Genomic DNA, 72,089 nt, shown 5'->3' with positions numbered 1-72,089 from the left:
ACTAAAATGCATTGTTTAATTATCTGAGCTCAACGTACCATTTTATAATTCATTAGTCAGTTGCTCTTTGCAAAAGCTTATTTCGTACCAAACAAAAGCTGGATTCATGCAAAGAGACTATTTATCTCTCTTTAGGGGCTGGGGGTTAATATCTGATAGCTCATAACATCTTTATTATAATGCATTTATAATGATTTACTGGAATCATTCTATGGCTAAGTATCTAATGTCAAAGCTGGAATCTGGTGCGAAATAAAATGGTGTATCCTAGGTAGCTCTAGGGAAAATAAGGCCTCAGACAGTACTTCCTGTTTAATTCTACAAACTGTAATACGGGTAGAGGTAATTGCCTTAATGTCAATTAAGCTATTAATAATGCCCATCTTGTCATTCCTAAATATAGTGTACGTTACTGTCGCCTGTTAAGAGGAAAAGTAAATGAGATCACAGCTTATCTTGAAAGCTGGCTGCCGGCCAGCCTTATATTTTCTGCTGAAAAGATCTACTTGTATTGGGAAAAAGTTCTACCACCACATACTCCTACTTGGACCGCGAGCCCCGCAGGGGAAAGGGACTGTATCCAATCTAATTAACTTGCACCTACCCCAGCACTCAGAACAGTGTTTGACGCGTAGTAAGCTCTTAACAAAGACCAGAAAAAAAATAAACTGTGTGCATCTTGGGAAGGGTTCGACTGTCCCCGTGCGAACTGATCTGCTCAAAGTCTCAGCCAGAATGCTCGGAAATTTTCCTGATCCCTCTCGCTGCTCCGCGGGGCCCTCCGCCTGGTCCAGCTGAGTGGCTTGCAATGCAGCTTCCCCCCTCCTCCCCCTCCATATCTTACAATTTCTCTCCCCATCTTCAAAGCCTTATTGAAGGCACATCTCCTCCAAGAGGCTTTCCCTGACTAAACCCTCTCCTTTCCTCTTCTCCCCTTCCCTTCTGCATCGTTCTGAGTTGCTCCCTTCATTCATCTTCGCCTCAGCCCCACAGCACTTATGGACCCGGGACCTGGGTTCTAATAGCTCCACCACTTGTCTGCTGTGTGACTTTGGGCAAGTCATTTAACTCTTCTGTGCCTCAGTTACCTCATCTGTAAAATGGGGATTAATACTGCGAGCCCCATGTGAGGCAGGAACTGTGTCCAGTTTAAGATTGGATTTAGAACAGTTTGACACATAGTAAGCGCTTAACAAATGCCACCATTGTTATTATTATCTGTAATTTATATTAATATCTACAGACTGTAAGCTTGCTATGGTCAGGGGATGTGTCTGTTTGTTGTATTGTACTCTTCCAAGTCCTTAGTCCTTTGCACACAGGTAAGCATTCAATAAATTAATTCATTCAATCGTATATATTGAATTCTTACCATGTGCAGTGAGTGAACCTGACCCAGGAGCTATATCTCTCTAGAACTGGCCCCGCCGAGGAGTCTCATTCATTCATTCAATCATATTTATTGAGCGCTTACTGTGTGCAGAGCACTGTACTAAGCGCTTGGAATGTACAATTCAAAACTACCTCAGGCCTCTCGTCTCTCATTCACCTCAGGCTAAGAAGCAGCGTGGCCTAGTGGAGACGGCACGAGCCTGAGAGTCAAAAGAAGATCCGGGTTCTAATTCTGGCTCTGCCACCTGCCTGCTGTATGACCTTAAGCAAGTCACTTCACTTCTATGGGCCTCAGTTTCTTCATTTGTAAAGTGGGCATTCAGTACCTGTTCTCCCTCCTATTGAGTCTGTGAGCCCTTTGTGGGACAGGAACTGTATCCAACCTGATTACCTTGTATCTCCCCCCAGTGCTTAGTACATGCTTGGTGCCAAGTAAGCACTTCACAAATGCCATAATTATTATTGCTAACGCTGTTCGCCTAACACCGTCATGTTGGTCACCTTGGGAAGCCAACTTATACTTTATGATGTTTAGCACTTATTAATTTGACTACAGAAAGCATGGCACTTTAGAGACAAAAACCTCTTTTAATGCAAATAGACACCCATCCCTCTAGGCCATGTAGGGATGTAAATTTAAAACAACTGCTCTGATGAGTCACGTTCCAGTTTAATAAACCAGAGGGCCAAACTGTAGATTCAGTCAGGCTCTGGAGCGATTAGCAAGGTCTCTTTAGCAGGTGGTTACGAGGACAAGCAGCATGGCCTAGTGGATAGAGCGTGGGCCTGGGAGTCAGAAGAACCTGGGTTCTAATCCTGGCTTTGCCACTTGTCTGCTGGGTGACTTTGGGAAAGTCACTTAACTTCTCTGGGCCTTCAGCTATCTCATCTATAAAATAGGGATTAAGACTGTGAGCCCTATGTGGGACAAGGACTGTGTCCAACCTGATTGCTTCTACTGCAGCTTTTAGTACAGTGCCTGGCACATAGTAAGCTCTTAACAAATATCATTAAAAAAACTAAAACCAAACTATTTTGGATCTCAGGGAGCTTTGCAAGTGAGGTGGGGCTGGGTCCTCATGTGTGCATGAATGGGCAAGACAGGAAGGTGGGAGAGGGCAAAGGAGAGCTTAAGTCACTTTTCCCCTCTGGGTTGCCTCTTTGGGCAAAGATGGAGGGATCAAGAACCTGGCGGCAGCTATTGGGGTTGATGAGGGTGCTTGGGGCAGACAAGTCTGCACAGGCTCAAAGTGCTCTTTCCACCCTCTGCCACCCTGTCTCTGACAGCGGGTGAAGGAGGGATCGGGTGAAGGAGGGATCGGAATGCCTGTTGGTTGGGGAAGGACCCAGCAAGAAGGAGCCCTAAAATGTTCATGGAAAAGAAGTCATAACGCAGTCCAGTCCTCCCCACTTCTCCAGAGAGCCCTGCCTGAGGTGATTATAGGTGAAGTCATTTTTCTAATAAAGTTGGCTGTAGCTAGAGGTCATAAATCACGGGTCCCGGTTCTAAAAATGACTCAACAGGCCTCTGTCCTCCTTTAAGATTGTTGGATTTAGCTGCCAATCTTCCACTGAGCGGAGCAGGGGGGGAGATACAGAAGACGAGGACATGATTTCCTTTGCTGTTCACGGCAATAGAGCGGCACTGCGGTCCTTGGATGGTTTCCTGCAGTGGGGAGTTATTTATGGTGTGCTCTCTCCATCAAATAGGCAAACACCATCCCCGCTGACCCTTGACCTTTTGCATCATTGCTCCTCTCGCTAATTGATTCATCCTGCAGAAGGACCTACGGCACCAGCTGGGAGCCGGATCTTCTCTTGCCGCGGCCGCGCCCGTAGATTAAGGAACCGAGTCGTGGGGCAAAGAGGTGCATAAAATGGCTAAATGTCAAAACGGCAAGACTCACACCCACTCTGAGTTCATCAGCGTTATCCCCCCCCGCCCCCAGCCCCTGGGGTGGTTGGGTCATATCCCGTCTCCTCCTCCTCACGTCCTCTCTGGAGTCAAAACCCTGTAGTCTTTGTGAAGTGAGGCGATTAAGTACTGCGATCATCCATCCCGAATGCTTTAATTTCGTTCCCAACTTCTTTGTGCGTAAGAGGCCGTCGTCGCCAGATGAAAACGAACGCTATTGTACGAAGGGCATCTCCACCATAATAAAAAAGAAAGTCGCTGCTGGCTCTGGTGGCAGTCACGAGAGGGTACGGAGTGTGGATCTCGGTAGCTCAGTGGCTGCAAAGCAGAAAATGAAGATTGTAAAAATGTCACATAAAGAAAAAATGCACAGTGGATTCGTTTTGCGATGCCCATAATTCAGTAATGCCTTTAAGTAGCTAGAAGAAATATAATAAATGTTTTTCCACAACATTGATCATACTGTATCAGAGGAAATATTAGTGTGCAGGGAGCCATGATTATACTGGTAGTAATTCTCACTCCAGAAAACTACTAGAAGACGGACCCTTTATAGGCTGAACTTTTATTGGCTGCAGTTATTTACCTTTAAGAATACTCCTAATACATTGTCCTATAGCTAAATATTTTTGTGAAAATTCAAACTAACACTGCCAGTAAATCAGAAAGCCCGCCACCATTTTATAGAATTTATTTTTTTTCCTTCAGCTGCTCTGATATGTTCCAGATTACAACAGCCAGCCAATTGACCATGTAAACTTTCTAGATAGCTTGTAAAACAGATTTTTCTTCCTGAATTCCAAGACTGGATAGGGGCAGACAGGTTTATTGTACGTGATTCCATCTAAATGCCAACTGTAAATATAACATAGCTTTAAAGAAATTAAATGGATTATTAGATTATCCTGCAGTAAAAAAAACACTTTGGTCCATGGACGTAGGAAGAAGGGGCATGGTGCGTTAAGGCCTTTTTCCGACTCACCGAAGAAATTGCTCTAAGGTTCAAAAGCAAAATATTTATGAAGAAAAAAGGATGTGGATTCTGCATTCCAGTCTCTTGCTCCTCAGGCTGGCAGGACCCGGTAATGCTGGACATGCAACCCAACTAGGGAGGGAGGGTTTTTGTTTAAGATCTAGCCCTTGCCCGAATGGAGGGACTCCTAAAGTGATCCTATTTGCAGTTTCTGTTTACCAGGATATAATCGATCCAGCGAGGTCGGGTGATGAAAGAAGGGTTTAACCAGTGGTAGACAGTCTTGCGTCGGCTTAAGTGGCGCCGTCCTGTGAAGACAGTGGAGGGAGAAAATGGCGGATGCCGAATTGAAACTTTGGCAAAAGTGTAGGGCTGGTCTACGGGGCATTAGGGTTCTTGTCGAGATCAGGATCTTGAGGTCCAAGCAAAAGCTCCATGGGTCCATGGGTCCCAAGCTCCATGGTCCTGGTTAATGCTCATAGACCCTCTCGTCCTTTCCTTCAACATATCCCTCTACCCCGATGACTGGGAATAACTCCCCAGTGTGGGGAGTTGATACCTCTTAGATAATGCTGTTTCCCTAAAGCAAGTAACAAGCGTCATAGCATATGTAGCCATTTAATTCGCCAGTTTCCTGTGTTGTCTTTTTTTTTCTTTCAGTACTTAAGCACAATGGGGTGCGTGCAGTTGAAAGAGCCTTTGGAGCTATTCTTTGGAGCGTTTATGGGAAGATTGGAACATGATTTTCCTGTTGTGGGGAGGTTGTTTCTTAAGAGGGTAAAATACTTCACTTTCCTCCCCCCTTTTATGCTAAGTAGCTTTAAATAGAGGAATTCAAATGGAATTGGATTCCTTTCCTAAGTGTAAGACCAGGAAACAACCGGGCAGAAAATGGCTGTCTTTTTGATTCTGCTCCAACTCAGAAGTAGGTGAACTAGCAATGGGTGACCCAAATAAATAAAATAAAACATTAAAATAAATAAATAAAAAGTAACCTGATAGAGAAAGCTCCTTCTGCTACATTCTCCAAAGGAATGATGGCCTACTGCATCTTGAGCAGCTGTTTTCTGGAATACAGCCGGAATATTTTAACAGAACAGTTCATTCTTGATCCTTAGCCTAGTGGTGATAAAGATGGTGATAAAGATGACACTTAATAGGTGCCAAGCACCGTTCTAGCAACCACGCACCATCCGAAAGGACGCTCCTCAGCATAGTCCGATAGCACATCGGAGCTCAAAAAGTTCCCTAAAAGACCATTTTTCCTAGAGGCTGCCTTCGCTTGGCATGCTGGAAAAGCCTACCCTACTCCTGGTAAATTTGACCTTGGGTTAGTGGGGGAGGAGTCTTTAAAGAATTCCAGAATGTGGATGAGCATCCAGGATCACCCCCAACAAAACTGGAAAACCTACATCGGAATCAGTCTCTGCAGATGAGCATTATCATAGATCATTGCTCCTTTGCGTCAGAACCATAAGCTGAGCAACTGTTTGGTCCAGGTTGCTGTCACGGGAACCTTCTTATTGTATGCCAAGCTAAATGTGAAGATTTCCTAAATACACAGACTTCATTTTTCCCAAACAAATATCATTCGCACAAAAGTCTGCCTGATACCAGGCCCAGGAATCTCTGCCTGGCATAGCCAACAACATAGACTAAGGAGATTTTGATGGGAAGCAACGTGGCTCAGTGGAAAGAGCCCGGGCTTGGGAGTCAGAGGTCATGGGTTCGAATCCTGGCTCTACCACTTGTCAGCTGTGTGACTGTGGGCAAGTCCCTTAACTTCTCTGTGCCTCAGTTACCTCATCTGTAAAATGGGGATTAAGACTGTGAGCCTCATGTGGGGCAATCTGTTACCCGGTATCTACCCCAGCGCTTAGAATGGTGATCTGCACATAAGTAAGCGCTTAACAAAACGCTTAGACTGTAAACCCGTCAAAGGGCAGGGCCTGTCTCTCTCTGTTACCGATTTGTGCATTCCAAGCGCTTAGTACAGTGCTCTGCACATAGTAAGCGCTCAATAAATACTATTGAATGAATAACAAATACCGACGTTATCATCATTTGGGAGCGGACTATTCTCCCTGTAGAGAATGAGCGGATACTTGGCTCTGAGCGAGCGCCCGCTACCGTGCTTTGGTTAGCATCCTGTCTGAATGACTGACACACAATTACAAGAATATTATTCTTGTGACATAAGGGTTATGTGTTGAAAAATCGCATTTGTTGCCGTAGTCAAGAAAGACCCATCCTGGTAATTACCCGCAGCAGCCACTGGATGTCACTGTTGCATACGTCTGGCAGTAAAAAACCTCCCTCTTAAAGACGGCTCTCTGGCAATTCCATCTTAAGGGCAGCCAGGCCTATCTATTGGTTTCCAGTTCCTGCCGGAGCAAATGGTGCCGTGATAAAACAATTCTCCTTCCCCGAATGATGCAATGGACCAATTCTCAATTATGTCACTTTACTGGAAATTCTGCAAAATTGCGCAGGATGAACATCTGTCCCCAGGAGACACGGTTTTCTTAATTCCATTTCTTTATTCACTTAAATAAGCATGCACAATGGAGCTGGGTGAAATGAGCAATAATAATCTCCCAGACTGATGCGGCATCTCTTTTTTAAGAGCTCAAAGAGCTTTCGTATTTATTATTCCATTTCTCCTCACGACGTCTCTGGGAGGTTGCCGTTCGACTCGATAAAAAGAGAGAAGAAAATAACTTGAACGGGTTCTGAGATGTCTAATCCTTTCTTAGATATCTACTCCAACCTTCTTTCTTATGTTTTAAATCACAGAAGTAATGAACACAAGTAAAGTCACTACTGGGTCAGACCGGTGGTTTATCCCAGCTGTCATTCTGCTGGATCCGTCAGTAGCAACAAGATCCTTAGAGGCAAAAGGTGATAGCTTCCCAACTTGATGTCCATCATTGAATAGTTGCCACTTCATCCCTAATCTTTCCTCTCAAGCCTGCAGTGGGCCTTTATCTATGAATTATTCCAATTTGTCTTCCATCTACTGGTTTGTTCATTCTACACACTTTCCTATGATGATAAATTTCCTATGGCTACCACCTGCTAGATGAAAAAATGCTTCTTTTTTATTTTAATGAGTCAATGATATAAATTAAGTACTTGTGTGCAGAGCACTGTACTAAGCGCTTGGGAGAGTATAAAACAGAGTCGGGAGACATGCTCCCTGGCCCTCAAGGGACTTACAGTCTAGAGGATCTATTCCCTTTCACGGCAGTGATTGGTTCGCATTCCAGGGTTGTGGAATTTAATAGAAATCAGTTCCACATTTGTCCTGGACAGTCCTTTGACAATTCAGCAAATTACAATCATGTCCCTCTTCATCTTTCAGCTCTACAGACAGATGAGTCCAAATCTTTTCCATGTCTTTCCACAAGAATATTACTCCATCCTCCTGACCATCTCAGTTGTCCTTTTCTGGACCATCTTCAGTGGTAGTATGGCCTTTCTCAGATGCAGTGATTGGAAGTAAACACAGTATTCTAGGAGCAAGGTATTCCACAGAGAGACAAAATGATGCTTTTTGCTTCATTTTTTTAATCCCCTTCCTGATACTATCCACCTTTCTAATCCTGGCTCCACTGCTTGTCTGCTCTGTGACCTTGGGCAAGTCACATCACATCTCGGGCCTCAGTTACCTCATCTGTACAATGGGGATTGAGACCGTGAGCGTCATGTGGGACAGGGACTGTGTGCAAACCCAATTTGCTTGTTTCCACCCCAGCACTTTAGTACGGTGCCTGGCACATAGTAAGCGCTTAACAGATACCACAATTATTAGTAGTAGTAGTAGTCAGACCTTGAGTGCCATGGGCATTAGATTGAAGATTCAGCAGAATGATCAACAGTGATTCCATGATGTCTTTCCTGAGTTGTGACTACTAACCTAGAGCTTTGATCATGTACTATGAATGGATTATCTTCCCTCGCTGCATTTCTTGCCAGTTCTATTTGCTCCAGTTCACGATTCAGAGATTTAACTTGGAAAAGTTCCTGAAGCCAGAAAGACTTTCTGCCCCACTTTTTGCTTTAAAAGTTGAGGGGTGAGGATAAGGAACAGAGAATAGAAACTGGGGAGCCAGAGGAACAACAATATCTTTACTCTCTATTTAGAAATGGCCCGAAGTGTCAAACCAGTGGCTAATCTATTTGGACTCTTGCCTTTTCCCCTGAAACTTTGGGGATTTTTCTCTAATTTCCTTGCATGTTTCTGAGAGTGGGGATATTAGAATTGTTCTTGGTTGACTAGTGACCTAGATTTTTACTAAGGGATTACTTTCTGTTCTTGTAAACTCTCATGGAGTTATGTGGTCTACTATCTTTGGGTCCTTTAAGCCAAAGTTTCAGTCATTGTTTCCACATTTAGGGGCTGGAATGAACATCAAAGAAGTGGGTGTTCTGAATTTACTGAATACCAAAGAAGTACAATAACATACAAAGGATATAAGCAAATCCCAGTGGCAAAATTTGCTGCCCAAATCTTGCACATAATAGAAGCCCCAAAGTGACAGTCTATCTTTGACAAATGCATAATGATATCAATGCCAAGGGGAAGGAACTAGCCTGCTGAAAGGTGAATAAAAGAGTTGGGAACAATTCACTGCACTTACACATTTCCTCAGTGTGTTTTCACACAACAAGAAAAGCAGATGACACAAATGCATTAGGTAATCACTCGAGAGAACTGCAGAGACTTGCCAGGATTTTTACACCAACCTGACTTTTTCCCTAGATCCAACTCCACAGCTGAAAACATGATTAGAAATCATTCATCTTCTGAGGGGAAAAAAAAGGCAGGAACAAATAAAGTGGAAATGGTTCGCTTGCTCTTTCTTCAACAGTTTCACATTTTAATGCCCATATGCTGCTTGCAATAAGTTGTTCTCACAGGCTGAGGCTTTCCAAACACACCAGACAGAGCAGAGAGTAAAGTCGGGGGCTCATTTGCATCCACGTCTTTTATTCCAATTTGGATTCATTCTGGTTGATTTTAGAGGTAGCAAATAAAGTGAAATCCACAGACAATGCCTCCCCCTACCCCCCAAGCCTCTAAAATCAAACTTCTGTGCACAAATTTCTAAACTCTTTTAGCTCTTATTTTTGAAAAAAGACAAAAACAATGAAAGATCTTTCAGAGGTTTCCAGAATCCCTTGGCACTGTGAGTAACTACTGACCGTAGTTCCAGACTATGGAAAAGACCTAGGTGTAGTTTTGGAATTCTTGCACTCAATCAAGGGCAGGGATCGTATCTACCAATTCTATTGTTCTGTTTTTCCCAAGTGCATAGTACAATACTCTGCCTACTGGAAGCGCTCAATAAATACCATGATTATTTTGTACTTCCCAGGCGCCTAGTTTAGTACACTGCACAAATTGTGAGCTCAAATTAAAATTACTGCTGCTACTGTACAAAAGGATCGTTCAGTCTTCTCATTTTATGCTTTGGGAATCTGTTTTCATCCCATGTGCCCTATCTTAGACTCTTGAATTTCACCCTGTTTTTCAACATCCATTTTTCCAATTTGTATAGGCTACTTTTTTATAATGGTATAATTTATAATTCATGTGCCTATTATGTGCCAGATACTGTACTAAGCACTGGGGGAGATAGAAGCTAATCAGGTTGGGCACAGGTTCTGTCCCACATAGCGCTCACAGTCTTGATCCTCATTTTACAAGTGAGGTAACTGAGACCTGGAGAAGTGAAGTGACACTTGCCCAAGGTCACACAGCAGAAAAGTGACAATGCCGGGGTTAGAAGCAGCGTGGCTTAGTGGAAAGAGCACGGGCTTGGGAGTCAGAGGTCATGGGTTCTAATCCTGGCTCTGCCGCTTGTCAGCTGTATGACCTTGGGCAAGTCACATAATTTCTCTGTGCCTCAGTTACCTCATTTGTAAAATAGGGATGAACACTGTGAGCCCTACGTGGGACAACCTGATTATCTTGTATCTACCCCAGCCCTAGAACAGTGGTTGGCACATAGTATGCGCTTAACAAATACCAACATTACTATTACTATTATTATTTTTAGAACCCAGGCCATTCTGACTCCCAGACCCATGCTCTACCCAGTAGGGCTGACTGTTTCTCTTTGAACATTTTCCTATTTCTGTAATGTTATCCACCCCCATGTGGTACTAATAAACCATGATATCTGCCCTCAAGGAGGTTGCATACCCAAGGGGGAGACAGGCACATACTAAGACAAGCTCATACAATTAGAGAAGTATAAGACCATAACAGAAATATGCAGAAAGCAAGTAGGAACAGGGAGTGATGTGTTTTGTGGGTTTGGAAAGTGGAGAGAGTTGCGGGTAGGGGGAGAGGGGTCAACAATGCCTGAGAAGGGGAGAGTCATGAGTTAAAGTCGGTGAGGAGGTTGCCTTGGACAAAGTAGATAGTATGAGCTGGAATGTTGCAGGAAGGGAAAGCACCTAGGTGCTAGGCAGTGGGACACCTAAAATCCAAAGCAGTTTTCAAGGGAGGGAAGAAATCTTGATACATGAAGAAGATACACTGGTGTAAGGAAACTTGGAAATAGAGAAACTCAAGAAGCAGCGTGGCCTAGTGGATACAGCCTAGACCTGGGAATCAGAAGGACCTGGGTGTTAATCCTGGCTCTGCTGTGTGACCTTGGGCAAGTTGTTTTACTTTTTTATGTCTCAGTTACCTCACCCGTAAAATGGAGTTAAGATTGTGAGCGCCATGTGGGACATGGACCCGATTATCTTGTATCTACCCCAGCGCTCTGCTGGGTACATAGAAAGATCTTAGCAAATACCATTAAAAAATAAAAATAAAAACCAGCATCAAGGATGTGAAGGATTAGAACAGAGAAAATCATTGGCTTTGTAAGAAGGAAGCTACTGGAGACTTTAGAGAGAATAGTCAGTAGAGTGATGAGGATGAAATTCAGATTAGTCAGAGTAGAAGAATACATTGAAAAAAATGGAAGCAGCAAGGGAAAAGAGGATCAGGAATAGAATAAAAGGTTAGAGGAGTAAAGTGACATTTATGAAAGGAAACACAAGTGAGGGATTAGTTGAAGGGACTGTAAGCTTGCTGTGGGCAGGGAATGTGTCTACTAACTCTGATATATTAGAGTCTCCCAAGCCCTTTATACAGTGCTATGCACAGAATAAGTGCTCGATAAATACGATTGAATGCAGGGGGTGGTGCATTGAGAAACGTTTTTTCTTCATGTCCAACAGAAGTACCCATTCCTCACCTGAGTTAGACTGCGTATTTCTCCTTTTCACTGCCTTCCATTCTTCTTTTTATAATCTCCTAACCTTCTCAGTGATTTTCACATTCTTGCCCATGTGCTTCCAAATCGATCAGTTGCTCTTTTTGTCTCATCTTTCCACATCCATGCCTAACTTTCTGTTAGCTAAATTCCTGGCTTTCCTCTCCAGGTTTTTCTCTCCCTATTCTATGTCCTTCTCTTTGATCTTCATTAATAGCGTTTTTCTTTCCCCTTTTCATTGTCTTTTTTTCCTTCAATTTTCTTCTCTCTCTTTGCCAGTTCCTTTCCTTACCTGTTCTATTCTTTTCACCACTCCCCACTCTCTCATGCTTCTCTCACTAATCTTCTTTCCTGTCTTCCTGCCTTTCCCTTTCTCATTGCTTCTTGTCCCTTTCATTGGCTTCCCTCTTTCACCTGTTGTTTTTATGGCATTTTGTTCAGCACTTACTATGTGCCAGGCACTGTCCTAAGCAAATCAAGTTGGACATAGTCCCTGTCCCACATGGGGCTCACAGTCTAGATCCCCATTTTACAGATGAGGTAACTGAGACACAGAGAAATGAAGTGACTCGCCTTAGGTCACTCAGCAGGCAAGTAGTGGGACTGGGATTAGAATCCAGCTCCTTCTGACTTCCAGGTCCAGGCTCTAACTATTAGGCCATGCTTCTTCTCTTACTCTGTCTTCTCACTTGCTCCTCTCCGTTCTCCATCCACCTCCTGTCCTTTCCACCTCTCTATTTCCTATTGCTCTCAACCTACCCATGGGCGAAGCAGCGTGGCTCCGTGGAAAAAGCACGGGCTTAGGAGTCAGAGGTCGTGGGTTCTAATCCCAGCCTCGCCACCTATCAGCTGTGTGACTTTGGGCAAGTCACTTTACTTCTCGGTGCCTCAGTTACCTCAACTGTAAAATGGGGATTAAGACTGTGAGCCTCACATGGGACAACCTAATTACCCTGTATCTACCCCAGCGCTTAGAACAGTGCTCGGCACATAGTAAGCGCTTAACAAATACTAACATCATGGAGAAGCAGCGTGGCTCAGTGGAAAGAGCACGGACTTTGGAGTCAGGGCTCATGAGTTCGAATCCCAGCTCTGCCACTTGTCGGCTGTGTGACTGTGGGCAAGTCACTTAACTTCTCTGTGCCTCAGTTCCCTCATCTGTAAAATGGGGATTAAGACTGTGAGCCCCACGTGGGACAACCTGATTCCCCTATGTCTACCCCAGCGCTTAGAACAGTGCTCGTCACATAGTAAGCGTTTAACAAATACCAACATTATTATTAACAAACCAACTAGACGTAACTGATTTTCACAGAGATTGATAGATAATCTCACTGGAGTAGGTACATCTTGAAAAACAATCTCCCTTCCTACTCCTTTTGGAATGCTTAGATTATGAGAAAATAGGTGATTTGCCTCCTTTTTTTTTCAAAAGTTATTAATGAAATAGCTATTTGACACTATTAAAAACCATACCAATAGCCACTCGGCTAACTGAATGTACTAAGGTTTTCTGGAATTAAAAGGGCAATATTTATGAGTTAATTTAATCGGGGAAGAAAAATATCGAGTGGGTGATAAGTAAAAATGATGGTTAGGGATTATATTTTTCCCATGCAGCTGAATAAACATCCTCAATGACAGATTTTGGCAAATTGTGCAGATATGCTCTCAGCAAGGTATGAAAAAATATTAGGTGCTGCAGAAAATCCCCTACATTCTAGCTCTTGAGCAAAGCCAGGTGAATTTTGGGCCGGAACACAAAGGAGAAACAATCTCAGCACATTGGGATTAGATAAGCATCGAGTATCTTTCTCCTCTCTCCGGCCACTCTGCTCTAACAATTTCACTTACATCATCGACTCCTCTGTCCTTTTTTATCTGCTATTCTTTCATTGCACTTTTAGGAATCAATTAAAATCCAGCTGCCTGAGAATTCATTGTGGGTAGTTCAACAATAGGGCCTGAAAAAAAGGACTTAGTATGGGCCAAGTAGGATTTACCAATAGGATTCCATTTTCATGACTATATCCCATCTACCATTCATTATAAAAAACATTGGATGGTGAGAGAGAGTTTCTGATATTCCCTATGAAGGAATGAATGAAAAATAATAGGAGTTTGTAGGCTTGTTTATGAGAAGAAATGCAGCCCGACGGTCACTGGACACAATGTTTACAGCATTGCAAAAGGACTCAAATCAGCATGCTTCACTGGAAAAAAAAATCACATTTTCTCTAGAGTGTGAGACCATAAGCTCCTTGTGGGCAGGGAGCATGCTCATCAACTCTGCTGTATTATACTCTCCCACAGTGCTTAGGTACTATGCTTTGGACATAGTCTGTGCTCAATAAGTACCATTGTTAGATCCATTGATTGAAAATTACCTTACCTTCATGCATGATTCCAAGATAGAATAGCATTTTTGCCCCATGAACATTGCTTTTAATGTAGTAGAAAATTATAGTTTCTTATTCAAATGGGGATAGTCTCATTTATAAGGCCTTAAAAGACCATTTCTATATAATGTTTTTGGCAATATGGGTCTTTTTTTTGTTACATCTGGAGAAAGACACACTGTATCTCAACCAAGAAGCCCAAACGATGATGTCTTTCCCCACTGACCAAACAACTTTGTTTTCTGTTGGAAGGAATTTCCCAGAAGCATTTATTTACAAGACATTTTTAGGTTTCACATTTTCACCATCTAACCCAAAATATGTCTGTTCACTTTTTTGTTTAAGATGCAATGTAAGGACAGGTAAGAATTAAACTTGAGAGTCAGAAGGACATGGGTTCTAATTCTGGCTCTGCCACTTGTCTGCTGTGCAACCTTGGGGAAGTCACTTCACTTCTTTGGGCCTCAGTTCCCTCATCTGTAAAATGGGGATTGAGACCAAGAGTCCCATGTGGGACAGTGACTCTGTCCAACCCAGGTTGCTTGTATCTACCCTAATGCTTAGTACAGTGCCTGGCACATAGTCAGTGCTTAATGAATATCAAGATTACCATTATTATTATTATTATTAAGTAATTTTAGATACCTGGGGTGTGAAATTGAAATTTACATAATCCAATCTGAACTAGAATAAGAATAGTCCTACCCTATCTGAAGGATCATCTTCTCTAGCCACAGCCATCACCAGGCAGAATCTTTTATCACTGTTAACTGGGCCTGCTCGGAGTCAATGATCTGGAGACAAGTTCATATCCCGCATCAGCCAGAAACAGAAAAATAGATCGTCATCTGATTATATTGCATGGTACATCAAGCATGAGAAATTAATAGCTAGGGGTAGCAAGTGAAATAAAACATTTTGCATTTAAAAAAAATTAGTATTACTAATAGGAAAGAAAGTCCATATCCACAACACAGAGTTAGACTTGATGAACAGAGGAGATGCTTTAGTTAGATATGGGGGAATAGGGAAGCCAAACCTGTAATTTTGAGTAGTAATTTTAGAAGCAGCATGGCCTAGCAGATAGCGCTCGGGCCTGGGAGTCAGAAGGACCTGATTTCTAATCCTGGGTCTGCCACTTGTCTACTGTGAGACCTTGGGGAAGTCACTTCACTTCTCTGTGCCACAGTTCACTCAACTATAAAATGAGGATTAAGACTGTGAGCCCCATGTCCGATATGGACTGTGTCCTACTTGATTAGCTTGTATCCACCTCAGTGCTTAGAGCAGTGCCTGGTGAGTGCTTAACAAATATCATTTTAAAAATCTTCCAAAAGGGCAAGTCTTATCTGCCCTCCCAAACTATCCATAATCCCCTGTTTTCTAAGTAGAAGGATGGAGAAGTGCTTGTTCCCTAAGTACTTTAGGCCACATGGAGAGTCTCTCCCCCAGTGCCCTTTCTCCACGTATGGAAGCAATAAGCAAGTGGTGAGGGAAGCTTGTGGAGGAACTTTCAAAAAATGTCTACTTGGGTCAATCCTCCCACTGGAAACAGCAGTAGCAGTTGAAGAACAAACATAACAGTTTTATTCCTAACTTGATCACAGATTTGGGATTTTAGACAAGGTACGTTAGTATCTGTCTCCATACCTCAGTTTTCTCTCTCTGAAGAATGAGAAATACGATTGCTGAATTTCAAAGTGGCCATGTCGAGATAAATGAGTAATGGGATTCTCTGTCATCCATGGATGATTAGTGTAAGCTTGAATGTCCCATATGATTCTAGAACAATTTGGGCATTCAATAAATATTAATTGATTATGATTAAGTGTTAAAGTTTACTGCTAGGGCCTATTAATCCTGGTTTTATTGTTTGTAAAATGTGGTAAATTTGATACTATGAAAGTTATTTCTTTTACATTTTGAACAAACTTCATACCTGGACTCCTTCAAAATGAAACATTTTAAACTGAAAAAGGAACACCTAGCCAGCATCATGTTAATCTTATCTAGAGCAGAATGCATTTCTAGGCTAGTAATTTTTTCCAGACTGTATTCTGTCTGATAAGCATCTGGAGACAAATCCAAAATTTATTCAGTTCCCACAATCTACAGTTCTCTTGGCTCACTGTGGGCAGGGACTGTGTCTATGGTTTATTATACTCTCCCAAGTGCTTAGTACAGTGCTTTGCGCACAGTAAGCGCTCAATAAATACAACTGAATGAATGAATGAAAGAAACTGGCCATAAGATAGAAACTTAGTATCTGTATTATCCTTTCCAATATGAATCATTTCCCTCTAGACTGTGAGCTCCTTGTGGGAGGGGAACGTATCTGCCAACTCTGTTATGTTGTATCCTCCTACGTGCTTAGTACTGTGCTCTTCGCACAGTAAGTGCTCAATAAATATGATTGAACGGTGCTAACTGCCGCCACCCCGTCCCAATTATACCCTAAGAAACATTGACCCCAAACAAGCTGGATCCTTAGCAGAATATAAAGAGGATCTGAAGAAATCTTTAGGATCCATCCAGATACAGTACATAAAATAGCTCCGTGTTACTTTATGCCTTGAAAGCTAGAGCCAGATAATAAAGTAAGTTGCTGAGTGAAGGTAATCGTTGCATTAATTCACCTACTCCATTACACGAAGTGGAGCACCTGCAGTCAAGTAGATATTTGCTTACCTTGAACTCAGCAGGGGGCTACATTCCTGTGAGGTTCTATTTTAACAGTGTCTATGTGCATAACCCTCACTGATGAAATTGAAATATCAAGGTAATATCCTTGTTTTACACCATTCTTTAGGCTTATGTATTACCAATGCAGCATCACCTCCTGGGATAATAAGAAAACAATATGGGTTCAGAGATTTCTTTTGCACTTGTCTTAGCAAGCACTCACATTACAGGAATTACCCAGTTAATTCTCACCTCTCCTGGCTTTCTGGAGGACCATTAGGGAAGCCAGCTGCCTTAAAGTATAAGCTCATTACAAGGTGAGACTTGGGGCAGGCTTCGTGGGAAGCGGGCCTTGTTGGAGGTCTTAGTCCCGAGTAGCCGCCAGAGATGTGCAGAAGAGCAATGCGAAAGGATGTTTACTTTGGATGCACAGGTGTGGGAACTGTGTGCAAATGGCATGTTTATAGCAGCTAACCATATTGTATGATACAGTGTAATCAACTACATAAACAATTTTAAAATTGTCTTAGCTTCTCACCTACAACACTTGCTTTTGTTAACCATATGTCTTCCCTGACAGCAATTAAATAACCTGGGGAGAAAAGTAACACCTGCTGTTCCTTCCCTGGGGATGTTAACATCTTCTCTGTGAATGACATAAGTTCTCTATAAAAACAACAACTAGTGACTGCTGAATCAAATTTGAAGATATCTCCATTTCTCCTTCTTGTTTTATCTCTGGTAGAATTGGAATGCACAGTTTAATACAGGTAATATTAACCTGACCTCCACACACATCTTGTGGAGTAGCAGAATAGTCCAGTGGAAATGTCAGACACACTGCATTATGTATTTCTGGAGTCCTGTAATACATATGAAAAATGGTATGTTCTGCTATTCAAAACTACACGTGGATGACTAGGTCAATAATCCTGATAAAATATAGTTTATCCATCACTCTCTGAAAGTCAATAATAGGTATTTGAATCTCCCACAATGTTCTTCTCACTGCAGCAGGAAAATTTTGATTTTTTTTTCTAACAGGCCCAGTGACCCTTAAATCAATCAATCATTTTTTGAGTATAATTATACAATCATGATTGTACAATGATTATCCATACATACAATCAATAATTTATTGAGTATAATGCACACAGACCCGTACTAAGCGCTTGGGAGAGTACAGTAAATTGGTAGACACATTCCCTTCCCACAGTGATCTTACAGTTTAGAGGGGGAGACAGACATTTTTATAAATGACTGATTTGCAGATCCCCAAGAGAGGGCCCTGAGTCTGAACTCCAGGAGAGTTCAGTTGAATTCTAGAGGTTACCAGGGATTGGGGGTGACCCAAGGAATGGATTTGCAATCTCATAACCAACAGTATTCCTGCAGCTGACTCAAAATGAACATTCACCATATTCCTATATATGGCATTTAAAATATAATTAGATATCATTCATTTTGTTAGTTATGCTTATTAATGCAAAACACTGAGTAAAGCGCTTGGTTATGAGCAAGATAATCAGTTTGGGCTGGTTCCTGTCAAAGTGGACACAAAGAACAGTGAGAATGGATTCCAAACCAAAGACTGCAAATTCAACAGCCCAAAATCATGGTGTTTGAATAAGTAGCTAAAACAGTACTCGGAGGGATCAGTCTTTAGGCTTCTCATGGCTCCAGGTAAAAGACCTTGCAAGGTTCCAACCTACCTTCACGTTGTTCTAAACGTTGTTACAGACGGTTTCTGGGACCAGAAAGCCCAGTCAGGGAGCTACTCAGATCCCTGTGTCTAGCTGGTTTGGGAGCCTCGGGATACCCGATGCAAGCTTCATAAATATATGCATATTTTGTAAATATGCAAATCTATGTAAATGTACAGACATCGCTACAGCGTGGCTCAGTGGAAAGAGCCCGGGCTTGGGAGTCGGCGGACCTGGGTTTGAATCCCGGATCTGCCACTTGTCAGCTGTGTGACCGTGGGCAAGTCACTTCACTTCTCGGTGCCTCAGTGACCTCATCTGGAAAATGGGGATGAAGACTGTGAGCCTCACGTGGGACAACCTGATTACTTTGTATCTACTCCAGCGCTTAGAACAGTGCTCTGCACATAGTAAGCGCTTAACAAATACCAACATTATTTTCTCCCCCAAATTTCTAACCCCTTAAGTGCTCTTCTGATAGTGGTTGCTGTTAGGCCTGCACCATCCTGAGAAAAATTCATATGTATAAAAGATAGGTATATATATTTATATTTTTATGCATTAAAATATGTACGATATTTATTTTAATGTCCAGCTCCCATTCTAGACTATAAGCTCATTGTGGGCAGGGAGTCGCTCTACCAGCTCTGTTATATTGTTATGGTGTAGTGGATGGAGCTCGGGCCTGGGAGTCAGAAAGTCATGGATTCTAATGGCTCCACCACTTGTCTGCTTTGTGACCTTGGGTAAGTGACTTCACTTCTCTGGGCCCCAGTTACCTCATCTGTAAAATGGGGATAGAAACTGTAAGCTCCATCCCCCGGCCCCCGCCATGGGACAGGAACTGTGTCCAACTCAATTTGCTTGTATCCACCCCAGGGCTTAGTACAGTGCCTGGCACATAGTAAGCACTTAAGAAATATCATTATTCAAGCTCTGAGTATAGTGTTCTGCGCACAGTAAGCGCTCAATATATATGATTGAATGAATGAATGCTCCGCATACAGTAAGCCACCAATAAATACCATTGATGATTTTGATTCTCCTTGCTTCATTTCCCTAATTTCACTTCTATTATTTATTTCATTTTGCTCTATACTTGTCCAGTTGACATCAATCAATTGTATTTAGTGAGTGCTTACTGTCTACTTGGGAGACTACAATATAATAGAATCGGTAGACATGTTCCCGCCCACAATGAGCTTACAGTCTAGGGGGCAGACAGACATTAATATAAATAAATCAATTATGGATAAGTAAATAAGTAGCATGGGGTTGAGTGTGGGGTGAATAAGGGGTGCTTCAAGGGTGATGCAGGAGGTAATGGGAGAAGCACCGTGGCTCAGTGGCTCAGTGGAAAGAGCACGGGCTTTGGAGTCAGAGGTCATGAGTTTGAATCCCAGCTCTGCCACTTGTCAGCTGTGTGACTGTGGGCAAGTCACTTCACTTCTCTGTGCCTCAGTTCCCTCATCTGTAAAATGGGGGTCAAGACTGTGAGCCCCACATGGGACAACTTGATTCCCCTGTGTCTACCCCAGCGCTTAGAACAGTGCTCTGCACATAGTAAGCGCTTAACAAATACCAACATTATTATTAAGAGGAAATGAGGGCTTAGTCAGGGAAGGCCTCCTGTTGGAGATGTGCTTTTAATAAGGGATCGTCTCTCAGATATGAAGAGGGAGGACATTCCAGGCCAGAGGCAGGATGTGGGCGAGAGGTCAGCAGCAAGATAGATGAGCTCGAGGTACACTGAGTCTGTAGGCATTAGAGGAGCAAAGTGTGCGGGCTGGGCTGTAGTAAGACATGAGGGAGGTAAGGTAAGAGGGAGCAAGGTGATCGAGTGCTTCACAACTGTTGGTAAAGAGTTTCTATTTTTTGCAGAGGATGGGCAACCACTGGGGGTTCTTGAGGAGTGGGGAAACATGGACTGAACTAATTTTTAGGAAAATGATCCAGGTAGCAGAGTGAAGTATGGACTGGAGTGGAAAGAGAAAGGAGGCAGGGAGGTCAGTAGGGAGACTGATGAGGTAATCAAGGTGGACTAACAGGTAGCGGTTTGGAGAGGAGGGGAATGGATTATAGCGATGTTGTAAAGGTTGAATTGCCCTGTGCTCTCCTTTAGTCTGCTACCACGACCCAACCAAGTGCACGGTATGTTAGATCTCAATCCGTCCTTCCCCTATCGGTTTCTTTTGTCACTTGAGCCACGAATTTGGCATCACAGGACTGCAAAGTATCAGAGCGATTGCTTGACGGCAACTTTTGAATCCTCTTACTGTAAGCAGTGGGAAAATATATGCAGATATATGCAGATGTATGCAGAAAGATACAGCCCCCGCTGGCTTCCAGGAAACAAATAAACTCCTCTAGCAGGAGAAGTCCAGTGGGGCTAATTCTACGCATGACTGTAAGGACCGCTGGTTGACATCCATGCAGTCTGCTTAGTAGAACCGAAAGGCAGACATCAGGACCTCAGCGTATGTCCCCATGCCCTTTAAGCGCCCGATTTAAAATGAATTTTTGTAGGAGAACCATTGCACGGCATTAAATTTTGAATCAATAGACCAATTATACTCTATAATTAATCACGGCACATGTTATTTACAAAACTCCTGTAAAAACAAATTTCTTTTGTACACACTACAAAGAAATGTTACATAAAATTAAGCACCAAGTAATGACTTTAATTTGTGGCTAGTTAATAATACACAGATGATCACACTGCTGGAAAGTAAACCGCTTGGGACATTAATAGATATGCTGGCAGAGAAGAATTGGAAGCAGAAGGGCTCGTGAAGTATTTTTGCTCTGTGCAGTAAGTACAGGGGGGAAGAGGAAGAGATGCACAATCAATATTTCAGGTTCCTGTTGTTGCACAAACCCCCCCTTGGAAGGAATTCACAAAGAGGAGCTGGTCGGAATGACCTTTAGGGCTCCTTAAACTATTCAAACGTTATTTTTGAATTCTTGCCCGGCAAAAGTCTCTTAGAGGGTTTTTCATTTATCATGAGCTTTTCTCCGTGGCATTGACCCCCTCTGCTGTTGTCTAAAGCTTTACAGTTGGCTAAACCTGCTTTCAAGTTTTCTGCTTACTAATTTCTTGGCATCTGATCATCTCCCGGATCTTATAATAATAATTATGGGGTTTGTTAAGTGTTTACTATGTGCCAAATGCTGGGCATAGATACAAGGTAAGCCGTTTGTCCCACTTGGAGCTCCCAGTCTTAATCCCCATTTTACAGATGAGGTAATTGAGACACAGAGAAGTGAAGTGACTTGCCCAAGGTCACCCAGAAGACAAGTGGCAGAGCCGGGATTGGAACCCACATCCCCTAACTCCCAAGCCTAGGCTCTTTCCAATGAGCCATTCTACTTCTCTACCTCTCCCTTCATATTTTTGAAAAAGAAAATTAAAACCGACTTAGAGCTAACCAACCCCAAATTATCTTGCAGAAAGCAAAATGATCAGTCAGATGGAACTAATGATTTGTAAGTTAGATGAAAGGTTATTTGAAGACCTTTAAAAGGGGATCTCTATTAAGGTCCCATCTACTCCGAGAGGTCTTCCCGGATTAAGCCCTCCCTTCCCCGGCTCCCTCTCCCTTCTGCGTCGTCTATGCACTTTGGGCATTTGATATTTGCCCCACCCTCAAACCCACTGTGCTGAAGTACATATCTTTAAATGATATGTTATAAATTATTTTATATTAATGTCTGTCTCCCCCTCCCCCCTCACCGTGACTGTAAGCTCACTGTACAGTGCTCTGACTGTAGAGTGCTCTGGACGTAAGTGCTCACTAAATGACACTGGTTGATTGATTGATACTAAGGCCACGTAGTAGAAACAATGGGCATATAGTCTCTCTTTGTACAGAATCTACAGCTCTACCCCTTTAAATTGTAAACTCCTCAAAGGCAGGATCTGCGTTTTTACTTCTTTATTGTGTTCCTAAGCACCTCATTTAGGGCTCTACACCCAGGAGATGCTCTGTAAATGTGGTCGATGATGATAACGATATGGAAATTGTCTTCTCGTGATTCTTCAGTTAAAAACCACATTTATCATTTCCACTTGCCAATTTAAGTTGTCTTACCCTCCATGATCCATCAGTCAATCAATGGTATTTCCCAAGTGGGCTGAGGTGAGTTTGGATCATGCCACTTTCCTGATGGGTGTTCTTGGGCAAACCACTTAACTTCTCTGTGCCTCAGTTTCCTCATCTGTATAATAGGGATTGAATACTTGTTCTCCATCTTATTTAGACTGGGATAGGGATTAGCTAGTATTTACCCTAGGGCTTTGTACAGTGCTTGGACACATAGTAAGCACTTAAAAGTTACCACAATTATTGTCATCTTCAAGACTCCACAAAACTGGCAAATGGATTCAGGGCTGCTGTGGTTTGGAATTTGAATGATCATGGAGGATTATATAGCCCAAGATTGGTGGGCTGGTTGGGAAATCCTCTCCGAAAAAGGAGAATAAGATGCTGATGATGAGGAGGAGGAGGATGGTGATGATGACAATGATAATAATGACCCTCTCAACCTTGATGAAGTTGCCTTATTTTTTCAGACCAGTTGGGGGCCATTTGAAGAACAAAAGTTGCAAACTTAACCATCGTCAATGGTATTCATTGAGCACTTACTGGTGCAGAGCACTGTTCTCGGCTCTTGGAGCTGCAATACAATTAGTAGACACATTCCCTGCCCACGACAAGCTTACAGTCTAGAAGGAGAGGTAGATATTAATATAAATGAAAAATGTATAATATAATGTTTTCTTTTTGGTCTGGTTTTCAGTCCTTCGTTTCCCAAAACTAGTCCGGTTTTTCAAGTGATTCTTTAGCGTACCAAGTTTGTCTCCAAACAGAATTCTGTTTCATTGAGGAGTTTGTACTCTGTGGGATGTTTGAATTGGAAATATCCCATACCTGCCTAGAGTACCCTTTATTGGAACGTCTCCATCCATAAGTATTTTGTCATGTGAATGAGTTAAACGTAGCAAATAACAAGCTCGGCACCCCTCTACCTTCCCCCTACCACATTCCGGCCAGTCTCCTCCAATCCTGAGCCCCAGGTGACAGCACAAAAACAGACCAAGAGAGAGGGATGAGTCAGACCGACAGTTGAGAAGGAGAAATACAAAAAGGCAGATGCTGGACACACTGACTAAAAGGCAGACATGAAGACAGGCAGAGGGGAAATCTGTTTGAAATTTATGTTCGTAGAACAGGTATTCGAGCAGAAATGTCTAAAAATGAAACCGACCCTTTGAGCATATGTGCCGTTTTCATTTCATTAACACTTTCCTCCCCAAGCAGAGAGGAAACAGAACATCTTTCAAGTCCCCCTTTCATTCTGTCTAGGATCAGCTTCAGATGGTGTGTGAAGGAAGCGATTGCCTCCGAGCACCCGATCAGGGGGCTGATTGTGGAGTGTCCATGGGGCAGTCACGGAGGGTGGTGGTGGAAAAAAAATGGAAAAGCACCCTGCCCAAGTCAGAAGCGTTATCAGAGTGAACAGGGACCTGGGAGAGAAATGCTAAGGCTCTAAATAATTAATCAATAATTGTGGTATCTGTCGAGCACATACTCTGTGGCATGCACTATGCAAAGCGTTGGGATAATAATGATAATAATGTTTTTTGTAAAGCACTAGTAATGTGCCGTGCACTCTACTAAGTGTTTGGGTATATACAAGATTGTGGGGCTCACAGTCTAAGTAGGAGGGGGCTCAGGTATTGAATCCCCATTTTGGAGATGAGGGATCTGAGGCACAGGGAAGATAAGTGACTTACCCAGGGTCACACAATAGACAAGTGGAGGAGCTGGGATTAGAAACCTCGTCCGTCACTCAGGCTCTTTCCACTAGGCCACCAGACCATACGATCAGATCAGATTCAGTCCTGTTCCCACATGGGGTTCACAGCCTAAGTGTTCTGGAAAAATTGCTGTCTGAACCAAGTAATGTCTCTGTTCTCAGTTGGTTTTTTTTTGTTTCCCCACTATTCAGACATTAAAGCCACAACTTTAAAAAGAAAGCACAGAAAGAGCAGAAATGACCAAATATTTGCCACCTGATCTGACATAAGTGTTTTGGTTTCAGGTGGTTGCCAAAGGAGTTATTTCATATGTACGTGAATGTCTGACTCCTAGTAACTCATAGGCAGAAAGAAATATGTGCAGATTCTGAAAGGCTGTGCTGTGGAAACAAGCCTTGAAATACATTGATTTTCCAGTTTACCCTGTGTGAAATATCAAGTGGTTTTTAGCAGGTGAGGCACCTACTTCTCGGCATAAGAAAATGATGTAACTAAGCTCCAACCTTTTATCTAACATAAGCTGTCATGTTGAACGTCATAGAAAACGAATACACAAATCCACACATAGAAAACCTTCTGTGTGGATGATGCACACAGAAGTGTCAGCGTTATCTTCAGTGACTTGGTAGCAGATTTGTTTTTAAACACTTAAAACGCAATGGAAATCTCCTGGATTCCAACAGGATCTGATTTTGAGCCCCTGGGATGTTTAGAAGAGATGAAACAAGTGGAGAAGTAAAACCCTAGCTTGGTTACCCGGCGAGCTGGGGAATGGGAGGTGCTACTCCGTCAAAGTTGCTGGTTAACCAAGCAGTCAGGACTGGAAGAGCCATTCATCCATTCAGTTTTACGTACTGAGTGCTTACTGTGTGAGCAGTGCTTACAGCAGAGCACTGTACTAAGTGCTTGGGAGAATACAGTACAAGAATATGCAGAAGTGATTTGCCCAAGGTTTCAGAGCAGGCAAGTGGCAGAGCCGAGATTAGAACCCATGACCTTCTGACTCCTGGGCCCATGCTCTATCCACAACTCCATGCTGCTGCTTCTTGCTGCTTCCACTATTGGCAGCATGAGTTCAGCCTCCCACTCCGAGGGAGAGCCAGGCTCGGTGTTTCCCCCAATTCCCGCGGTTCCCCACCTGGCTCTGATCCCTGGCCTGGGGATGTCGGCCCAGACTTCATTGCAGAAAAGTCCCTCCTTGGTCCCAGAGCCACCCCTCTAATTTCCAATTCTGACTGGGCTAGAACAGTGTCAACTGTACAGTGGTAACAAAGTGCTTCAGCTGGGTCTGGGAGGATTATCATAAGCCCACTCCCAGGGCTGATACTGGGATGCTTCCGGCACTCCTGGTCAGGATCAGCAGCGGGCACAGACAGGGCAATCCCTCCCCAGCCCTCTTTGTTGGCGCTCAGTAAATATGACTGAATGAATGAATGAATGAGTCCCCATCTTAGACTGTAAGCTTAATGTGGGCAGGGAATGTATCTGTTACATTGTTATGCTGTACTCCCCCAAGTGCTTAATACAATGCTCTGCATACAGTAAGAGCTCAAAAAATACTATTGAAAGAATGAATAGAAAGCTCTCAATAAATACAATTGACTGACTGGTCTGGCAGCAATCAATCAACCAATCAGTGGTACTTATTGAGTGCTTAATGTGTGCAGAGCACTGTACAAAGTCCTTGGGAGTGTACAATGTAACAAAGTTGGTAGACATGTTCCCTGCTCACAGCGAGCTGAGTTTCCCAGGAAACCCAGACAAATTTTCCCTCTCCACTGACTAATTGTGGATAACCTCAGGCAAGGAAATAGGTTTCAGTCCCAGTTTCCCCATTTGTAAAATGGGGATGATGATATCGGCCTCTGTCTTCCTCACAGAGATGTAGTAAGAATACAATCCATCAGCCTGTGATATTTATTGAGCGCTTACTGTGTGTGGAGCAGTGAACTATGCATTCATTCCGACAAACAGGCCATTTAGCTGAGTATCCTTTCTCCCCCAGTAGCATCAGGATATTCAGGAGAATCATGAGCCTGGGAAGTCAGAAGGACCTGGGTTCTGATAGCGGCTCCGACACTTATCTGCTGTGTGACCTTGAGCAGGTCACTTCACTTCTCTGTGCCTCAGTTACCTCATCTGTTAAAATGGGGATTGAGACTGTGAGACCCATGTGGGACATGGACTTTGTCCGACCTGATTAGCTTGTATCTACGCTGGCAGTTAGCACATTGCCTGGCACCATGTAAGAGCTTAACAAATACCCTCAAGTCCCCTGCAAAAGAAACCCCTTCAAAACCCCCAACCAAAACAAAGAAAAAAAAAAAAGATGAAGATTGCCCTCCTAGACATCCATCTTTCTCCCCGACTTTTCCTTCTATATCCCTAGGTTTCCATGTAGTGATCCATTAGACATTCATGCTGATGTACTCTCCCAAGTGCTTAGTACAGTGCTCTGCACATAAACGAATACCAGTGATCGATTGAATGGTCCATGAGTTGATCCAGGCCCTTCTTGAGCCTGCTGATATTTGAAGCAAAACTCTGGTCCTTACTGCCCTCAATGTCTCAACTATGCTTTTGTAGCAGGCACACAAAGTCAGAAAGTCCGCTAACTCGTCGTGTTTAGTGTTAGTGGAGCCAGTCAGCTATAAACAATTCTGGCAAAGGGAATAGCACCATTATAGCAGGGGTATCAAATTCGAAGGACAATTCTCCAGTCCCACTTGAAAGTACTTTTGCGTCACGATAAATTTGCTTCTCAAGGTAAATCTTCAGAGTCCAGTTAACTTGCTACCAACGCATGTAACTCTTACAGTATCTCAAAAGCATACTTACTCTCAATTTCGCTTCTCATTCAGTTTTATGATGCCAGAGAAATTCGGATTATATAGGCTTTCTTTGTGTTGAGATGGTAATTTTATATCACTGTAGATTAATAGCAATTTTAGCGATATTTGGTATCACTCATTTGTCTCTGACGGTCATAAAGATATATACTTTTTCTAATTTGGCTTTGCCAACAAATAAAAAATGAGGCTTTTTTGTTGAATGAGCAAAAAAGTCATTCTTATCATGAAGGGTTGTTCTATTTCACCCACGATCCACTATCTAACTGTTTTTGTTATTGCAGCAATACAGTTTCCTGTAAGATTATGTGTGTGTATACATATTATATATGTATGCTCATGTATGTCTGCACATGTACCTATGTGTGTAAAACAGGCACATGTATATGTACTCACACAATTCCCCCTTCCCCCCTCCAAAAATGGATGCTACCACTCAGATATCTTTTTCCATTCCTATAATGTCTTCTTATCTTTTCATATCCCACACAGCAAATATTCCTTAGCAGGAGTCCATATGGAAGGCTTTTTGAATTTTCCTTGACAAAGTGCTTTTGGTTTTTTTTAATGGTATTTGTTAAGTGTTTCCTATATGGCAAGCACTGGACTAGTGTGACAATGCGTTGCTAATTTGACAGTGTCTCCAAGAGGACCTGACCCTGTGTTGATTCCACAGAGGGAATTCCAGTGGCTGTGCTGACTGTTATGAATATGTAAAGGCAGAAGGATGATTCACTTTGCTATCTACTTTTAAGAGCTTATCCCATCTGGTAGAGAACTGCCAAGTTGAACATAAAATGCTGATTAGTGCCTTAGTGCAGAATTATATAATGAGCTACTTGGTTTTGGTTTCCATCATACCTGCTCTTTTGGAAAGTTTTAATCATGGCACTGAAGGATTGTGAGGGGGGTCCACTGGAATCACCATGCTAATATCACAGTCTTTCTGCTCCATTTCATTCCATCTCTTTCTGTTGCATTAGTTACTTTTATAGCCAGCCTCCACATTTGTCAATAATGCATTACATTTTCCATATGCCAGCTCCTCAACCCATCAAAGAAACGCGATTTTCCACATTCTGACTACTTTTCTCCCTGCTCAGCTCATGTTGCTAAAGACTGTAGGCTCCTCTGCAGACTGTAAGCTCCTCATGAGCAGGGATCATGTCTGTTGTAGTGTACTTTCCTAAGCGCTTAGTACAGTGCTCTAAATACAACAAGCACTTAGTAAATACCCACCTCCCAACTTCACTCAGTCCATCTGATGCTGTGTGAGACTCAGCTTCTGCATTGGCATTCCCAACTTAAGCTCTTTCCCAGACAAAATCTTGGTGGGTGTAGACAAGATGTACGTACATTTGTTGATTCCCCAAATCCCCCGACACCGGGACATGGGGGCACCCATTAAAGTCAAAAGGTGATAGGTTCAAACCAAACCAAAGGAAACCCTTTTTTCCCAGCAGGTGGTACACATATGGATTTTGTTACCACAGGAAGTGAACGGGACGAAAATAGCAGTAGCTCTAAGAAGGGTTTGAATACATTCATGGATGAGAGAGCCATAATGGGTTGTTAGTGGGAAAGTAAGGGATACAGAGGGAAAATTATGGGGTGCTAGATGGTCCCATCTGTAATAATGAAGATTGATGTCAAGGAATCTGACTGTCCCGTGACTCCCCAAGCATTCTTTGTTGCCTCTGTAGGGAAGAGAATATGGGATGGACGGACCATTGCTTTGTCCAAGTATGACACTGCTAGAGCTGCTTTGTTCTTATACATCCGTACGGGAGTGCGATGAGGGCACTGAATCCCTGCAAGCACTGCGGTTTCCTCAGTCACCGAGTCCCTTTTTTCCTCCTCTGCTCCATTCAACATTCCTTCTGTCAGCTTCTTAGATGATCTAGCTCTACGGGCCTTCTGTAACTGGGAGCCTTCTCTCCCCCGACATCTAATGGCAGGATAAAATCACAGACCACCTCAGATCGAGCATCTTTGTCTACTGATTTTTTTTTTAAAGATCCGAAACCCTCTTGTTGGGCACGGAGAAAAGGTATGAGGAAATAAGGGATATTTCCCACAGTCCATGGCAGAATAGAGGGCAAGATGGTGAACCCTGGACGCTGTCTCTTCACCATCTATTAAAGCTCGGATTTTATAAACCCTAGACTCCTAGAATTAGAAGGGACCTCTAGAGGTCATCTGAGCCAACCTCCTGTCTCCACTCAGGTAAATGACTTAAACCATCCAGTTTAGGCTGTTTCCTCTGGTTGCAAGTTTCTCAACTCCAATCTACATAGAGGCTTCTAGCTCAGAGGGACTTCTAAAGCCGGTCCTAATGAAGTCAGGAGCCTCTCTCCTCCCTCAGGACCTCTCCTCCTGCAAAGAGCCCTGCTTATTAAGCCAAGGAAATGCCATTTTCAGAGAACTCTCCCCGGCTTTCAGCCTGAATGTTCTTTTGGTGGACAGCATGTGAGGGGAAGTCCCTTTTCTGTTTTGCTTTTGTTTCAGGTTCCCTCAGGGGTTTACAAGCATCCTGTTCCAGCGCTGTGGTTCCATAGGGAAACTCTGAGGCCGTGACAGGAAGGGGAGGGGTGAATTCACCAAGCATCATGGACAGGCAGGAGATGAAGCCAAAGGCTCCTCTCTGTCTGACTGCACCACTCCGCTTCTTCCTCTCCCCGAGTACGTCATCAACGGATGCTGGAATCATCAAAGCTCCACACGCTGACCTCTTGTAAGAGTCCAAACCTTACTTCCCTTCCCTCTGACCTTAATTTGCTAGCTCTCTCAGATATTTTTAACTGGTTTCTGCCAGTTGCTGCCCCTTGATCCACATGTTGCCTGTGAACTCTGGAAAATGTTGGGTTTAAAAGATCAAAATGAGGACCGCAGTAATCTCCAGGGAAGAGAGGGAAATGGTGAGAGAGTCTGTAATATGTTATTTAGGGTGTTGGGGATCCTGTCGGACCAAAAGGGATAGAAACCCTAAAACTACTCTCACTGGGGTTCAGAGGGAATCTGACTTCCATGGGCATCTTTTCCGTCAATGGGCCAGTGGTATTTATTTATTAAGAACTTTCTGTATGCAGAACAAAGCTCTAAGCATTTGGGAGAATACAATAGAGTTAGTACACACGATCCCTGCCCTCAAGGAGCTCACAATCTAGACTGCTTACTTTGTCCAACAGTGTTTCTTTGGAAGGCAGTGGGAGGAAAACAACCTCGTGGCAGACTTAATGCCATGGAAAACTGTTGGCCAGGGTGGCAAGACAGTGCCTACACCCAGTCTCCTCAGCCTGCGCCGAGTATACCCCTTGAGTAGAATCATAGCTGAGGTATTTATGGTAGATCTTCTGGAATTGAGGCCAGACTAATTCATTCATTCTTCCATTCAGCAGTATTCATTGAGTACCTACTGTGTGCTGACCGGTAAACAAAACACCTGGGAAAGTACAATGGAGGTGAAAGACACGTTTCTTGCCTTTGATTAGATTACAAACTAATAGCACTTACACTCTGCCTTCCTTTAGTTCTCTGCACCACACGTATGATGCTATGTAGTGGCGAGGCTCAGGGCACAGGGGCCGGGGATGAGAGCTACTTTCTCCATAAGACATACACACACACACAAACAGTCATTCTTTCACTCTCTCCGTCTCTCCATCCCTCTCTCCTCTTCCTCTCTCTCTAGTCCCGCCCACCTCTCTCCAAGAAGGAATCCCCTTATGAACACAATTAGAGATGTGAGTTGTAATCCATTCATTCAATTGTACTTACGGAGCACTTACTGTGGGCCGAGCACTGTACTAAGCACTTGGAAAGTACAATTCAGCAAATAAATCCAGTCTCTGCCACCTACCTGCTATGTGAACTTCAGCAGGTAGCTTAGTTTTTTGGAGCTTATGTTTCCTCATCTAGGCAATGGAGATTAAATACCTGTTATTCCGTGATTTAGTAGAAAGAGCACGGGGTTGGGAGTCAGGTTGTGGGTTCTAATTCCAGCTCTGCTACTTGTCTGCTGTGTGACTGTGGAAAAGCCACTTAACTACTCTGGGCCACAGTTACCTCATCTGTAAAATGGGGATTAAGAGTGTGAGCCCCACGTGGGACAACCTGCTTACCTTGTGTATCCCAGTGCTTAGAACAGTGCTTGGCTCAAAGTAAGTGCTTAATAAATACCATAATTATTATTACTAAGACTGTGGGCCCCCAGGTGGGACAGGGACTGTATCTGACCTGGTTATCTTGTACCTATCCCCACACTTATAACAGTGCTTGGCCCCAGTCAGCGCTTGAATATTATTAATTATTATTATTACTGGGCGGCCCATTCAGCCGTCTCATAGGAGGGAGAATTGGGGGGATCACTATAATGGTAATTGTCCGGGAAGATTTTCAGCTTCTTCCCACCACACTGATTGTGTTTGTTTAGGGCACATCTATTCTTGGAAAGACATTTTCCAGTTTTTACCTGAATCTGTAGGTGTAACTGAAGATTCAGTGCCAAGAAAATTTTAGCTGAACTTGCAGCTTCTTTTACTGGGGTTAAGAATGCAATTGTAACTCTGTTTACTGGTTTAAGCGAAACCTGCCTCTCAGCCCTATAAATTAAACCCAAAGGAGGCTCTCTATGAATAAAGAGGTGGTTTGTAAGTGTAATAATAGTCGATATATGTAGCTGATCACCTCCATTCCTCCATCCGTAGAAACTGCTTTCCTAAGAAGCATGGTTCTCAGAGCCACTACTTTTGGGAGATCTTGCTTTAGTGTCTGGGTAAACACAAGAAAAATAATTTGCCTTTTAAAGGTGCTTGTATCAGGTCTCTGGGAGTGAGTGTGTGTCTTCACTGTTTTCATGAATATAGGTAGTCGTGTTCACAGTTGGCTAAATGTGCTATGTCTGCCTGGGTATTATTGGCTTATTTTCCTCATCAATTAGAAGTTCATTTATTTTTGATGGCCTCGCCTTGGCTCTTTCTATCAGGTACCACCTGTCCCAAATGGACTGAGCCAGATTCTTTAGAGGTGATTTCCATTAGAAAATTCCATCTTGGGTTCACGTGAGCAGGGCAAAAATCCGAGCCATCAGCACCAGCCTAACACTTGGAGGCTCGTTTTGTGTGGGCAGGAGTCGATCAATCTATGGTATTTATTGAGCACTCACAGTGCACAAAGCACTGTACTAAGCACTTGGGTGAGTACAATATATAAAAGGGTTGGTAGTCACGTTCCCTGCCCACAACGTACTTACAGTCTAGAGACAAGTTTGAGAAGTTTGAGTTTGAGAAGCAGCATGGCCTAGTGGAAAGAGCCCGGGTCTTGGAGTCAAAAGGACCTGAGTTCTAATCTCAGCTCCTCCACTTGTCGGCTCTGTGACCTTGGGCAAGTCACTTCTCTGAGCCTTAGTTCTCTCATATGGAAAATGGGGACTAAGACTTGAGCCCCATGTGGGTCATGGACTGTGTCCAACCTGATTACTTTTTATCGCCGTGTTTAGAACAGTGTCTGGCACATAGTAAGTGCTTAACAAAACACCATAAATAAAAGTCTGGGGCGTCTCGGTTCCCAACACATGCTGATGCCCGGCTGACAGACAGAATCTACCTAAGACTCCACCAGCAGCCCCATCCTGTTCACCCAGTCTCCTGCTTCCCCGGGACCGCCGGGGTCAGGGAAGCAGTGCAGAGGCTTTGGGACCCATGAGCAGCAGCTGGGCCTCAGGTGGGCTCCTGGACCAATCAGGTAGCGAGTCCAACGATGGAATTCCAAACTGAAAATTCCTCATCTGCAAGGACTCAACTTAATGCTTTTGAGTCCAACGTGCTGATTAGGAGCCAGAAATTCTTGGAGCAAAGCCTTTTTAATGGGCTCATGTCCAGGGTAGTGTTCACATTGTTAGGAAACTCATGGAGTAAAAAAACAACAACAAAACTTCAGTGGCTTAGTCGTCCCCCCCCGACCCACCCACTGTAGCCCTATATCTTCAAGTGGAGCAAGCAAGTGTGAAGTTGTATTAATTGTGCGCACTTACTCTGCACACAGTAAGCATGCTATAAGTACCATTCGTTGTTTGATTGATTGAAGTTGTTGATTACAAGCAAAACAGGAGGGAGAATGAGAATGAGAGACAGGGACAGTCCACCAAAAATAGTCCTCGGCACCTGCCCAAGCTAGGAACAACTGGACCTTCAGATGTGGTAGGCTCCTCTCCTCTTTTTCCCCTTTCTCTTGGCTTTTACCTTCAGACCCTCCCATTAGATAGGTTATTTCCTTGGGAAATCATTAGGGTGAGATGATTTGAAACCCTATTGCTTCAGGAGTATTTCCTCCTTCATTTTCAATCTGCTTAAATTCACATATGGTTTTAATCTTTTACATCTCCCCTCAGTGTCTCCATGTTAACAAAGCCCTCTTGGAAAGAACAGCACCAGGCATTCACCAATTTGCTTAGGGTGGAGAAAAATATATACTGGGCAGGTGGACAAGAAAGCTGATTTCATTTGTTTGAGCTCCAGGGAATCACCAGGGGTGTGAGGGTAGGGGGTCAGAGGGGGAATGCGGGTGGGGGTGGGGGAGAGAGAGACACACAGAGAGAGAGATCTGGTAAAACATATGCCTGGATTGATAAATTTGTTGTACTTGTTTAATGAAGTTATTGTCACTGTGATCATTGGGAGGAAAAGGCATCCTTCTTCGAGCTATCCTATCTGAGGAAGTTTTTAAACATTATTTTGCCTCCTGATGCCTCCTGATCCTGATCAAGATTTCAGCAGAATACAGAAAATTCAGAAATCACCAACATTATTTGTCCTAAGAATCATATCTTCAATTAACTAATGGCAGAAATTTTCTCCCTGAGATCCAAACTGGGGATCCTTCAGCTGGGTCGGTTTACATTTGCTTTGCTTTTAAATGACCACATACTCTGTGTGAAAAGTGATCAGTCAAACAAATTACCTGTGGGTCCAAAGCTATACCGTCTCCTCACCTCTGTTAAACAAGGTGGTTCCTAATGATCAGAATGGAGTTGGGATCCGTTGGGAATTCTGTGTCCATGCGTCTGTTTCACCTCTACTTATTTCCATTCCCTTGCATATTAAAGATGTCAAACGGATGGGGCCTGCCATTTCCCCTGGGGGAAACCATTCGAAATGCTGGCACAGCCCTGGATTGCTTGCAGTCTTCTGGAACCTCACTGAAATTACCCAAGCCCTCCATAACGATCATTAATGATGTATTGCGTGACTATAAATAAGCGTTAGATATTAATCTCTTGTTTACTTCCCCCACTCCATCAGATTTTTTTGAAAAGGATCTTTGTAAAATGCTGTGAATTTGATGGCCAGTACAGAGTTCTGCTGGGGAGATCAAGGTGATTCCAGGCGAGTATTTGCTGAGGCAGATACAGACTGGATCCTCTGTGCACTGGGATATCAGTCCTGCCATGGAAGGAATCTAGTCTTGGTGTTTCCTGCTATCGCGACTGCCTACTTGTGCCCATGCACTAGCATAAATTGGAATTCAATTGGGTAAATAATAATGATAATAATGATGGCATTTGTTAATAATAATAATAATAATGTTGGTATTTGTTAAGCGCTTACTATGTGCCGAGCACTGTTCTAAGCGCTGGGGTAGACACAGGGGAATCAGGATGTCCCACGTGGGGCTCACAGTTTTAATCCCCATTTTACAGATGAGGTAACTGAGGCACAGAGAAGTTAAGTGACTTGCCCACAGTCACACAGCTGACAAGTGGCAGACCTGGGATTCGAACTCATGACCTCTGACTCCAAAGTCCGTGTCCTTTCCACTGAGCCACACTGCTTTTAAGCGCTTACTATGTGCCAAGCACTGTTCTAAGTTCTGGGGTAGATATGGGGTAATCAGGTGGTCCCATGTGGGCCTCACAGTCTTAATCCCCATTTTACTGATGAGGTAACTGAGGCATAGAGAAGTGGCTTGCCCAAGGTCTCACAGCAGACAGGTGGCAGAGCCGGGAACAGATCCCACGTCCACTAACTCCCAAGCCAATGCTCTTTCCACTAAGCCATGCTACCTCTCTTTTAAGAACCTAAGACTGTCAGCCGTGCCATTGTTGAGTCAAACCCATAGGTCTATCCAACCCAATGTTCTACATTACTACTACTGCTAATGATAATAATTGTGGAATTTATAATACACATGGGCCTTGTCCCGTAGGAGCACTTGATATTCACCCCACTCTCAGCCCCACAGCACTTGCGCACATGTCCATAATTTATTTTAATGTCCATCTCTTCCTCTGGACTTAAAGCTTCTTGTGGGCAGGGAACATGTCTACCAACTCTGTTATACTGTCCTCTCTCAAGTACTAAGTACAGTGGTCTGTACCCAGTAAGTGCTCAATAAGTACCATTGATTAAGCGTTTACTGTGTGCCAAGTACTGTTCTAAGCACTGTGGTAGATAGAAGGTTATCAGGTTGGACACAGTCCCTGTCCAGCATGGGGCTCATAGTCTAGGTAGAAGGCAGTAGGATTGAATCCCATTTTACAGATGAGGAAACTGAGGCACCGAGAAGTTCAGTGACTTGCCCCAGGTCACACAGCAGGCAGGTAGCAAAGCTGGGATTAGAATCCAGGTCCTCTGATTCCCAGGTCTGTGCTCTTTCCACTAGGCCACACTGCTTCTCTACCAGCAATAATTAATGCCCCAGATACCTTTGACACTAAAATCTTCAAGTGCTTTCTCACCCACCATTTCTTTTTAAGTCATTCCATTATTTTCAAATGTAAGGCTGCTCTTGGGCGTCAGACCCATAGAAACAGCAGGCGTATTTACACCATCCTTTAGACTGTAGAGACGGCTCACCCGGTGCAGCTCTGACCCAGTATTTTATGGCTCAGCCCGTCTCCCGACCCTGAGCTCGGGGACGTGTTTCATATTGTTACCAGAAAGAGAATCGAAAATAGAAGTTAGCGATTTCCTACAACCCTAAACAGCTTTGTTCTTCCACCCAAAATTTTGCAGAACATTACTCCAAAATGTAGATTAGGGCCCTGGGGTATTTTCTAACAACGAGTGAACAATGGCTGAGTCATTTAATTTAAGAAAACCAGCTAGCTGAGCACTAATTTATTGGAACAAAAATTTTAGAAGGCTTTTATCATGCTTGCACAAGATCCAGATAATCTGAGGACTCATAAATAATCTCTGACATGATAGACAATTACCGCTCTTAAACAGTCTTTGCTGTCTGTTGCAGCCCAAATTAGCTTCATGTTGCCGCCCAGAAAAGAAAATTTATACTTGCACCACACCGCATCATATCTCGATTTAAAAGTCCCTGTCTTGGGGAGGGACTTTAAAACTGCTTTATCTGATGCTATGAAGCATTAAATTCCCCAGACAACAAGGTCTTGTAAATATATTCATTCTCCACACCACATCTACACAAACACTCTCACACACTTACAGACCTCTTCTCTGTATCAGCTCCCTGGGGGAGAGAGTGTAGCCTCGTAGATAAGACCTGAGACTCAGCAGCCTGGCATCCTACTACTTATTCACTGTTTGACTTTGGTCACATAAATCACCCGACCTTTCCGTGTCACCCAGGAAATCAGCCTTGAGTTGGGATCAGCGGTTCTCATCAAAGAGCATTCATTGCCTGTCCTCTTGCACCAGGACTTCATTCCTGCAATCGTATTTATTGAGTGCTTACTGTGTGCAAAGCACTGAACTAAGGTTTGGGCTGGGCTCTGGACAGAGTCGGTTAAAAACGTGCAATTCTTCCCCGTTGCTGATGGAAAGATTCCTAGAACCGAGATCCGTTTGCTTAGTCCCTTTTCTCCTCCTGAGTGGCAGGAATTTTTATGGGCTTTTGGCTTTTCCCCAAAGTTTGTATTGTTCTTGAGAGAGTTCAGTGCTCAGAGGGTAGGAGATGAAATTCAGAACTCCTGTGATTTATTTTTGCACTTACTTCTTATTAAATGAGTGCGCCCAACAATCAATTTACTTGGGTTACGTCTTCACTGGTGAAGGAGAGAAGTGACCAGGGTAATCAATCTGGGATAATTTAGGGGTGAAAAAAATCCTCTGGCTTTTTTCTAGCTGGATTTCCTTTCCCTAAGTAATCTAAAAAAATTCCCCAACTCTGCCCATCAAACAGCCTGGTTTTCACTGACCCAATTATCCGTTACTCTTTTATGGTAATAATGTATAATCTTATATTTTAATCAGAAGTGGATTTTTCCGGTTTCCAAAATAAAAGATGATTTGGAGATATGGGGGTAATAGTTCATTTGCCTAAAATCAGGTTTAGATGTGAAAAAAATTAAAAATGAAAAAATTGCAAAAGTACCTGAGAGGAGTAGACTAAAATATGACAATTGACCAAGTGGAGATAGATGACAAGAGCTGTTTGAACCTAGGACTCTCCCACAGAGGTAGGGGAGATTAGGGAAATAATGGGAGACTCGAATAAAAATGTGGTATTTGTTAATCGCTTAGAGAAGCAGTGTGGCCTAGTGGAAAAAACATGGGCCTGGGAGTCAGAGGACCTGTATTCTAATCCCGGGTCTGCCCCTTGTCTGCTGTATGACCTTGGGGAAGTCATTAACTTCCTGTGCCTCTGCTTCTTCAACCGTAAAATGAGGATTAAATCTTTCTCCCTTCTCTTAGATCAATCAATCAATTGTATTGAGTGCTTATCATGTGCAGAGCACTGTATTTAGCACTTGGGAGAGTGCTATATAACAGTGGGTGGACACTTTCCCTGCCCACAATGAGCTTACAGTTTAGAGGGGGAGCCAGACAATATTAATATAAATTACGGATATGTACCTGAGAGCTTTGGGGCTGAGGGAGGAGTGAATGAAGGGTGCGAATCCAAATGTAAGGGTGACACAGGAGGTAGTGGGAGAAGAGGAAGTGAGGGCTTGGTCAGGGAAGGCCTTTTGGAGGAAATGTGTTTTTAATCAGACTTTGAAAGTGGAGAAGGGCGTTCCAGGCCAGATGCAGGACGTGGACGGAATTTGGCAGTGGGATAGATGAGAGTGAGGTACAGTGAGCAGGTTGGCATTAGAGGAGCAAAGTGTGCGGGATGGGTTGTAGTAAGATATCAGAGAGGTAAGGTAGGAGGGGGTGCAGTGACTGAATGCTTTAAAGCTTATGGTCAGGAATTTCTCCTTGATGCAGAGGTGGGGTGGGCAACCACTGGAGATTCTTGAAGAGTACAGAAACATGGGATGGGCAGCAGAGTGAAGAATGGACTGAAATGGGGAGAAAGAGGAGGTGGGGAGGTCAGTAAGGAGGCTGATGCAGTAATTGAAGCAGGAGAGGGGAAATGCTTGGATTAATGTGGTAGCAGTTTTGATGGAGAGGATTGGGCAGATTTTAGCGGTGATGCGAAGCAATTGTGGCTCAGTGGAAAGAGCATGGGCTTCGGAGTCAGAGGTCATGGGTTCAACTCCCGGCTCTGCCACTTGTGAGCTGTGTGACTGTGGGCAAGTCACTTAACTTCTCTGTGCCTCAATTACCTCATCTGTAAAATGGGGATTAACTGTGAGCCTTACGTGGGACAACCTGATGACCCTGTATCTACCCCAGTGCTTCGAACAGTGCTCTGCACAGAGTAAGCGCTTAACAAATACCAACATTATTATGCGAAGCTTGAACCGACCGGATTTGGTGACACTGAATATGTGGGTTGAATGAGAGAGATGAAAAAGGATAATACCAAGGTCACAGACTTGTGAGCCAAGGAGGATGGTGGTACTGTCTACAGTAAAGGGAAAGTCAGAGGGGAGGAAAGGGTTTGGGTGAGAAGATATTATATAGGCTGACAACCCTGGCTTCTAGACCTTCAGACACATTGTTTAGGGAAAGGTGGTAAGGTCAACCCCAAGATCCTCCCAGAGCTGCTTAGGCAGGACAACCCAACATATCTACTGGTCCACAGGGTCAGAAGCACAACATCAGACCTGCACAGAACTAAGCCAGGGCTGTGGTGGCAAAAGTGGCCATTACCAACACATCCCTCTAGACGACAAGCTAGACGGGTCTGCTAATTCTGTTGTATTGGTCTCTCCCAAGTGGTTAGTACAGTGGTCTCCACCGAGTAAGTGCTCCCAAAATACCATTGATTGATTTATTCCTGGTCCTCGAGAGAGACCCTCAGATATTGTGCATGACTGTTAATTTCCAATCTGCCTAAGTCACCGATGGACAGCTGACCACTTAGCTCTCAGATGCTGTCAATTTTAATTCAGTAATGATAACTTCCACAATGGGTAGGGTGGCAGTTCTCTGATCCTCCGTGATTCAGTGACACTTGAAGGTAGGGAGAAAGCTGGAGAAAGATGTTTGAAGTCAATGAAAATGAGTTGACTGTCATACGTGAAGGGGGAGGAAGTTTCAGGCTGAAAGCTCCCTCTAGACTGAAGCTTCCTGTGGACAGGAAACGTGTCTGTCGTATCTTTGTTTGTACTCTTCAGTACATACGATTGATTGATTCGGGCCAGGGGGAGGGCGTGGGCAAAGGAGTTGACGGCCAGGGAGACGAGATCGAGATACTGTGAGTAGCTTGGCAATAGAGGAGTGAAGTGTGCGTGCTAGGTGAGTGAGGTGGCTTGGACTCTGGCTGACAGAGCTGATAGAGTTGAACCCTGTTTGGGAAGCAAGGAGAGGCATCCTGGGTCCCGGGAATGTGGAGAATCATGATTGCTCTCTGAAAGGCAGGGAATAGAAGACACTGCAAGTTCACTGCTAGTTTGAGTTTAGAAGCCTGCCACAAATGAGCTACAATGTGCCTAATTGAAAGCTGACTGATGCTACTGAAAAGGGAAACACAAAGAGAAGTGGTAGAGAGGAATAGGACTAGTAAGTTCAACTTGAGGTATCACAGGGTAGCCATTGACCATCTGGAGAGCCACTAAGGTAGACGGACCACCCTAGCCCACAGAAATCAAAATGAGAGATGCTCAATCAAAGCAAAAATAGCATTCAGCCCATGAGAAGCAGCGTAGCCTAGTAAAAAGAGCTCGGGCCTCAGAGTCAGAATGGCCAGTGTTCTAATCCCAGCCCTGCCACATGTCTGCTGTGTGCCCTTGGGCAAGTCATTTCACTTCTCTGGTTCTCAGTTACCTTATCTGTAAAATGGGGATTAAGATTTCGAGCCCTGTGTGCAACAGGGACTGTGTCCAACCTGATCAGCTTGAATCTTAAACTAGCGCTTAATGCAGTGCCTGGCACATAGTAACCGCTTAACAGATACCATTAAAAAATAAGCGAAAAAGCATAATCATAAATGACAAACTCCATATCCAGGGGCCACAACTACTATCGAGAAGGCTGGCTTCCATGTGACCTTAGTCTGGAATGGCTACTGGTCACACGGGGGTCTTTTCAACCACCCTCACGTACAGTATGCTGAGAATAATTGTGTTTGTGGCAGCATCTTCATTCAGGAAGAGTAGTGCTGGGTATATATTCAGCGTGCAGATAGAGGTTGAGGCTAATATTCATGCTTAAATCTGGTTCTGGGTTATGAATTTTTAGCCTATAATTTAAAAAAAATTTATTATCATTTTAAACTTAATTGGGTGAAAATATTTATTGGTGGGGAGAGGGGATACAATTACCCAATTACCAAAGATAGGATGAATATCCTAGGAGGGACACTAAAGCTATCTTTAAGTACTGAGAGGATTTTATTATGGTGACTCTTAAAACAATAATGAATGTTATGGTCCTCTGGCTTTTTTTCGCCCTGAATTACAAGCGAAAGGCAATGCGATATTTTCAAACCGAAAGCGGATTTGCCTCTGTGAAGAAGAGTATGAATCACATTCCCCCTGCTAACAAATTCCATTTCCAAATCCCCATCCCCTAAAACATCTTTTTCTTTAAATGTAAAAGAAAAAAAAAACCTGCTTGAGGTTGCAAACAATAAATGGAGGTGTGGGAGCAAGCATTAAAAACAGGGCATCTTCCCAAGCAGGGAGTGCTGACATGCATAATCATATTACCCAAATCCCATCAGCAAGGAGAAGAATTAGCAGAAACCTGATCTAGTGCACCCTGAGTCGCTGTGGTAGTTTGTCCAGTAAATAGCAGCTCATTGAATCAATTAGAAAAGGATGTTAAGGAGGCTTTTAAAACACATCATTGAGATTACAACACCTTTTAAAATAAACAGCACTGACGACCAACACAGGTAAAATGTCATTGTGAGACCAAGATCCAGAATTCAACGGCATGCTTTATAGCTTTCCAGTGTGTGATAAAATCTGTTCACCAGATGTACTATCTGTCTCCTGTGTAGCATACTTGAGCATCATCTAGGCCTGAGGCCCATTTATTTCGTGTAATTGCCTTTCCCGTGCACACCTTGGGGCACCTTAATTCTCCATTTTATTTCAGGCACTGTACAGGGTACCATCTGGTAGTTTTAAGCTCATCTTATTTTATTGCACTACTGCAGTGGCTTTATTCAGTCCTACAGTATTCTTTCAGTGGAGACAGACTTCTTTCTGCTAGCCATTTATTTTTGCCTGAAATAAAATAGACTTTAACTCCATACATGCAAAATTTCCCACGTACAGAAGTACCACCGCTGCTCGCGTGGCCTACCAGTTGCCGGTGGACGGCCGTGAACGATTCCACCTTGCCGGTGTTCAAGCACAGCTGTGAACTTGTAGAATTGGGATCCTAAATTCTCGTCTGACTTCGGCAAGTAATGGTATCTTTTAAGTATCCCATTTGTATGATTTTGGTTCAGATGAGAGAGAAAAAAATGTATCGAATCACATCTGTACCTGGGTGAAATAGCTTAAGCGCATACAGCTACACACCGCGTTATGAGACTCGAATCTCATTTCAAGTCAAAATGGGTCCCCGATCCACCGCAATCTGCCATTGGTTTTCTTTGGCGTTTCTCGTTTCCTTTAGCCGTTGAAAGCATTCTTCGAGGAAGTTGGCTGGATTGTGAAATCAAGATGTCATAGGACTGTATTCAGGGCAGAAAACGAAAATCCTCACCGTCTTTCTGGGTCTCTTCCAGCTTTGCTCCATCAGGACCCCAACGAAAGCCGCCTCTCACCATTTTTGCTCCAACTCCAACAGGGGGATTTCACGCTCCGAAACGCTACAGGCCACTTAAGCATCAAGCAGCTGAGTACCACCAGGGGGAGTGGGTGGATTGTCTATTACAGTGCTCGGGCCCAGCTGGGGAGCCCAGTTTCCCTGCATCTGTGTTCCTTGACCCCCCTTTCCTCACTGGATCCTTGAGGGCTCCCCAGAAGGTGAAAGAAAATGGCATCAGGGACAAGCGTGGGCCTGTAGAAATCTTAAAGAACCAGATTGGTTTAGTGGAAAAGAGCATGGCCCTGGGAGTCAGAGGATCTGTGTTCTAAACCCAGCTCTGCCATGTGTCTGCTTTGTGACCTTGGGCAAATCACTTCACATCGCTGTGCCTCGGTTCCCTCATCTAGAAATTGGGGATTAAGACTGTGAGCCCCATGTGGAACAGGGACTGTGTCCAACCGGATTAACTTGTATCTACCCCAGCGCTTAATATAGTGCCTGGCATATAGTAAATGCTTAACAAATACCACAGTTATTATTGGTAATATAACTATTCAATCTTCCATAAGCCAATGGCAAGCCAGCCTGGGACCCAGTAGAGGTACTAGGATTGGGGTCATATGATCATAGACTACTGCTGAGGTTTATGAGTCCCAGTGGTGATTCAATAGCCCCTCTGCTGCAAATAATATTTCCAAAAGAATCCATCTCTCACACTCACACACACACACACACACACACACACACACACTTGCCATCCCCTCCAGCTGCACACAGTTAAAAATGAGCCATTGTTCACCAGGTGGGTTCTCCTTCATCAGATCCTACTAATTCCATTTTCTCTACATTGCCCTTCACCTCCAACTTCCTTTTCAGTAGAACAGACCCATCTGTTGACCCCTGTCGTGACCTGTGAAAATGCCAGTGCTACTAGACCAGGGGAGAAGTGGGGTGAGATGAGCGATGAGGTCAGCTCACCTGCCTCTCCAGGCTACTGGAAAGCTACGCCTTCACATTTTCTGCAGCATTGGCCAGCCTTTGGCCTGGAATTCAGGATGGACTCCCAAAGCCATTCAGAGTCAAATCTGTTCCCTGGCTCACTGATCTGCAGAAACAAACAAATAACAAAATGTCAGCCTCCTAAAGGCACTCTACTTTTCTCTCTGACCTCCAGGTATAATGACCATCGCTCTGTTTTTAATAGCACACCCTGCAAATACGTCCAAGAAAACACTCTGTCTCATAAGTAGTGACCATTTAAGGAAAAAAATCACCTACATGTTGATCACTTCTGTGTAGATTTGGTACATGTTTTGCATTTACTGGCAATGGCAAATGTGGCTAAATCCACCTGGTTGTAGCCATCTGCCTTGATCTAAAGCACAGCTGAATAAAAAAATAATTCCCGGTGTTATTTATTGCTATAAGCAGAGTTTCCTTGGGTGTTTTCACCTCTGCAGAAATCAGAAATGCCAGCTTTTGATCAGACACAGTGATGAGTTCTCAGCATTCATACCAAGAGCCATTGGCCAGGGTCTTGTAAATCAGTTGGATGTGTCCATTGACCTAATAGATTCCTACTTGTTTTCCGGAAACTCTTTCCTTCTAGAACCACATTAATGCTGTTCTAAATACGGAGGGTAGTTTTCCTCCACAGCCTTGTCAAACATTCCGTTCTGACAATTAAATGGAGATAACTGTGCTGCAAGGGAAAATGTTGCACAAAGGGACCACCTGTTTAACTTTTGAGGGTCGAGAGTAAAGCTCTGTTTTGATTCCAAGAAACCAGTCTGTCTCCCCAAAGTGGGCTAGTATACCATATTGTTTGAGACTGTTTCATATTGTTTTAAAAACAGTTCTGCTTCTCACTAGAAAATGCCCCATTTCAGCTCACCACAAAGTAGCTGTGTGGTTATCATATTGTCATCGTATTGTTTCTAGTCACAGAGATCTCCCATCTTTAGATTCCCTCCACTTAGCCCATCAGGCCCCATTTGAACCTATCACAACTTTCATTCTTTAAATGCACAAATCCTCAACTCTCTGCCCTTCTTGCCTCTCACTCCTATTTCTCTCCACTGACTAATTTAGAGCCAATGGTCAGGAGTTTCTGAGCATCAAGCAGAAACTCCTGACCATTGGCTTTGAATTAGCCATCCCTCCTCCCTTTTCTCACTACGCCCAAATTCACATTCTTCATTTTTCTCAAGTTAACCAACTTACTGAGCCTCATTCTTGTCTCTCCCACTGCCGACCCTCAACCCACCTAGAAATCCTTCCCTCTTCATACCCAGCAGACCGAAGCCCTCCCCATTTTCAAAGCCCTTCTCCTACTTAAACACCCAACCCCTGCCATAGCACTTAGGTACGTATTGTTTGTTCTCTATTACTTCCTCTTAGCTGTGGTTTACTTTAATGTCAGTCTTTTTAGTGGCATTTGTTAAGCACCTAATTTGTTCCAGGCACTGTACTAAGCGCTGCCGTAGATACAAGATAACCAGGTTAGGCGCAGTCTGTCCCACGTGGGGCTCACAGTCTAAGTCAGTAGTTTGATACTATACCTAGATAGGATTTGATGTGAATGTTAAACCCTGGAATACTGATGAAAACTTTTGATTTTGGTTAGGATTACCTAATAAAAAGAATAATAATAGTGATAATAGAGGTATTTAAGTGCTTACAATGTGCCAAACATTGTACTAAGCACTGGGGTTGATACAAGATCAAGTCCTACATGGGGTTCACAGTCTAAGTAGGATGGAGAACAGGTTGGGAATCCCCATTTTGCAAGTGAGAGAACTGGCACAGAGAAGTTAAGTGACTTTCCCGAGATCACCCAGTAAGAAGAGCTGGGCTTAGAACCCAGGACCTCTGACTCCCAGGCCCTTGCTCTTTCCAGTAGACCATGCTACTTCTCATTACCAGTACAGAATGCTTCATTACTTTGGTTCTCTTCGAGAATACTGTCAATCCAAAATGCTATGCTGATGCTGCAGAGTGATTCCAAATCATTTACATGTCTTCTAGGGTTTGTGCCCCCAGAACACAGTCATCAGCATCCTGCAGCACCTGGATGAGTGTCTCAGAAACTTTCAGTGATGCTGGTAGAATATTAATTTGTTTTGATGGTATTTGTTAAGCACTTACTATGTGCCAGACAACGACCTAAGCACTAGGATAGACAAGCTTATCCGGTTGGACACAGTCCATATCCCATATGGGGCTCACAGTCTTAATCCCCGTTTTACAGATGAGGTAACCGAGGCACAGAAAAATTTAGTGAACTGCCTAAAGTCAAACAGCAGACAAGTGGCAGAGTCAGGGTTAGAACCCAACTCCTTCTGACTCAGGCCCATGCTCTGTCCACTAGGCCACGCTGCATCTCATGTGGATGAATATGATCAGGAGCATGTTCTCACACAAGCTTCTAAATTTTGTCACATCCTCTAGCAATGCAGCATAGACCTATTCCTCGTCCCAGCTTTACATCAATGACAATGGGAAAAGATTTACTCAGGGCACCTTTAACTCTGGTTCAACCACCTGTACCATAGTGATGAAGCCCAAGGCTTTGGGTGAATTCTCAGGGAACTAAATTTGCTTAAGTGCCAGACTCCAAGTCTGTAACCAATGCTAAATAATTTTGGAAGAGCTATGAAAACACTATTTATGACTTTGTGCTTCTCCTTGAACTTTTCAAGCTGCAAAGATTTTTTTTCTCACAATGGAAAATCCTCCTCTCCCCCTGAATCTCCCCAGACCTTTGGTGTCACAATGCTTCATAATTCTAGGCAAATTGCCAGGATTATGGTCCATCTCCCCTAACAATTCCCCTAAGAAATATCACCAGAATGAAATGCTTCTTTTGGTGAGGGAATTGGGGCAGGTCAACAGCTCAAGCCTCAATCTATCCTGTTCAGACCTGAGAATGAAAGAACACTAGCCGAATGCCTCTAGTCTCTACCCTGTCCTCATATCTATCTCAACCTGTACTCCTTTGGCACCTGTTAATGGGGAAGGAAAGGTTTAGGGAGTTTTAGGTGGGGAGGAGGAGCCATTGAGAAAAAAAAACTTTACCCAAAATCCCCTCCTGGAGGCAGGAAATAAGTCTCTTTAGGAAAGGTGACATCCCTAGTGGGCTTCCAAGGAGTGTGCTTCTCCCAATCTATCAGTCAATCAATTAATCATTTTTATTGAGCACTTAGTGTGTGCAGAGCATTCTACTAAGCACAGGGAGAGTACAATATAACCAAGTTGGTAGATGCATTCCCCTCCCACAAGAAGCTTACAATCTAGAGGGGGAGATAGACATTAATATACATAAATGAATTATAGAATTGTGCAAGAGGGCAGTGGAAGCTGAAGGTGGGGTTCTTAAAGGGTGCAAATTCAAATGCAAGGGCAACTTGGAAGGGAGTGGAAGAAGAAATGAGAGTTTAGTAGGGGAAAGCCCCTTGGAAGAGAAGTGCTTTTAATGGGATTTCGAGGTGGGGAGAGTGATCGTCTGTCCGATATGAAGGGAGAGGAAGCTCCATGCCAGAGGCAGGATGTGAGTCAAGAGTCACCTGTGAGAGAGATGAGATCAAGTTACAGTGGTTAGGCCGATGTTAGAGGAGCAAAGCGTGTGGGCTGGTTTGTAATAGGAAATCAGAATGGTTTGGTAGGAGGGGGCAAGGTGCTTTAAAGCCATTGGTGAGGAGTTTCCATTTGATGCACTTAATCCATTTGATCCATTTCCATTTGCTCCATTTCCACTTGATCCACTGAGGGTTGTTGAAGAGTGGGGTAACATGGGCTGAATGGTTTTGTAGAAAAATGATCCGGGCAGCCAAGTGAAGAATGGACTGATGTGGGGAGAGGCTGGGTGATCAATAAGGAGGCTGATGCAGTAATCAAGGCGGGATAGGATTAGTGCTTGAATCATCAGGGTGTACTCACACAGAGTGGATCATCACAGTGAATGGGTGGCAAGTCTCCCCTGCACCCTTTTGCTTCCACACCTGTAGAATAGCTGTCTCCTTAGCAGGCTCCTCCCCTTTACAGACTTCAATGCAACCCCCTCCCCCCTGCACCACTGATCAGTGGTCCAAACATGGTACTAAATTTGGTTTCAAATGGAGATACATGGCCGTTCTAATTTTTCAAAAAGAATTTTCAGGAAAATTATTTAAAATTGTAAATATTTGTGTCTTCATTTCAGAACTGCCTTTATCAAAATTGGTGGAGGATATAATTCTAGGCTCCTTCTCCTGAGATTTTTATTTAAAGAACACCCCACCTCTATTTGCAGCTGAGATACCAAAGATTAAAAATTAGCTCCTGTATAGTAGATGAGCAGTAACAATTTTTCATAAAGATTTTTACTACCCATTTGGGAGTATAATTTCAATATTATGCAAATGCATTTTATGAATCTGTAATACCGAATGTGTTCTGGAGTTAATGTGCATTAGCAGGCGATCACGTAAAGGTTCCAAAAGAGTCATTTTGGTGTCTGCTTTCAAGATGTATTCTGAATAATAAGTAAAATGCGAACGAGTCTGTTCAGATTAAGAAACAATAATGCGAAAACCTTCTTGAAGAACACTGGTGTCAAATTCCTCAAGCATCTGTCCATTGTGGAGATGTCTTGTGAATTTTACTTATGCATCTAGCTACTCATCTTTCCCTTTAGAGTGGAATGGGAAGTAGCATTAATAGATTACTTATTTTTCTGAGCAGTCTGCTAAATGTAAACATCCATTAAGGGATTCTAATCAACATCTTCATTTAAGGGATTTTGATACCTCTGAAAATCCCACACTTTATCACCTGAACTCAGCTGATCTCAAAAGATTCACATGCATGAAACATATCCTCTTGACTTTCATCTGGGCTCTGACTTTGTTTTGTGCGTCCCTTGAGTCTGAGGTGAGCTAATGTAAGGTGACCATGGAGTTCTCTTGAAAACATAGAGGACTGCAAATTTTATTCAGGCCTGGGGTGGGACATAAAGCAAGGTAATGAAATCTTTTATGTCAGCAGGGGCCAGTTATGACTGTGGATTGGGATTGGGCTGAATAAAAATGAAATTGCAATGGGGCTTCTTCAGGGATCTCAAAATAGTAATGACTGTAACCTCATTGTGGGGAGGGAACGTGTCTACCAACTCTGTTGTATTGTACTCTCCCAAGTGCTCAGTAGAGTGCTCTGCACAGAGTAAGTGCTCCAAATATACTACTGATGAATTAAATGCCACAGACCTTATGGCCAATTTCTCATTTAACTCCTGAAATCGCAAAATCTCTTGGATCTCAGGAAAGTGATATTCACTCAGCTTGTAACTGTGAGGATAATAGGATTTTTCGCTCATTGAAGTAGTGTCTATTATTTGAAAAAATGGGTACCAGACCAACACCCTCGTATTATTGTTTTGGTATTTGTTATACTTACTCTGTGTCAAGCACCGTTCTAAATACTGGGGTGATTATAAGTTAATCAGGTTGGACATATTTCCCATCCCAAATGGGGCTCACTGTCTAAGTAGGAGGGAGAACAGGTATTGACTCTCCATTTTATGGTGCTTTGCACAAAGTAAGCCCTCAGTAAATACAATTGAACAGATTTTACAGTTGAGGAAATGGAGGCACAGAGAAGTGACTTGAAGTGACTTGACCAAGGTCATACAGTAGGCAAGTGGCAGACCCAGGACCTGTCCTCCTTCCTAGTTAGGCTGTGGGCCCCATGTGGGACAAGGATTTTGACCCACTTGATTAACTTGTATCTACCCACTGCTTAGAACATTCCTTGACACGTAATAAGTGCTTAAAAAATACAATAATTATTACTGTTATTCTCCAGGGTTCAGTTTTCTCAACTATAAGACCGGGGGCCCTTGTAGACAGGCATCAGGTCTGATTTGATAATCGTATATCCACTCCTGCTTTGGCACAGTGCTGCAGTACACTAGGAAGCATTTTATCAATATAGATATAATTATTCTCAAAGTTTTCCTGGTGTCTGTGACCCTAGGAAATGGTTTGGAGAATTAACAGGTGGCCCTTATTCTGGGCACTAAAAATTAGTTTTGATGTAGTCCAGTTTGTATGGAGTCTGTAGCATTTGCCTTCGTATTCCACCTAAAACCATGTGGTCATAGAAAATTTTGTGGCACCACTGGGCAGCGTTAATACCGAAGTCCTGGTCAAATTCCAACCAGTCATTACAACTTACAATCCCTTTGTTTCTGCAAGGGGATATGGCAGTAACTCTAATCCAGACTCTCCTCATTATTCATGATTGTTTTTAAGCACTTATCTATTCATCTGTCTGTTCTCTTTTTTCCCCCATTTGTAAATTATTTTGTGTCTGCCTACTGACTATGATCGTAAATTATTCTAGGGCAGGGATTGTGCCTTTCATCTCGATTATACTCATCCGAACACTTAATGCAGTGTTCTGCACGCTATAGATACTTAATAAATTCTATTTAATAATTGTGGCATTTGTTAGGTGCTTACTATGTGCCAAGCACAGTACTAAGCACTAGGGTAGATACAGGCTAATCTGGTTGGACACAGTCCCTGTTCCATATGGGGCTCACAGGCTCAGTTTCCTCATTTTAGAGATGAGGAAATTGAGGCCCAGATAAATTAAATGACATGCCCAGGGTCACACAGCAAACGAGGTAGAGCCAGGATGAAAACCCAGGTCTTCTAATTCCCAGGCCTATGCTCTTGTGACTAGGTCATGCTGCTTTCTGGTGACTGATTGATCCAGCAAGTGTCATTATCTGCAGTGTAAGTTTCTGAGTGGATAGAAGGATGCAGGAGAAATGGATCAGTGGCCCTCTGAGAAGCAAATTCCCCATATAGTTTTCCAAGGTTACACCGAGGGAGAGGTGAAGGTAGAAAGATCCTGGGCTCCAGAAACTATCATTTCCCAAACCTGGGAAAGTTTTCAGAAATCATTCCTGATAGGGGCGACTGCAGAATGTTACATGATGGCCTATTGTTGCCCAGGAGATCCTTGAAATAACTAATAATGACATGAGGGTTGGAACTAAAGGGCAAATCTTTTAGTCTGGTGTGGAAAGGCATTTCTGTGGTAAATTCATTGTTTCTCACCTCGCCTTTTAGGCTGAACTTTCCTCAGCCTTACAGTACTTTACTTTACCTCAGGTTAAAAAAAAAAGCCAAACTCATGGGCCCAACAAAATTAGAGCTGCACTGCGAAAGCTGTTAGCCCCTTGGGCTGAGACAATGAAGCCCTTTGTCTGATATAAAAATCTTCCTTTTATACAGTTGAGATTGGGGACTGGAAGATGAATCTGGGAGCAGTTCCTTGAGATTAAATCAGAACTTCAAGCGGGCCCTTTGATATAAACTATCTCTCTCCTGGCCAAGGTAACAACATACAGGACTTCATATAAACAGCTTAAAAGGAGGGACCTAAAGACAGAATCAGCGTTGCCTAGTGGAAAGAGCATAGGTGCAGCATGGCATAGTAGCTAGAGCATGGGCCTGGGAGTCAGAAGGTCATGGGTTCTAATCCTGGCTCCTCCACTTGTTTGCTGTGTGACCTTGGGCAAGTCACTTTACTTCTCTGGGTTTCAGTTCCCTCACTTGTAAAGTGGGGAATGAGACTGTGAGGCCCACATGGGACAGCAACTGTGTCCAACCCAAAATGCTGGTATCTACCCCAGCACTTAGTACAGTGCCTGGTACCTAGTAATAATAATAATAACTATTATTATTAAGTCAGAAGACCTGGGTTCTAATCCTGGGTCCACCGCTTACTTGCTGTGTGACTTTGAACAAGTTGCTTAACTTCTCTGTTCCTCATTTCCCTCATCTGCAAAATGAGGATTCAATACCTGTTCTTCCTTCTATTTAGACTATGAGCCCAATGTGGGATATGATCATCTCGTATCTACCCCAGTGCTTAGTACAGTGCGTGGCACAGAGTAAGCACTTAAATAGCACAGGTATTATTTTTTTCTCGAATGGGTTTTGTGCTTAGAAAACGCAAGTGAGCTGATACATTAGGATACAATTGCCTAGCATTAAGCTACCTGCTCATCAAATGGGAATAAGTATGATAAATTTGCTGCCTTTTCATAAAAGTCCCATCAACATAAAATTCTTTGTTTTCACCCTATTGCTGGAAACATTTCTATGGGCAATTTCAGGAAACATTTGGAGAATTGTAAGTGCTTTTCAAGAACATATGGTTCTTTATGAAGAGGTAATTTTTATCCATGTTCTACTCAATTGAATATTTCTAAGTCTTTTTGGTTTTTAAGGTACCTGTCTATCCTCCCATCCTCCCCCAACGTAAAGGAAGCACCACTTTCTCTGAAAAGCCTAAAGTAAGATTTATTCAGTTACCCTTTCAGAACTAGGTAACTTATTTTCATTCCACCTATAATTTGGCCCCCCAGTAAATCCCTACCTTTGCTTTCATTTGCCATGTTATTGCAATTAGCCAATTCCTTCTTAGTTACGCAAATAAGCCTGATAAGCTTGAGCTGTAAATCATTCATCCATTAAAAATACTATTTCCTTGTACTGCAAACTCGATTCATTTAGAAGAGAAAAACCTTAGCGTGGAACAGAATTATGCAATGTCATGGACACATTAACATTTGGATCAAAATTTTACATTGTGTCAGCCAGTAAACAGTATAAATGGTTCAGATTTGCAATAAATAATTGTCTATTAATACTCTGGCATGCTGTAGCAAATTAAAGTCTCACTCCAGTAAGCACAGCTGTAGGTAGGAGCCAGGCCCTTGCTCAATAAAGTGCCGCACAGCACTGGACTAGGACGAGAGTTTCGTGCAGCGCTGCTGTGTAACTTTCTTTCCAGGGGTGGGAACAATATATACAGATTTAAATAGCCCTGTTTATAAACACAGGGGGAGGACCCAGTTGGTTCTTCAAAGAGACGGTGCATTAGAGGTGGGGAACTGTCATTTAGGTACTACGACGGAAAACATATTAGTGAAGCCTGCAGAGAGCATCCTTCTTACCGAATGCTGTGAAAAGTAGCTTGGCTTAGTTGATAGAGCGCGGGCCTGGGAGTCAGAAGGACATGAGTTCTAATCCCAGCTCTGCCACATGTCGGCTGTTTGACCTAAGGAAAATCACTTCACTTATCTGAGCCTCAGTTACCTCATCTGTAAAATGGGGATTGTGAGCCCCATTAGGGACATCATCTGTGTCCATCCTGAATACCTTGTATCTACCCCAGTGCTTAGAACAGTGCTTGGAACATAGTAAGCACATAACAAGTACCATTATTATTACTAGCCTACTCAGGGTCGCGTCCTTCTCTTGGGCAATGGTCTAGAGCTGGATTGATTGACAGTGGAGCTCTCAAGGAATGGTCTAGTGAAACGTTTCTCAGAATGTGTAAAGGAGCTGCAGACAGGTTATCAACAACTAGGATTTTGTCTGCACTGTTAATCTTGTCCTTTTTTGGGTGGTGGAGTACAAGACTAAGATTCAGATGGCAGAGCTGCAGCTAGATGATCTACAACTAGGATCCTCTCTGCACTGTTAATCTTGTCCTTTTTTCCCTCTGTCTAACTCCCCAGAGTCACCCAAATCCACCCTGTGAGCCTCTGAACTCCTCTCCTTTTCTCAGGTCTAACTCTAGGTCAGAAAATTGGAGATCGGGAAAACCATGCTCATACTGGAATGGGGAAAAGCAGAGGAAAGGGGTCATTATGCTTGCTCCTATCTTCTCTGTGGCTGGCTGGAGGGCTGATGGGAGTCATACGTGACCTTGTGTGGGACACAAAACTCTGGGAATCTCTGGTCAAGTGGGAGAGTCTGAGAGAAGTGTTGGTGAGGAGCCGTGAGGCCTAGTAGAAAGCGAACAAGATTGGGTATCAATCCATCTTGGTTCTAATCCCGGCTCTGTCACTTGATGGTTAGGTAATTTCTCTAGGGCCTCAGTTCCTCATCTGTAAAGTGGAGATTAAATGCCTGCTGTTCCTCCTCGTTAGACTGTGAGTTCCAAGGGGGACAGGGACTGTACCTGGTTGGATTACATTGTATCTATCTCAGCTCTCAGTACATCATTGGCTCATAGTGAGCACTTAACAAATCTATAAATTGGGTCATTTCCTCTGCCCCAGATCCCAGTCAGCCTCTCCCCAATGACCTCTGGAAAAGATGGATCTGGGTGGCAATGAATTCATTGTTTCTTTATGTTTCTGTCTAATTACAAAATCATTTTGGAATCCACACTCATGATCAGCTCATTATCAGCTGCAGATTCTAAGTTCAGAACAGTGGAGTTATTTTATCATCCGGATCAGTCACCGGGAAAGTAACCTCTTTTCCCCCACATACTCCCGCCGCTATTCCCACATTAATACCAGCCAAGTCTTGGCTTAATGGAGAGCTTCTTTTTCTACAGAGGCAGCAGGTCTCACTGGCTTAGGTGAAGACTACACAACATTGAATGCCAGTTTTCCTAATTCAGAGGGAAGCTATGAGAATTAATAAACAAAAGATGGGGATGGAAGGTTGCCTTGAACATCTCTGAACAAAGGAGCTCATAGCATCCTGGTGTAATCACTTTGAATTCTCAGTCTCTCAATTTGGTCACTCTTGTGTTAGAGTTAGGGACTAGCCAACAGTTTATATTGCCTGTGATAAGGGAGTATTTTTATTTTTAAACCTTTCTCATGCTGTCTTTCAATACAGAAGCAAGATCTTTACCCAACAACCAACATTTTAAATCTAAGGCAGTGATCTCTATTCAGAGCTCTTTTTTCTGGGCCTCAGTTCCCTCATCTTTAAAATGGGGATTGAGACTGACAGTCCCATGTGAGAAAGGGACTGTGTCCAACCGGATTTGCTTGTATTCACCCCAGCGCTTAGTACGGTGCCCGGTACATAGTAAACGCTTAACAAATACCACAATTATTTTTATTATTATTGTTTGTGGGAGATCCTTAGATACTCTTTCTTAAAAAGATTATGTGACCTGTTAGTACTCAACGAAATGTCTACACATTTTAGTGCTAAAACAACAATAATGATTTGCTTCATTTGTGATGTATACTCCAATGACAAGAGTTAATTGCATATCTACCATGAAATAATGTCAGTTATTACATGGATAACTGCACATGAATTCCATGGAAAAAATATAATTAGATAGTAAGCTTTTTAAAAAAAATTACCTGTGTTATCTTCTGATAATTGTCATTCACCCTTGTGACCATTTTCTTATTTTTCTGCACCTTGGCAGTGACTGATAGCTAGGCTATAGAGAGGCTGACTGGAATATTCAGTTAAAAAGTCCCAATTGATCTGAGACTTAGTCTGAAAGTGGGTGTTACCTTTTCTCCTCTACTCCACTGCATGATCCAAGTGTAGGCCCGGAGTCTGGAAGGGAGTATGGTTTAGTCAGTCCATCATATTTATTGAATGCTTACTTTGAGCAGAACACTAAGCATTTGGGAGAGAACAATATAACAGAGACATTCCCTGCCCACTATGAGTTTAGATGGAGAGACAGACATAAATATTAAAAAATGAATTATGGATATGTATGTAAGGGCTGTGGGGCTGGGAAGAGGATGAATAAAGGGAGCAAGTCAGGGTGACGCAGAAGGGAGCAGGGGAAGAGGGAAGGAGAGCCTGCCAGGAAAGGGTCTTGAAGATGGGTCTTGAATAAGGCTTTGAAAGAGGGGAGAGTAAGTGTTTGTCAGATATGAGGAGGGTGGGCCTTCCAGGCCAGAGGCAGGATGTGGGCAAGGGGTCGGCGGAGAGATAGACAAGACTGGGGTACGATGGCTATGTTAGCAATAGAGGAGTGAATGAAGTATGCGGGCTGGGTTGTAGTAGGAGAGTAGCGAGAGCAGGTTGGAGGGGAGGCAAGCTGATCAAGGGTCTGAGAGAGCCAAGTTCAAGGCCCAGCTCTGCCACTGTCTGACTCTGTGGCCTTGGCAAACCACTTAAGTCTTTCTTGGGCTTCATTTGGCTCATCTGTGCAGTATGGATCATTCAGTGGTATTTATTGAGCCCTTACTGTGTGCAGAGCACTGTACTAAGTGATTGGGAGAGTACAGTACAATTGAGATGGTAGACATGTCCCTTGTCCACAAGCTTACAGTCTAGAGGGGGAGACAGGCATTAATCTAAATAAAGAAATTATGGATCTTTAAATAAGTGCTATGGGGCTACCTTGTAAGGATGTTGGGAAAATAAAATGAAATAAGTAATGTGATAATCCTTTGGAAAACCAAAAGCATTATACAAATTCAGGTGGTATTTGTTTATAACCTTCTTCAGGCTATGCTACCCTCAAATCAGAGTTGCATATAGGGCACTGTTGGTCATCAATGTGATGAGATAATTGAAGAAATTATTGCAGTATATTGAACAATTCAAATTCTCAAATTCCATTTTACTAGAGATTAAAACTGAGAGACAGTGACTGTTTTTGCATATTCCCATATGTCTATTCAGTGAAGAGTTGATTCAGTCTAGGACCGAAGACCTTTTTCCATGAAGGACCTTGGTCTCCCCTCACATCAACACCAGGGAAGTCCCCTTCAATGGAGCCAGGGAAAAACCCTTCAGTAATTGCCTGGTTAATCTTAAGGAGGCAGCAGCAGCAGGAAGTTGGAGCCAGTGTTTTTATTGGCCTAACAATATAAATAAAATGGTCCCTGACTGAGCGTTGAAGAATCACTCTCTCTTTATCAAGCCATACAAACCAGATCCAGGAGGGCAATAAATACAGCATATAACAGAGTGGAATTAAGTGATTAGGCCTGAATTAACACCCTGTTTCTGTTTCTCAGCCTCATTTAGTGGTCTCTGGCCTCGATAAAACAATACAATTCTCCAGAGCACAGATCCCGTTTTATTTTGATTTCCAGCTAATTCACTGGGGGAAACTACCTAGAGTTTCCCCTGTTTTACTGCACATCTCCTGGATTATCACCATATGCATAAAGGGGGATTTGGAAAGTAGCTGGGCTGAGGGAATGTGGATTCTGTCAGTGAACCTGGACTGATTTCCTGAGCCAAGAAAAAGTGGACTGTGTCACCAAACCCAAATAAGAGCTTGGATCTCTGCTTGTCTTTCACCTAAGATTGCCACTTTGGCACTCGTAGATAGAGACACTGGATATCAGGTGTCTTATGGGGAACAAGCAGCGTCGAGGGTGGAGAGAAGACATCTTTTGCCATATCCCCTCCCTCCAGTCCGTATCTGCAAGAACTCATGTTGCTTACCACCCCCCGGGAACAGAGTGGGAGTGTCAATCAAGCAATGGTATTTATTGCTGTGCTGGCACTGCCACTTGTATGCTGTGGGACCTTGGGCAAGTCACTTCACTTCTTTGGGCCTCAGTTACCTTATCTGTAAAATGGGGATTCAGACTGTGAGCCCCATGTGGGACAGGGACTGTGTCCAACCTGATTTGCTTGTATCCACCCCAGTGCTTAGTACAGTGCCTGAAACATAGTAAGCACTTAATAAATGCCACAATTATCATTATTATTAGTATTGAGCATCTTGTGCAGAGCACTGTGCTAAGTGCTTGGGAGACTTCCAGGCAGTTAGTAGGCTTGATGCCTGCCCTTGAGGATCTTACAGACTAGGCATTAGGTTGGCTGTTTCTGGAAGCCAAAATACCCAAAAACTTAGGGAGAGGAGATGAAAATGAATGTGAGGCTGAGGGAAACTAGAGGCTAAAGGACTTCAAAGCTGGTCACCTTGGTGCCTGGAATGGCTTTAAACACTGTAAGTACCTTCAGTTCATTAGGAACTGAGCTGAGCTGGGGTTTGCTTGTCCCTCAATCCAAATGAATCAATCATATTGAGCGCTTACTGTGTACAGAGCACTGTATTAAGCGCTTGGGAGAGTGCAATGTCACAGACACATTCTCTGCCCACAACAAGCCTACAGTCTAAATGGAGATTTGGATTTCAACAAGAGGTGATTCAAATGAACTTAGCACATGTCTTCGTTCTCAAAATGGGTAAAGGACAGATCAATCTGAGCTATAAATCTGTATAGTAATGACAGTAATAATGACTGGCTAAACTTACCTGGAAAGAGGCCAGATGACCTGGCCTAGGGTAGAGTTTTGTCTGTTGAAATTAGATTGTGAATTCAAAAAGTGTCTCATTTTGTGGATTTCTTCAATATCCTGCACTCTTTTACTACTCACCAAGAGATAATAAATCAGGACTGAGCTTTTGACATTTATTAATAGATGTTCCATCGCATCAACACCTTCCATTGAGTCACTCCAAAAGGAGTGGATTTCAGAATCACTGTTATATACAACAACACAATCCAACAGAGTTGGTAGACACCTTTCCCTGCATGCAGTGAGCTTAAAGTTTAGAGGACAAGCTTACAGTCTAGAGTCTACAATCTTCCTGACACCCCTGTACCTTTAGGGATACTTCCCACCTTCTCCAACTGTGCACCCTGGCTCCCGGAGCATGGTAATGGCTTGGGCTTCCTTTCCCATGCCAGTGTCATTGATGAGAATATCCTCCACCTGGGCAAGGAAAGGCGAGCTTTGCCGTAGCAGGGGAGCAGGTATTCGAACTCTAAGAGAATGCCTACTGGCAGGAAAATTCATATGAAAAATATGAAAAGGCCTAAGGAGATAGTATACATCTCCTATTAGATTATAAGATCCCAAAGGGCAGGGATTGTCTATTAACTCCACTATATTCTTTGTTACTGTACAGCCATATTTTATGTCATTTGAGAAGTCTGATTCCCTGGACTCCTCCTGACCCAGGAATAGGAGTCAGGAGAGACTTAGGTTCTAATCCCCCTTGCACCACTTGCCTCCTGTGTGACTGGGGTGAGTCATTTTACTTTTCTATGTCTTAGTATGCTCATCTGGAAAGTGGGAACTGAATACCTGTTCTCCTCACCATGATCCTTAGAACGTGAGCCCCGAGTGACTGTGTTCGACCTGATGATTTGTATCTATCTCAGAACTTAGGACAGTGTTTGGCAAATAGTGCTTAACAAATAGTATTATAATTATTATTATTAGCAGCTCCTACCCAATTCTCTAAATTGTTCCATTTATGCTCTCCTGCTAGATGCTATTTACCACTTGTCTATAATTCAGTAAAAAATGCCACCTTCTGCCTAATGAACTTTTAGCACCATTTTTTTTGATGCTCCTAAAGCAATAGCTTAACCCGGACAGCACTAAATAATGCTAATAGGTTAATATTTATATTCCATTTTAAAGCAACCTTTCTAGTCATCTCTTTTCCTAATAATAGCCTCAAAATGGTGCCAAACTCTACAAAGTCCTTGCAAATTTTCTTTTAATATAATTTTTAAATATACTCACTAGGGGAAGGCTCATAAAATTCAACTTCAGCCACAATCTGGACTCCGGTCTGCCAAGCTCTACATAAATAAATCATCAAGTCATTTTGACATCCTGCAGACCAGAAGGAATATATTCCTTCATAGATTTAAAGAGACAAGGTTCTGTAAAAGAGCAGGAAACTGAGATAATTTTGACTCGCTTAATACCATCACAGATGCATCTGGAAGTCTGACTGTTCATTCACATCCACAATCTGCAATAATTTTCTCCTACATTTTGATGACATAGTGAAGCTTGGAGCTGAGATGAAATGGGTCAGGTGTGAGAATGGGATGTTAAGATGTTCAGGGAAGCAGTGTGACCTAGTGGAAAAAGCAAGCTGGGAGTCAAGAAATCAGAAGACTGGGTTCTATAATCCTAGCTCTGACAGTGACCCACAGCATAACCTTGGACAAGTCATTCGACCTCTTTGTGCCTCAATTTTCTGATCTGTAAGACAGGGATAAGATGCCTCCCTCTCCCTACCTGACAAGAATGGAATGAGGACAAAATGGGATAGTGTGATTAGCTTGTATCTACTCCAGCACTTAGCATGGTCTAGTAGAGAAGCAGCATGGCCCACTGGAAAGAGCATGGGCCTGGGAGTCATAGGTCATGGGCTCTAATCCCGGCTCTGCCACATGTTGGCTGTCTGACCTTGGGCAAGTCACTTCACTTCTCTGTGCTTCACTTACCTCATCTGTAAAATGGAGGTGAAGATTATGAGCCCCATGGGTGACATGGACTGTGTACCACCTGATTGCCTTGTAAATACCCCAGTGCTTCGAACGACGGTTGGCATATAGTAGGCACTTAAATACCATAATTATTACTATTATTATTATTATAATATCTGTCATAGTGTTTAACAAACACCATAAAAAATCTGAATCCGCTTTGATGAAACAAAAATGCTCTATGAATGCAAGCTATCAAGAACAACCCAAAATATATGAAGCAAATGTGCTGCCATTGAATCTATGGGCGGTCAGTGTCTGCATAACCATTTACTGCTGAGGAACTCAGAGAACAATACGTGCCAGACCGACCCATTGTGTGGCAACTCTTTCCCTGCCATGTATGAACTGGAGAGCAGTTTAATCAAAAAGTGCCTAGGTTCTGGGCTAAAGGCAATTGGGGATCAATCTGTAGGCATTGACTCCCCCCATAGGTCTGAGATCCCAGGGGATGCCGTATATTCTCGTTCAAAGTATCGGTGAGCACAGTGGCGACTTCAGCCTCAGCTGCCCGAAGGGTCGTATGCGACTCGAGGTCAGGGAAATGTGCGTCGTGATTCTTTCCTACTCCTCCAAAGGCTCAGTGCTGTACTTTGCCCTCGATAATCACTGATTGGTTGATCAGAGGGTGGAAGCCATTCAGGTCCATCTGGACAGCGAATCTTCCCGTGAAAAGCCCCGAAAACCCAACATTAGGTGAGACTGAACTGAATTGTAGTCAGAGACCCCCTTCAATTTACTGAGAAGATTGGTATGTTAAAACTCCCATCTGTTGCCCTGGCAGCAGGAACTTTAGTCACTCTAGCTTAGGGCAGCAAGCTCTGCCCGCAACAGGTGGGTCGAAAAGAAAGGCAGCTGGACTGTTGTGGCCTCTGCTGCTTCCGCGACCGACAGAGCCTGTTGGCTGGAGTTTTCGGTCATAGCCAGAGCCGTGAGCAGGGTGGTCACTCCAGAAAGAGTGGCTGCACGATCGAAGAGGGGTCTGCGGTGACCATGGCAACCACGGTAGGGGAGGAGGAGCATCAGCTGCCTTTTCCTTAGACTTACCCGTCGCCGTTATTGATGCCCACCCCGCATTGACGATGCTATTTGGCTAAATATTTGTGTGTGTGTGTGTGTGTGTGTGTGTGGTTGTGTGTGTGTATGGATGGATGCATCTCTCTGTGTGTGTGTATGACCTCTGCTTGTGTGTCATTCTCTCTGTCACCATCTCTCTCTCTCTTCGGTTTCTCACTCTCTTTCCTTCCTCCTTTTCATTTTTTCCGTGGCTCTCTGTCTGAATGTCCTTTTTGACTTTTGACATCTCCTTTTACTCCTCTGTTACTAGGTCTGTAGCCCCTTCTTCACCCCATATAAGCCCTCCAACAGACTTAGGCGTGGACTCCCTCACCCCTGAAACAGGATAGCCCTCAGAATAATCTTATCAGTGAGGCATGGGGTGGATCAGCATAAAGCAGGACCTTGTCAGCTGATGGGTCGGGCCCCACTGGAAGTACGTCCAGTTGTCTGGACCCTCCCTGAAATACCCGTACAAAGGCAGCAGAATAGAAAGATGTGATTAAATGATAGAGTATGTACAGTGATATATACATACTCGTTGTGGTGGGGGCCAAGAGGGGCATGGGTGCATAAATTCCAAGTTGGTACTTGGAAAGATATAATTTAATATAAAGGAAATGAATCAGGGAATGCCTCCTGGAAGAGATGGCATTTTCAGGAGGGTTTTAAAACCTGGGCAGAGCTATGGTTGAGGGTTTTGAAGGAAGAGGGTATTCCAGGCTCCTAGCAGGGAAAAAGCAAGGGGCCAGAGATGGAAAGGTGAGAGGCAGAGACAATCATGAAGATTCCAGAGTGGATCCATGTGCTTGTGTGGCAGATGCTGGGCGGGTCTGGTTGATTTTTAGTAGGTTGAGATAGATACATCCCAGTTCAACCAGGGCATTCTCTGCTGGGCCGTTGTAGAACAATGCACATTTGTCTCGGGTTTTAGACTGACACCACCTCCCCCCCTGCTACTCCAAACACACCTGCTCTTGCTTATTTTAAATTATTTCACTGCCATGTCCAAGCTGGAGCATGCTCAATTTAGGTCTCTCAGTATTCTAGTATTTGTAGGTCAGCCATAACAGCTGACGGGGAGACTTATGCTCTCAGTTCCTCCCTTTGACCCTCACTTTCTCCATTTTTGATGTCCCTAAGCAGGAAAAGAATGATTTGCACCCTAAGGTTTAGGACTCTATGTCCCAATATTCAACATTCATTCGATCATCTTTATTGAGCACTTACTGTGTGCAGAGCACTGTACTAAGCGCTCGGGAGAGTACGATACAACAGTAAATGGACATATTACCGGCTCACAAAGAGCTTACAGTTTAGAAGTCTACGGTCTTGTAGAGAAGCAGCGTGGCTCAGTGGAAAGAGTGCGGGTTTTGGAGTCAGAGGTCATGGGTTCGAATCCTGGCTCTGCCACTTGTCAGCTGTGTGACTGTGGCCAAGTCACTTTGCTTCTCTGGGCCTCAGTTCCCTCATCTGTAAAATGGGGATGAACACTGTGAGCCCCACATGAGACAACCTGATTACCCGGTATCTACCCCAAAGCTTAGAACAGTGTTCTGCACATAGTAAATGCTTAACAAATACCAACATTAGAAGGGGAGACAGGCATTAATATAAATAAATAATTACAGATATAAACATAAGTGCTGTGGGGCTGGGAGGGGGGATGAATAAAGGGAGCAAGTCAGGGTGATGCAGAAAGGAGTGGGAGAAGAGGAAAGGAGGGCTTAGTCAGAGAAGGCCTCTTGGAAGAGATGTGCCTTCATGTAATGTTTTGGTTTTCATCAAAACTAAGGTGGTCAACATCATTATAAGCCAAGAGATCTCTTCAAGTACAGCAGACATCAGGTGTCAGGAGATGCAAGAATCATCAGATCTTACAATTAACCTCAAGATTTTTCAGCTCCATCCATTTGCTTTGACTCAGTGACGCATTCATTTGATCTGCCGTGAGTTTCAAAAATAGGACTCAATAACGAGTGTAATGGTAATGGTGACACAGTTGATAGACTGTTTCACCTTTAGAGTGTTAGGTTGTAGGTTTAAAACCTCCAAGTTTAGGTTTGGCAAAAGGCATTCCAGGCAGTTACAGGTTAAGGACATTTGCATAAATTAGCAAGTTTTGCAAATGAATTCATCTAGTGAAAAGTAAGACACGGGACACTGCATTTTAATAATTGACATTCCACATGAAATGCAATGTTCTTGAGGAGGAAATTGAGCTCCAGGTTGCTATTAGAATCAGCGGAGCAGGAAGAGTTAGAAAGAAATGCCATCTCACATTATACGAGTTACTGCTCCTGCATAACAACTATCTTCCATTCTGATGGACTTCTTTGAATGTAACTAGTAGTGAACTTTCACCCAGAGAAAAAAATCAGGAGGGACCCAGTCATGGACAATAGTCTACAGGAAATGAAAATCAAAGAGGCCTTTATGATGTGGTGTTAACATTCTACCAGTAATTCATTACACTCTGAAGTAATCTTTCATTTTCCATTTTATTTGGCCCCAGCCCTCTCCTTGCACTCCTTCACTTTGCAGCTTTATGAAACCCCGAGGAGTCAAAAATATGCAGGGCAGAAGTCGAAATTAGAAATGAGCTCATTTTTTTTTCTGTTTCTCCATCACAGTGTAGGTGCAATTACAAAATAAAGATAAGCGATCCACTTAGCGGCCTCCTGCTGACCTGATCTGTCTGAGAGGATTCGCTGTTACAAATATCGGTTTTAATACCAAAGTAATGACTTTCCTAAGGTCTTCATCAGTCAGCCAAAGTCATAGACCTTCCATCGGGTATCAGATGTACAAATCGCATTCAGGCACAGTGGAAGGTTTGGAAACAAACCCGTCCTTAATAATGTCTCCTGGCATAATTTATAATTAACATCAAGCGAATTAAATCACTCACTCGATAGACTTTTTCCAAGTTCATGTGGAGCAAGTGTGTCATATCAATTAATTCTCAATGAACTGCAGCAGCCAATAAAATTTCCTCCAGTCATTGGTAATATTTCTAGATATTGATGAGAGAGTTATCATCATTAATCTGAGTATAAACCTCAAGTTATGGATGTGGAGTTCACTGGTAAAGTTCCTGTTTTGGAAGGAGAAAACGATCAACTATGGTTAGCTGTACATTGTCTTTACCTCTTTACCACACTGTTCCTTTTGCGGGCCTCACCGACAGTCTTTTAATTTTGCATTGGTAAAGGAAGAACACCATCACTGTCTTTCTGTTTCACCTGGATGGTATAGTTTTGGTGGCTGGTGGAAATAATGACAGGTGGAGATAAAGTATGTTGCTAGGGTCTTCTCATTCTTTTTAATCTGATATTTAAGATCCAAATATTTGCCAACACCCCAGTTTAACCAGCACTTCAGTGATAATAGGAGATAATCATTCAGTAATTTTTAGGTCATGTCATTTATTAGTTCAATATGAATGTTAATAATAATAATAGTAGTATTTGTTAAGCGCTTACATGTGCCAGGCACTATACTAGGCACTGGGATGGATACTAGCAAATTGCGTTGGACACAGTCCCTGTCCCTCGTGGGACTCAGGGTCTCAATCCCCATTTTAAAGATTAGGTAACCAAGGTCCAGAGAAGTGAAGTGACTTGCCCAAGGTCACATTACAGACAAGGGGTGGAGCTGGGATTAGAACCCAGGTCCTTCGGAGTCCCTGGCCTGAGCTCTAACTACTACGCCATGCTGATGCTTCACTGACCACAGGTGACTTTGAGTTTGAAGACGTAGCTTTTCCTCTACACTACACACCTGTTAACGAGTGGCTATTTATGGTTTTAGAAGGCTTTTTATGAACTGGGAATAGAGGTCCTTGAGCAAAGTAAGTTTGAGAGTCTTAGGGAAAAGTACTGATCTTTCTGTCCATAAAATCTTACGGAACCATCTGTAGACCCATAACAATATCGGCTAAGGAAATTCTAATGGGCCAGTTACATTGTGGTAAGAATCTCTGTAGCTCTCATCCCCATAAAGGTTGTTGCTCAGCCTTTGGGTATTTATAGACTAGTAAAGAGAAATTTCCAGTGTTCTGTTCAGCAGGTGGAGGATAAACTGCATGCCCGTTGCTAACACTTAATGTTCATGGACACAAAACCAGTTGCCCTGAGTACTAAGGGCTATGTTCATATAAGTAATGTTTCCAAGAAAGGGAGAAATCCTTGAATATGAAACAATGGCACTCCCAAGATATGGTCTTTCCATTTCAGAAGTGTTTGCAATAGACCCGAATTTCCCAGCAAAGTGGCCCTGCTGCCCGAATTCAGTTTTGACAATGTGGCGTCCTTTTGTGTGCTTCCAGGACCCGTTTTAACTTTCAGGCTCATCTTTCCTTAGGAAGAAATTTTCTTCCACAGAGAAGAACGGCCAAAGCAAAACATGCCGGTTTTTACTGGGATGCTTCCGATGGCTCCTATCTGCTTTTCACGTATGCATGGTGCAAACACTTTAAATTTCTACAGTCTAATAACAGAGAACAGCATAAATTATCTCTAATTCTTGATTCTGTGATGAAGTAGCCATCTGGTCTAATACCACTGTGACAATGATATAAGACTGAACACTCTGTGCTTGGTCTGCTGCACAGAAAAGGACAATAGGACATATTTTAAAATGTCAGGATACATCAGAAGCATATTCAGGAAAGTTTGCATTTATGAAAATTGATAGTATTGGAGATATATCATGATGCAAATCTAATCACGGCCGCTGGAGTGGGGAATTAAATTAAGAACTGATTTGAATTTTTCCAATTAAAGATATGTTATTCCCTTTCTCATCGTGTTCTCTGTTTCTGTTAAAGAAGCTTATTATATCATTTTGGGGGGAAGCTTTGTGTCACACCAGCCTGCCTGCTTGTCTCACTCCTCTAGAGACTTGCCACTTGGGGGCTGGCTCGGGTGACAGACATGAAATGAGTTTAACGGTCTCAGTTCAGCGCCTGGTGAATCTCTGTTCACATCACCAAATTAGCCTTATCATAGGAGTGGATGCAGTTTGCAAGGAACAGTGGGAAGGTGAGCATAAAGTGCATCTGCCGGGTGATGTTGAAAAATTTTCCCAGAAGCTCCCACTTGTCTCACAGACCCCTTCTGAGGAGGTATAAGATAATGTCTGCAAGCAGTGAGAAGTCTGGACTCCTAGGAGATGCATTTTTTCTCCCTCAAACAGTATTCTGAAGGATATTTAAATTGTGGGGTAGAGTGGAACCCAGAGAAACAGCATGGCTTAGTGGATATAGGGTGGGCTTGGAATCAGAAGGACCAAAGTTCTAATCCCTGTTCCGCCACTTTTCTGCTGTGTGACCTTGGGCAAATCACTTAACTTCTTCCAGCCTCAGTCACGTCATCTGTAAAATGGGGATTGAAACTGTGAGCCCCATGTGGGACAGGGACTGTGTCCAACCTAATTTGCTTGTATCGACCCCCGCGCTCAGTACAGTGCTGGCATATGGTAAACGTTTAGCAGATACCATTTAAAAACAAAAACCTGGTGCGGTAAACAGCATTATCATCTGTACATATTGGGTACCTACTGTATTCTGTACAAGACTCTGAACTAGGCACTTGGGAGTGTACAGTAAAACGGAAGACAGTCATCTTCTGTTTAGAAGAAGTAGTCTCTGCCCTTGAGGAGTTTACAATCTCATGGAGGAGGCATGTGAATACTGGTAGCATACAAATTACAGGAACAAAAGGGAAATCACAGAGGCAACCATTAACAGAAGGTAGCAAAATGGGAATATATTAGAGGAGTAAATAAACTGATGCACCCATAAGTTTGTAGATTGGCTAATGTGATGGTGTGATGGTCTGATCAGGGAGCCGAGGGTTAGAAAAGAAATGCCATATATATCGGAGTCGGCAGGTTCTGTGGCAGCCACAAAAATCGTTCAGTCGATCAATAGTATTTATTGAGCACTTCCCCTCTAACGGGGCAGAAAATCAACTGGATGAGTGAATTATCTAGGAGACCTAAACATATATCAATCAGTCAGTCGATTACGCAGTATCTGTTAGATGCTCCGTGCAGAGCACTCTACTGAGCACTTGTAAGAATACAATACCATCGCTGCTCTCAAAGCCCGGACGGTCTATGGAGGAGCTTATAGTCTAGATGTTTTGGTAGATTTTTAGGATAAGTAGTCTGAATGAAGAACAGACTTTCTGATATTCTAATATGGGTTGCCAACAAAATTGTTATAGTGATAAAACACATGAGCTGTGAATATGAAATGCTCCAACTTTTGCCCACAGACAGAAATCATATATTGCTTTCTTGGGAAGTACATCCCAGTCTCTTCCCCTCCGATGAGCCAACACCTAATGTCAGAAGCATCAGAATGACGTGAGATTAAGTGGCAAAATCACACCACCTCTGCCCAAACTAAGCAAAAAGAATGCTTTTTATAATGAAATCAATGAACATTCCTTTGTGCAGTGATGTAGCCATGGTGTTAAATTTCTAGTTGATCATGTTCTGCAGACTTTCGAGATCCCAAGTGTGCCTTTCCTGTTTTGTGTTTCTTTTCATGAAGATTCATAAAGTTGTGAATTGAACAATCCCTTCATCAGACGCTTGACAGTCTATTCTCCCTTAATACATATTTTCACTATTTTAGGTAGATCGCTCTTGGGGAACTGGGACCGTCCCTCTGACAGTGGGTGTCTGGATAGATCGAGATGCAATATCGGAAGAAACAGTTGTGTGTGTGTGTGGTCGGGGAAAGGGCGATTAGTTGAGGCGTTTGTACTTCACCCTGAGTTTTCCTAAGTTTGTCAAAAACATAAGCTCTGTGTTATTGGACTGTCCATGTAGGATGCTTTATTGTGTTTAAAACCAGTTGTCTCATATGTACAATAAACCACATAATCTATCCTGGCCTCTCAGCACTCTCCCCCTTGCATATATGTTTGTACCTTTCCCAAACCCGATGATCTTCTTACTCACCTGGGGTTCTCTGCTTCTCTTAGAGTTGTGGTGTCTGGTTGCACACACCTCCAGTACATCTAGAGAAATGGAAATGGCCTCCCCAAAGTCTGGAAACCTTTCTTCGCCTGATTGATATTTTACCATGTCTCCACTAACCAGCCTTGAGACCCATCTGCTATTAACCCGAATGCCTGACTTTGGTCCTTGGGCAACTCAGCCTCTGGCAACTCTATCCTCTGTGTCTCTCCTTTCTTCCCATTCCTAATCCCCTCCTGACACCCCAAAGGAGCCCCAGTTTTAATTTAAAAATTATGGCATTAAGCACTTACTATGTGCCAAGCACTGACCTAAGATCTGGGGGTAAATACAAGGGAATCGGGCTGGGCGCAGACCTTGTCCCACATGGAGTTTACAGTCTAATTAGCATGGAGTAGGATTTAATCTCCATTTTACATATGAGGTAACTGAGGCACAGAGAAGTTAAGTTACTTGCCAGAGGTCACACAGCAGACAAGTGGCAGAGCTAGGATTAGAACTCAGGTCCTCTGACCACCCAGACCTGTACTCTTTCTACTAGGCCCCACTGGGTTGCCACCATCTATTCAGACCCCTCGAGTATTTTGACTCCACCCCAAATATTTGCTTTCAAGGAGGGCAGAGGACCTCGGTGTGTTAAAATCATTCAGATAATGGTTGGGAATTCTCTGGATATTTTAGCTCGTGTCTTCAGGTTTTGGTTTCTAAATCAGACAACTTACATAATTATCCCAACCCACCCCTTTGCTTTGGTTGTGGAGTATAATTATGTGACAGCATTTTATTAACTATCTACCTCCTCACCCCGACCCTCCAGTTTTATAAGGCTTGCTGGAGAGTAGTGCAATGTGGGCCAAGGGTCCAAACAATGGCTGGGTTTTATATCACTCACTTCAACTGGTCTGATTAAGTTCACAGATGAGCAAGGTGGCCTTTCGCTGGCTATATACATATATACTGTCAGCCTTCCCCACATTTTTCTGTGGAACATCACTGCATGAAAAATGCTGTATTTTGAAACAATGGGTCCAAATTAGAAGAACCCATGTTTTCTTTTTATTGTCCAGAATGTTTACCTCAACAAAATGAAAGGGAAAGACTCCAGACCATTTTTTGAATATCTAGGTGGGATGACAGACCATTAATACGCTAATCCAGCTAAAATAACAACTAGGTTCACTGTGCCAGAATAAACAGAAATAATCAGGTAAACCAGTACCTTCCTTTGTGGGTATTTCATTTGTGCTAATTTGAATTCCTCCCATTGAAGTGCACCACTGTAAAAACTTTCTATGAAAATTCAACTCAAGCTTTAAACCTAGGCTAGGTAATATAGAGCCTTTCTATCTGTTTGACTTGAAACCAGCAATTTGGAGAAACTTAGGGCTCAGATTAGCTAGTGAAGCTGTGTGAGCCTAAGATCTGTTCAGTCTGAAGAGAAAGCCTTACAAAGAGAAGGAGAAATGGACTATATGACTTAGGTTATGATGATTAGTACTTACAAAAATCCAAAAGGGAAACACAAAGAACCAGGAGCGAAGAAGAGCAAAGCATGGGAGTCAGAAGGATTTGGATTCTAATTATGACTCTGCCGTTTGTCTGCTTTGTGACCTTGGGCAAGTCACTTCACTTTTCTTTGCCTCAGTAGTCTCATTTGTAGAATAGGGCTTTAGATTTATATAGTGAGCCCCATGTGGGACATAGACTGTGTCCAACCTGATAACCTCGTATCTACCCCAGCTCTTAGTACAGTGCCTGGTGCATAGTAAGCACTTAACAGATACCATTAAAAAAAGAACAAAAAACTCAATTATGAGCTGAAGTAAACTGCTTTGAAATAAAATCAAGCTTCATTGCCTAAAATCATTTTCATTTTTTCATGCCATTAAGAGGCAATGCACAATTTGATTCAAATACATAACACAAGGCCACGTAATTAAACATATACATTCTGAAATTAATTTTACATTCATTTTTATAATATAGTACACTTATATAGGATAACACATGCCTCCTGATTAAATAGCAGACTGCAATTCAATCAAATAGCTCAGCACAGACCATAAAACATGAAAACGCAGCTTCAGCATCATAACGTAGCTTTAGTACCTTAATATTCACTTGCATACGGTTACCTGGATAGTAAGGAAAATGATAAGAAAACTAGGAGCAAAGGTACCCAGAAGCAATAAACAATACATCCAGTTATCACCTGGCCTGACTACTGCCTCAGCCTCCACACTGGACTCCCTACCTCCAGGCAGTCTCACCCATCTCCAGTCCATACTTCATTAAATTACACAGATCATTCCCTGTACATTCATTCTTTTGTATTTACTGAGCGCTTACTTTATGCATCTTCTGAATGCATCTCCCCTCACCTCAATAGCCCCCATTGATTGCCCTTACCTCTCCACATTGAACAGAATCTCCTGACCATCAGCTTTAAGGCACTCCATCAGCTCTCTCCCTCCTCCTTATCCACTCTTTTCTCCCATTATACCCCCAGCTCAGACTAATAATTATGGTACTTGCTAAGCACTTATTGTGTGCCAAGCACTATTCTAAACACTGGAGTAGATTCAAGTTAATCAGGTTGGACACAGTCCCTGGCCCACAGGGGCTCACAGTCTACTGAAAAAATTCCTCTCGTGGAAATAGAGAGAATTAAGAAGGCATAATAGAATGAGTTGGAGTCACAATCTAGATCCCTTCTAGCTTGTTTTTAAGGTAGTGTTAAAATACCCAGGTCCAGGGCCAGGTTCAGACACGCTACATGGTGGGGGCTGCTGTGTGGGAACTTCCAAAGATGGCAGCTTCGCAGGGCTTCCAGAAGGTAGCCGGGTGGAACTGGTCCACTAAGTGGCCATAAATTAGGATCTCAGAGTTGATCTGCCCGGGGTGACCAGTTGAGGGGTGTCTGAGTGGGTGACAGCAATATGGTGGAAGCCAAAGTTCCTCTGTAACATGTTATGCACGATGTTATGTTGTGTGGGCGTGCTGTGTACCGTGCTGATGTCACGCAGAGCAAGAGGGGAAGGTGGCAGATTCTCAGGGAAACAGAATATCTAAAGTCAGTCCTACCCTTCCTTTTGGGTTCCTGTGACTGCATTATGAAGAACGTTATTGCACACACCAAAATTAGACAAATCCAAAAAAACACAAGTTGTATCCCATAATGTAGCCGATTCCTAATTAGCAGTGATAATGAGGGTCGTGGATAATATGGATAAATAAAATGCAAAACCTCGTTTTCCTCATTAGTCTGAATATCCTCCTTCCACCAACCTTTCCGAGAGCTATTATTAGCAAGCAGCTAAATTGACCAAATTGAGTTCCACTAATTTTCCCTCTCCTACCTTCCACAGGAGGTGCTAATGAATGGGGATAATAGCCAAACAAGGCAGCAGAAGAAAGAAGATGAAACACAATCTGCCTGGATAATCCACAAACGGCATAATCAAAGGTTGGCTGTGTTTTGTATCTCTTAGGACCTTCTAACCAAGCTCAGAATGTCTTTTCCTTACATTAATTCCTGAATTCTGACAACTCTCCATTAAGTCAATGATTCCGCTTTCCCAGTTTACCCTTCAAGATAAGAGAGATCTGCTGACTTCCCCGGGTTGGAAAGGGAGATATTGGTGGGATCAGAAATGGAAATCTGGGCTTTTTATTTGCTTTTTAGCTCTCTGCATGTTTCTCTGCTCTGGACTGAGCATCTTCTTCCTATAATAAAACACTCAGGGTACCCAGCAAGGCAGATGGACCAAGTCCAAGTCGCGATAGCTTTAGAACACACTATGTATAAAAATGCTAACAGCTGGTTTTCCTTTTGGTCTTTAATTGTCATAGGTTGAATCAATCACTGGGCAGCTTTTGCAGCTATTATTCATGACATGTCTGGTAGCATTATGACCTTTCAGATTTTATTGTTTTATTTGATGTCTATGGGATTGTATTTACATTGATTTATGTAGGGTGATGTGTTTGAAAAAACTGGCATGTGTAGTGTTTCCCAAAATAGTGCAGAAGGGCAGGGTGGAGGAGAAACCGAGGCCAAAAAAAAAAATGTGAAAGGATCCTATAAATGAGAATCATGGGGCCAATGCTCAATAAGAAATCTTACTGGGAACTGAAAAATGCATCTGTAGATGCATGTACCAAATGCAAGAGGAGAGGTGTTGGGCCAAAACCCTTTTCCTTCTTGCTATTACCTCTCCCCCCTCTAGACAGTAAGCTCGTTATGGGCAGGAAGCATGTCTACCTACTCTGTTGTACCATATGCTCCCAAGCGCTTAGTACACTGCTCTGATAATACCACTGATCAATTGATTCTGACTGGGCTTCTGATGTTCAGAACCTGGCGCAGTCTGAACACCGGGGGAATATTAAATGGTGATAATGGTCGTACAGAAGACTCCGAGAAGCATGATCTGCACTGTGGGGATGAGTCACCTTGACTAGCATAAAGGATTTTGCCTTGCTTAAAGATCTTAAATGATGACAAGATAGGAACGATTTGCAAACTGGAATCTTAAAGAACAAAGCACAACTGTATTACTGTTGTGTTGCTCTGACTTTAGTGGATGTGGGTTTGACTGATTATGCAACTTCCCAGCTTGTTTCACTTACCAATGACATTCCTGCTGTTGGAGGAATTTTCTAGAGCCCTCACTTCCAGGATATGCCCTCTGAACACTCCTTCCTTCCTTCTTGTTCATATCCCCTGGTCCCAATCATTACCCTCCCCAACCACCAACTTCTCAGCATGTGCCTTCCGGTCTTTTCTTAAAAAAAAAAGTAGTGAATATATCCATCTCTCAAACTCTGCCCTGATTGCTTAGC

Source organism: Ornithorhynchus anatinus, chromosome 9, assembly GCF_004115215.2.
Source record: "Ornithorhynchus anatinus isolate Pmale09 chromosome 9, mOrnAna1.pri.v4, whole genome shotgun sequence".
Taxonomy (NCBI): domain Eukaryota; kingdom Metazoa; phylum Chordata; class Mammalia; order Monotremata; family Ornithorhynchidae; genus Ornithorhynchus; species Ornithorhynchus anatinus.
The sequence above is the reverse complement of the archived record's forward strand: the minus strand, read 5'-3'. Positions refer to the sequence as shown.